Below are 72089 nucleotides of genomic sequence, written 5' to 3' on the forward strand. Positions count from 1 at the left end.
AACATGCATCCCGAATACAACAAAGAAAGAAAAAAAGCCAGGATAGAACTGCTCAAGCAAAAACTACAACGCAATAACAGCAATGAAGAAAATGTGAGATACATGGACGCAGCGGCTTAGCTTACAAATGGCCTTTTCGCTATAAGCGTGGTTGACGAAAGCGGCAAAGAATTGGGAGCAGCATCCATACTTGCCAAGAACTCAAGTACAGCGGAAAAACAGGGCATAGCCGTAGCCATCGCTACATGCAAAAATACACGAGCTACCATGATGACGGATTCGTAAGAGGCGTGTAGAAGATATATGAAAGGAAGGGTTTGAAAGGCAGCACTACATGTCCTAAGAAAATACCAAGGTAAACGAAAAAAACTATCCTTTGGACACCGGCACATGAGTCTCTCGCGGGGAACCACGCGGCGCACGAGCGCCTCGAGATCATGCATGCCGAGTCTTCTCATCGGAGATCGGCTCATCGTCGAGCGGCAGGATCCTTGTAGCTAAGTTTTTGTTTGCTTTTCATTTCTCGTATTTCTTGTTAGTTTCTCTCAACTGAAACGCGTTTGCAGCCATTTGGAGGTCAGGCAAGTCAGAATATTCTGATGTCTTTTTCATCACCCGGCCAAGGGCTCTCCCCTTGGCTGGCCTCACTACCGGTCAAGGATTGGCCGCTCAATACCTTGCTACGCAGTGGAGATAGCTACGTCCCTGTGGCTCTGGTTCCTACAAATGGGGGTTCCATTCCAATGAAGAATCAGAAGGTGATACAAGTGGAGCTTCAGAAAGCCTCGTCGCTATTCCAGAAGATTACGGAGGTCCGCCAGTTCGGCCGAGGGGGTATCCTGTGCTGCTCTGCAGACCAGGATTGCGTCCGAGAGCTTCTGAATTGCTTTGAATTTGCTGCACAGCCGGAGAGCCCATTTATTCCAGCTCATCTCGCATGTACGAAGGGCATAGTCCGTGGGGTGGATACGAGTCTGGCACCTCAAGAAATTCATGACTTATTTGGTGTAGCTGGGGCAGTTTCAGTCTATTGATGCACCCGAATGACCGATAAAACAAAATCGCCTACTGAATCAGTTATAGTAACTTTTGCAGGAAGAGTTAGGCCAACAGTAATTAAGGCACGGCCACTAATCTACAAAGTAGAACCACTTTCCCCGAAACTTTTGCAGTGCTCAAAATGTTGGCGATTCGGCCACAGCATGAAAGGATGCAGATCACAGGCTAGATGTCGTCTGTGCGGAGAGAGTCATGACAGCTGAGATTGCAAATCCGATGACCAGAAGTGCTGCTTGTGTAATGGAGCGCACCCTGCAGACTCTGCTGAATGTGGCGCAAAAGAGAAAGAAATGGGTGTTCTAGAAATCATAGAACGCAGGCGTTGCTCTAGGAGGAAGGCGGTAGCAGAAATGCATGAAAGATCGAAAGGTTACGCAGGCATAACATCCCGGCACACAGCGGAAATGGATGCATCGCTCGCAAAGTCGATAACTGAGGCTATTGAAAAGTCCACTGAAAAGGCAATGCAGCGTCTGGCAGCTACTCTTTTTGAAGCCTTGGCTGATATGCTAACACAACAGCTGACACAAATCATTGGTACAGTTTCTGTGCAAAATCGGGATTCGCACGCTCTGTTGATTTCAAGGGGTACAGAGGAGGAAAATAAGACAGTCAATCATAGATCTATCTCTCCGAAAGCAGGACCTTCAAAAAATGGAGTTCAGGCTGAGTCAGAACCTGTGACAGATGATTCAGGAGACTTTACAGATATGAACACAGAATCTCTAAGAACTTTGAAACGTAACAGATCTCCCCCTTCTAAAAAGCCTTCTCATAACCCAAAATCCAACAAATACTTGTCAAAGAAAGACTTCTTTGAAACCTTTCAAAAAATTATTTCTTGAAAAAAGATATTCTGGATCAGGCAGTTTCTTCTGCCGGTATGGCATCAAAATAGGTTCCCTAAAAATTTTGCAGTGGAACTGCCGGTCTATTTCGTCGGCAACTACAGATTTGCAATATATTTCTTCGCAAATTTCTTCCGACATAATTGCCATTCAGGAAACCTGGCTTGGTAACGGTAAAAACTTTTACATGAAAAATTATCTATTAGTACGGCTGGATCGGCCGAGTAGAGGTGGCGGTCTGGCTTTCCTAATATCAACTAAATTTAGTCACAGAGCCAAGATATCGCATCAGTGTATGGATACGAATTACGAAATTCTGGTGTTAGACATAACACTACCAGACTGCTCACCTTTCTCTTTTGCAAATGTATACTTTCCTGCAGGAGTTCAAGACACGAGATGCCTCGATGTTATGGTAGCTTCATGCAGAAAAGAAATAGTACTGTGTGGTGATTTCAAGTCACACCATGTGTCTTGGGGCTTCAAATCTGATGTATGCGGAAGACGTTTGTGGGAATGGACGCTCGATAATAACTTTTCTTGCTTGAACTCACACGTTGCTACATTTGTAAGAGGTAACTCTAAATTGAATATTGATTTAACATGCTCCAGCTCCACATTAAGCATATCCTCCTGGAATATATTAGATTGGGCTACAAAGAGCAACCACCTTCCCATTACGTTTGAAATTAAGTTCCCGAGGTTTAGTTTGGCAGGTAAAGTTGGCTCATTCGTAAATTATGCTAAATTACAAAAAGACTTAAAATCTACGTTAACTTTGCGCAAGAAAATGCAGGAAGACCTTAGAGCTATGAGTCTATGTGCGGTGTTGAAACGATCACTAAAAATTCAACGCCTATTGTAAACTCGAACACAGCGGGATCTTTTAGCCCGCTGTGGAATCTAGAGTGTGTCAGGTGGTATAGAAAGCGAAAAGCAGCTTGGAAAAAGCTGTTAATTAACCAATGCCCAAAAATTGGACTGATTATAAATTCATGGCCGCCGATTTTAAGCGTCTAGTGCGCAAAGCAGAAGAAGACTATGATATGAATAAATTTAATGATCTGTCTAAGTCTAAAAATAAGAAAATGCTTTTCAGGTTTTTACGTGCGAGAAAAATGATTCCACAGACAGAAAGCAGTCACTCCAACATTATGTCTCCTCGCGAACTCTCTGAATTCTTGCAAAATATTGCTAAAGGCTTGAAAACCAGGTTTACGACAATTATGCCAAAGTCCATGGTGAAATTGAAGGTGGATTGTGATTTCCAAGAGGTATCTTTAGCTGAACTGGCGGATGTGATGAAGAGCTTACCGCCCGGTTCTCCCGGACCTGATGGAGTGACCTCTACAATGATTAAAGTGCTATACGAAATATCGCCACATGAAATCCGCAATATAGTTCATTATTCACTGAAAAATTCTTGGATTCCGGCCGATTGGAAGCTTTCCAAAATAATTTCGATACTTAAGAAACAGGGAATAGAGTTTACTCTGGATAACATAAGGCCTATTTCATTGGCATCTAACCTGGTCAAGCTTGTAGAGAGAGTCTTAAATGCCCGTATAATGAACTACGTCAATGAACATACAATACTAAACCCTAGAAAATTGGCTTTAGATCGGGACACTCCATTTGGTGTGCACATGTGGATTTGGAAAGTCGCATACAGCCGGCTCGGCATCGCCGCGAATACTATGCACTTGTCACTCTAGACTTAGCTAAAGCGTACGACAAAGTGGAATATCCTATCCTAATCCAGCAGATGCAAGACTATCGCTTTCCAAAATATATAACAGCATGGATTACAGAGTTTGTGAAAGACAGAATTTTATTGCTTCTTGGATGGATGCTCTTCTAAAAAATATAAGCAGACACGAGTTGTACCTCAGGGCTCAGTATTATCCCCGGTGTTATTCAACATATTACTAAGTTCCATTCCAACTCATCAGGATATCCAAATTTACGTATATGCAGATGATATTGCTTTTTTCGCAACAAACAGTGATCTGCACTCATTGTACCAGGCATTACAGAAATACATGAACATGCTAGAAGGATGGCTTGACAATATCCATATGTCATTGAACGTCAAAAAAAGTACGCTTCTGCCATTCTCTTTTAAGGATCGTGTCAACATTCCCTGATGTATCGTACCGAGCTCATTCCCCAGGTCGATTTCCTGAAATACCTAGGCATCGTATATAATAGGATGCTAAATTGGAAAAGCCATATAGACGAGGTTGGCTGTAAAGCGTCCCGTGCCTGGGAGTGGTTACGCAAATCGGGAAACAGAAAAATAGGCTTGCGTAGGAGTTCATTGATAATGATTTACAAGATGTATGTGCGGCCTATTATGGAATTCGGGTGTGCATTATTTTCAGGCAGCGCGGCTTACAAGATGAGACAATTAATATTATTAGAAAGAGAAGCCTTGCGTTTGTGTCTTGGACTACCAAAATTTGTGGCAAATAATGTTTTGTATGTGGAAACGCGCATTCCACATTTGTTAACTCGGTTTAGAATACTTACCGTTCAAACTTTCTTAAAAATATACAATTGGCCTCTTCGACAAGCTTCATACCTTTTTATTCAAGAACCAACTGCATTCTTTGGAACACATTGGTCTAGACTACACTCCCCTCAGATTAGGTTCGTCCAAGCGTTCCTAGAGCCTCTAGATGTAAATATTTATCAGATTTGCATAACGAAGACACCTAGTTCAAAACTTGAAATTAAATTTGGTGATATTTTTTTCTCTAATGCAAAACAACTGCCCCTTCAATATTTAAATATTCGGTTAAAAGATTACTTGACTCATCTGTCCATAAACAACATTATTGCAACGGATGCATCCGTATTGAACGAAAAGGCTGGAATAGGCATCTTCTGCACTTCTCTCGACTGGTCTTTCTCAGTTCGATTACCAGATTACATGCCTATGTTCATCGCTGAATTATTTGCTATAATTCTAGCGCTTCGTAAACTTCCTGCAAGCGAATCAGAAGCGGTCATACTTACCGATTCTCTGTCAGTATGCACTGCACTATCTACAGCAAAAAATTTGACATGATTGAGTATGATTAGCAGTTTATTACCAGAAAACCTGAAAAAAATTCACTTGCTATGGATACCCGGCCACTGCGGGATTTATCCAAATGAGATGGCAGACTCGTTAGCCAAAGCATATTTAAGCGGACCACTCTTACCAATTTTACCTGATTTCGCCTACGTAACAGCACTCAGATATAGAAAGGCTTGTTTGCGCAAAGAAATAGAAAAATTATCATTGGATAAAGTCAGAGACTTCGTACATCTAAGATATTGCTGGAACAAACAGTGGTGTGTATCTCGGCAGTTAGGAATTACAATCACCAGATTACGATGCAGAATTCCGCATCTGAATTACTACCTACATAAAGTTGGACTAACAGCATCTCCGTTGTGTCTCTTTTGCAAGGAATCGGAATCAATAGATCATTTCTTTTTATCCTGTCAACGTTATGCTTATCAAAGGAAAAGATACCTGGTTGAACCAATTGAGAAGCTAGGTTTAAAAATAAACGTGGAACTAATTTTATCCTTCGGAGGGATTACATTAGGTTTTAGCCACAGAGAGGTTTTCTCTGCTGTGTGCGAGTACATAAGGGCAACAAAGAGATTACCCTGTTAGACTATTGTTATTATTCACGGCTACGAGACTACCTGAATGCCTGAATTAGCACACTTGATGATCCTGCCGCCTGGTTCTTGGCCAATCCCCCTTTGTGGGCGAGTGGCAGCAGAGCTGCAGGTTCATCATCATCATCATCATCATCATCATCATCTCCGACACACTGGTATCACGTACCAATGGCTGTCACGACGAGTATGAGTGCATACCAAAAAAGTACGCAGACATTTTGGCACACTACAGGAAGCAGAGGAGGTGGTACCCATCAGTACACAAGAGTCTGAGTAGGGAACGAGCGGAGACATAGAGAAGCTAACAAGCCAGAAGTTACCCGCACGGAACATTGATGCAGGCTATGTATTCATGAACGTTCAGACGGGACTGCAAGTTTTGCCCTCTAGAAACGCGCAACACTCTGCGCCACATGATGCCTCACCGCGGTGGTCTAGTGGCTAAAGTACTCGGCTGCTGACCCGCAGTTCACGGCATCGAATCCCGAATGAGGCGGCTGCATTTCCGATGGAGGCGGAAATGTTGTAGGCCCATGTGCTCAGATTTGGGTGCACGTTAAAGAACCCCAGGTGGTCTAAATTTCCGGAGCCCTCAACTACGGCGTCTCTCATATTCATATGATGGTTCTGGGACGTTAAACCCTGCATATCAATCAATTATTCTTCACCACGTGATCCTGAAATGTCGCAACAATCCGGGCACACCTCCATCGCCACGGACAAGTGCAAACGCAAACGAACAGAAAAAAATAACAGATAACGAGGAAGCATTCGAACACCAGTAGGAGGCTTTGCTGGTGACGCGAGACCCAGACCACCAGCTACTTTTGGTGAACCGGGCTCGAGCGTCGGCAGCGAGCCATGGCTACCTGAACTAAAGAGGTCCCCACCACAGGGCTGAAGTACAAAGAGCCTGCTACAAGTGAAGTTTATTTCAATAAATCATTCATTGCGCACTTGAAAAAGAGACATTTTCTTCATGATTCTTCCATGACTTTTCTTGATAGAGTATAAATAACGACAGTATAGGTAATAATGCACATATGCTTAGTGGGGTCTCACGACATCTCATTTCCTAAATGAGGAAATGTGATGTCATACTTGCAGACTTTACGTGTGGAGACCACTCCATAAGAACTTGCGTCCTTACACGCAGTTTTTTAATAAATGCGGATCATTTCGTTGCGAACTTCGGCGACATTGAGCGTATCTATCTATCTATCTATCTATCTATCTATCTATCTATCTATCTATCTATCTATCTATCTATCTATCTATCTATCTATCTATCTATCTATATATATATATATATCTATCTATCTATCTATCTATCTATCTATCTATCTATCTATCTATCCGTCTATCTATCAGTCTATCTATCTATCTATCTATCTATCTATCTATCTATCTATCTATCTATCTATCTATCTATCTATCTAGCCACCTACGGCTTTTAGCTCACCTGGCCGTTTCATTGATGGTGTCGATACCAAACTTGATAAGGCATAACATGACTATATGAAGGGCATCTTTGACTAGTCAAAACATGAAAATTAGGACATATATGTCATGAACGTCATAATTTTCAATTCATGGCCTGCAGCCCTTGTGGTGGTTTTGTTCACTGGGCGAATTGCAAAACTGATATAGTATCTAACGTGGTTGCTTGGGCGAGTAGGTGCGACATAATTCACATAAAAACAGCGCCAATAACGAGGGACGAGAGAAAGAAGGAGACAGGCAGCGGCACTGCTGTCTGTATGGCATGATTGAAAGGCTAACCAAAGCCACAGACCTTAACATGAAAATCATGACATGCGTGTCATGTACCAACATGACTACACGCCACGCTCATGATGCGCTCGCGGCCATTTTGCTAGCGTCACATATACCGAGTTTGGTATTACAGTACGTAAATGAATGACGAAGGTATGCGACTGGTGCAAACATGATAATCATGAGACGTGTGTCATTTAACAACATGACTACATGCCAGGCTTATGATGCACTGGTGGCTGTTTCGCCAGCTTCATTTACTCCAAATTCAATATTACGGGACGTGAATGGAGGACGAAGGTATGGTACTGGTGCAAACGTAATAAACATGAGATACGTGTCATGTAACAACATGACTACATTCTGCGATCTTGATGTGCTCGCTGCCATTTTGCTAGCTTCACATGTACCAAACTCGGTATTACGCAAGGCGAACAGACGACATATGTATATGACACATCCAAACATGATAATCACGACATGCGTGTCATGAAACTACATGACTAGACGCCAAACTGATGTTGCGCTTGTGGCCGTTTCGCTAGCTTCACATATGCCAATTTAGGTATTAGGTGAGGCCAACGGATGACGAAGGTATGGGACTGGTGCAAACATGATAATCGTGAGATGTGTCTCATGTGATAACATGACTACACGCCACAGTCAAGGCACCAATAGATTTTGACGTGATTCGGTGCGCGCGCTCGCTGGCGTTGGGTCACGCTGGCGTTCTCACGCCAGGCGCTGGCCCTGCCATATACTCACCGGTACGCGCCGCGCTGCGTTGCTTTGACGCATGCGCGTTTCAGCGCGTCTGGCGTCCCTCCGTCACCAAAAGAGGGAGACGCAGTGTTGTCTGGGCAATGCATCGGCGTGAAATGCAGTATGTCGCATTTCGCACCAGTCACCGTCGGACCGCACCGACAGACGCTTCGCACGTCTGGCGTCAGATTATAGAGTGCTCGCATTTTGCTGACGTCGCGTCACTGTGCCTAGCGTGCGCGCGCGTGAACGCTGCATTGGACATTCCGTGATGCGCTCGTGGCCCTTATGCTAGCTTCACATTAACCAACTTTTGTGTTAATTGACGTCAATGGATGACAAAATATAACACTGGTGCAAACATGATAATTTTGACACGCGTGTTATGTGAGAACATCACAAAATATGCTATAGCGTGCTCGCGGCCGTTTCGCAAACTGCATATATGCTAAATTTGGTATCACGTGAGGTGCATAGATGACGTCGGTAAACGACATTTCCGAACATGATAATCATGACACGGAAGTCAAGTACAGTATCATTTACCTTCACCTCGTAACGTTTCCTCACTTTCAAGTGACTTATCAACATTTCACATTTGTGCTTCGCATATGATCGATTCCCACTGTACGTTGGATGTGCCTAATTTCTTATTCCATGGATGCTTAAGAAGTCACACAGCATCAATAAGGCACGGAAGCGACGTGTAATGACGAATCTGTGTTACGAAACAACTAAACTTAGTCAAACTTGTTCTTTTCTGCACAAGAGGCCACAGGAGTGGCAGTGAACCAAGAAAAAGCCAGGCAGATGCTTCCCGAACGCTTTTCGATGCTTGTGCAGAGTTTCTCACGAAATTATTATTGTCTGTGTTCACGTGTACATCAACCAGACGTACTTGTCAATGTGTCACACACACTGCGCAACACACACTGCGCCTGAAAGAGGGCGTGGTGAAGTTGAGTGCAGGTCGGCAGACGCGTGGCTACCACGCTGCTTACGTTGCGCGCTATCTGTTCTGACGTTCATTTCCGACGCTGATGCAAAGCAAGCATTTTCGTGTAAGCTTGAGAAAAAAAATCTGCATCAAAAGGAAACTAGTATACGTGTACGGTAAACATAGTAATTTTGTTGTGTGGCTTGGAAAAAGAAAAGAACACTAATTTATCGTCTAAAGTTCCCACCGACTTATTGGCTGAGATTTTCCTAAATTACTCCATCTCTGGCAAAAAGTCTGTAATGCACAACTATTTTCAAGCTAACTTAACGGGCACTAACCAAGCTGATATAGCTGCTGTAATATCTGGTACAAAATGTGGTATGTGGAATGATCTGTCCAAAATTAAAGTTTCTTCTTGTGTCCTTCAAAAATACCAGTTTCCTAATTCACACATGAACCATTTTGCATTTCATTCTGTCACTGTATGAATATTTCTCCTTTGTTTATATATCATGTAAATGTAATATAAACAGAGATAGTGTAATAGTCCTTTGTTACACAACAACACTAGAATAATAGCCTAGAAATCCATCATTTACCTTCCATCTATAACAAAGTATGGACGTTTTTGCTAATTTTACCTATTTCAAAGAGTATACCACGCCAGCGCCCTTTTCGGCATATTTATTTCATTACTCCGCTCTATGCCCTATGACTTGAGTTATCGCTATTAGGTAGCGATTCGTTTTTGCAAAGATTTGCTACAGTCTGCAGCAACAAGAAGCGGCTAAAATCACTTTCGTTGCAGATCAAGGTTTGTAGAGGCAGGAACTATTATAGCAACAAGTACTAGTCTGCCAGAAAGTGCTTATTGCTTTATGGGCGAAACTCCTTATAGCATCACCTAGTCGGTCTTTCATCACCGTCACTCCATCCGGCTTACCATCGTAGTAGCGTCTTCCTTATCATTAAACACATGGCGCTGTCCCTTGGAGATGCATGCAAACTGCAATTGAGGGACGATATACTAGATGGCGCTGTACGCGCTATGAAAAACAGTGGACAAAGGGGGCAGGGGAGGAAGAGAACGACGAGGAATGCGCGTGCCACGAAGGTTCTTAGATCTACGCCGCAATAAAACGGTCGTCGAAACGCTCAGCTCTGCCCTTCATCTCTAGGCGTATTAACCCTTTGAAGCCGGTTTTCCTTGAAAGAAATCTTCGGATTTTAAATTGGCGCCGAAACCCGACCCGGTTTCAAGGAGGACCATGGAACACCTGCGAAACAAGAGAGCAGCTCGACGGCGACACAGCACCAAGATCATCAATGCCGTTGATGAGCTTCTAGCTTCCGATGAATTTGACTTGGCGGGGCTTCACAGCATTCTTTAGCGTCTGGAGAAAAGCGCCTATGAGCTCGCCAAGGCTAACGAAGCACTGCACACCCACATGACGAATGACGAGTTGCTAACGCACATGTATTCGGTGCTAAAGTACGAGGAGCAAACTTCAGAGAGCGTAGACCTCCTTAAATATCACATCCAGGAGCTGGCTGTCCGAACATCAGAGCCAGCCAGGTCCAACGGTGAGTTGCCAACCGACTCTTCTCTGCCGCGTCAAGCAGCGCCGTCAGATATTTCCGCCGGCGCAGGAGCATGGCTTCCTATAAGCTAGACCTTATGATATATCACGGGTCTCCCACAAAATGGCGACCGTTTTGGGACCTCTTTCGACACTGCATATACGAGAACCCACGTCTCAATACCGTCGATGGGTTTCACTACCTCTGATCTCTTCTTGACAGCCCTGCGGCAAAGGCTATTTTTGGCATACTCACAAGTGACAACAGTTATGAGGACGCCTTTTCTATACTCAAGGAGCAGTTAGGAGACGCGCGCATGATTGAGCAGAGGCTTCTCGAAAATCTTCGTACTCTACATCCCGTCACTTCGTCGGCGAATGCCAGTGCCCTGAGAAGCCTTTACGACTTCGTTCAAGTCAACATAAGAGGGCTCAAAGGCCTCGGCATCTCGGAATCCTGCTACTCTGCTATGTTGTACGGGGTGCTAATGAAAGCGATTCAACAGGACGAAATGGTGAAATATCACCGACGACGGTGACTTGAAGCGTCAAATGTGAACCCGCCGAGCTCGGAAGAAGAACTTCGACAGTTGCTTGAGTACCTACGCATCGAGGTCGAAGTGCAGAGAGCTCACCAGCTACCAGCGACGACTTACTTCTTCCCGGCAGCCTTGAGAATTAACCGACAGCATCAGCTGCAGTCTTCACGGCAGCCGTGAGAATAAGCTGACAGCATCAGCTGCAGTCCTCTAGAACAGTGCCGTTACAAAGTAGGAGGCTTGCTTTTTCTGCCAGAAGTCACACTCAACGCTGGACTGCAACGCATCGCATCCTGATTCGGAAAAAAAGCGTCTCCTGTCGACAACTCGGTGCTGCTTCAGATGTGCCAAAAAAGGACATCGAGCAAGAGACTGTCGACGGAAGGTGAGCTGCTCCCACTGTCATGGAAGACACGCTTCTTCAATGTGCTCTAGACAGGCTAGTAAAGCTCTTTATATAATGACGCCAGCACAACACGCTACGAGCAGTACCTCCTTGTACGCTGTGTTGGATAGCAATAGAAACCTTGATACAATACTATTGCAAACATTCAGAGGACGAATAAACGGATCAAAGGAATCCTGCTATATAAGAGACATTCTGAATAATGGTAGGTAGCGCTCTTTTATCAAAGAAGACGTTCCCAGAAAATTGAACCTAAAGGTGCTGGGAGAAATCAACATTCCCGTCGACGTGTTTGGAACCAAACATGGTGGTCGATGTACGCGTCGAAGACTAGTTCAAGTAACTTTGCAAAGCCAGTAAGATGATGTTCAGCGTGTCATTGAAGCCATTCAAGTAGGACACATCTGTGAAGCCATTGTTGAGGTACCACAAAGTCATGAATTCCTCAAAGGGTTTCAGAATCGTCGTCAACGAGTGGCTGATGCACTTTGCTTTTCCCACATAGCTAAAAAATAAGCCATCAGCCTATTGATTGGCTCAGAGTAATTCTGGAAAGTCCTTGGAAGAGACGTTAGTTGGCATTATGAGCATGAAGGTCTCATTTTCATTAAAACAGCACTAGGTTGGGCATTCCAAGGGCCAATAAACAATGAAACCATTCATCCACGCGCAAATTCAAACGTTTGTGTACTTCGGACGGATTGCTGTATGAATGATGAACAGATGCAGGAACGTGCAGGCTCTAATCTGAGAAAGTTTTGGCAGCTGGAAAGCTTAGAGACCACTAATGCAGACTTACCATCCTCTCACAATGAAACGGTTCACAATGCTTTCAATAAAATCATCGAATTGCGTCATCAAAGGTGCAATGTGTACACGCCTTTGAATGTTCTACCAACAGACCTGCACAATTATCGTACGGAAGCGTTCAAGGGGCTACACGCTTGGACGGAAAACACCGCGAGGATAGTTTCCCGCGACACGTCAATAAAGCCACTTGCAGACAGGGAGAAGTGGTAGCAAAGACCAGTTTGGTTGCGAAAAGACGAAGAATGGCTTAAACACTTGACCCCCAATCCGAGCGATGTTGAAGATGATGCGAAAGAAAAAAGCGGAAGTAGACACCGTTACCGGAAAACATCAATTCGACTATGCATGGGCAGTCCTCCAGGTTGGGCGAGATTTACCCATGGTGTCGACAAATCGGGATTGGAACCCATTTCTTGCAGAAGAGGATGGATTGCTGAGAATTCAAACAAGACTTCGAAATGTCGAGTACCACGAGGGCATGAAACACCCGATTCTCCTTCCCGGTGACCACATCGCCACTGAACTCATCGCCACTGGCTGACACCAGAGGCTTCTGCACGCAACAGTCCCAACAACCATCCCAGAACTTTGAGAGCGCTTCTGGGGGAAGAAATCATACATCGGGCTATTCACTTCCGCGGTGGTACGCGTTGTTCATCTTATTTTACGCGCAACAGCAGACAGTTTCTTGGAAGCTTTTAGGCGTTTCACTGCACGTCGTGGACTTCCTTCAGTGATTTACTCATGCTTTAAACGCGAACGTTTAAAGCATGTTTCTCGCGAACTTCGGGCTGTGTATGACACTAATAGAGGAAGTGAGGTCGGCGATTATCTGTCTGCTCGTAGCAACACGTGGGAATCCTCTGCTGACCGTGCTCCTTGGTGGGGCGGATTTCAGGAGCGTATGGTGAGGTCAGTGAAAGACAACTTGTTAAAAGCTCTATGAAGGTCTCTTCAAGATTCTAGTCAAATGAGCACGGTCCTAGCAGAAATCGAAGCGTTCATAAGTAGTAGAGTGCTGACGTATTTGTATTCTGCACCAGAGGAGCCAGAAATCTTAACACCTGTCCATTTCCTACATGGCAAGCGATAGACGGCGCTTCCCAACTTGCAAACTGCAGACGTGTTGGCCAGCGCCCCTACGGAGCTTGTTAAAAGTCGTATAGAGCGACCAAATTTAAGAAAGACTTCTGGAATCGCCGGTATAAAGAATATATATTACTCCTTAAAAGCACTCATATTAGGCCAGTGATGGACATTACTAGTATTGCGTAAGACAATATATTGATAATGCGCTATGATGCTCTGCACACAATGTGTTGGAAACTCGCACGTGTTATGTTATAAAATTAAGGATGAATTCTTGAACTGTTAGGCTAGTCATCAAGTTAATACGACCGTTATGTGTGTCTTTCATCGAATAATCAAAACTCACTATTTACCAAAGGGCACTTCCACTGACGCTGTAGAAGAGTTTCAAGATTTGCAGGCCCCGCTTTGCTTTGTGGTAGGCGAAACAATGATAACGGAAGTGGGCCGCCACTTAATAGATGATGCTATTTTGCATGACAAACAGCATGCAATGACGTATAGCGACCTGGGACAGATGACAACTCTGGCTGACGACTTAATTTTGTTTTAAAAAAGATGCAGATATACGACTTCCTTATTAAAATATAATGTTGTGAGACATCGCACCTGTTAGTCCCACTCTGTTCTACGTTCTTAAACGTTCTTGCAAGCTTTTACCTTTGAAGAAAAGTAACAATTAGCCCAAGTCTTTGCTATCTTGTGGTGTTATAATTTGTTGTAACGCTAAATATAATTCACACTTATGGGCGCCGGAAATTTAAATACTATATATGCTACTAACACGATCGCTTCTGGTAGTGGGTTTATTTACATTGAAGAAAACACCAAGGCACGACACATATGCATGTAATGGTACACAAACCGTTCTAATTACGACCACAGAGAGTACAAATAAATTGAGTAAAGACCTATCTGCTTCTACAGAACAGTTCAAGCAATGCGCTCACTATATGTTCGTGGACCAAGCTGCCATGGCTTTTCCTAGCAGACTTGTTCGACGCGCCAAGACAGGCAACTTTTTTCAGTTCTTCTGCGTCTAGTCTGCTGGGCAGCACGACGAGGAGGCATGCCGTTTGCGCCATCCCTCTTGCTTGGATGCCATATCAGCTACCTCCGACAGACATTGGTCTCTTGAGTGTTCACGTCCGACCAGGCCACCCCGTCTCCCCTGCTCGGAATGCTTGTTCCGTCTGTCTTGCCGGCGCCTCCATTATAGAAGGAGCGTTCGTCTGGGGAACGTGATCTGTTCCATTACTTTTTTTGAAAGACCAAGTCTTGCTTGGAATAATTTAACGCAGAAATTTTGTTCCGTTGGTCTGTCTGTCACAGGATTCAGCCACCCGGTCAAAGTTTCAGCACAAGTTGAACGCGCAATCATCTTGAGCTATCATCTGGGCTGTGTTCATACTTGTGAACACTGTCGATAAAAAAGCAAATATTACGCATATTTGAGATTCAACATCGATTACGCAGGTGTTTCGTGGTGTGTTCCTTCACCAGAATAAATATAGAAACGTAATTTTTAAGACCATAGTGTTTCGACGATGCGCTGAAAATGCTACGGTACGCGTCATAAAGTGCTCTGCCGACGCTATGGTGCTGTCACCTGGCAGTGGACGTAGGTTCTGCACGAGCTCATGTTTTGTGACGCCACAGCCAGATGGCGTCCTTACCTCACGTAGCACCTCCTTTCTTTTATCAATGCCTCCCTGATTCAGCCGATTCAACAAAGACTACGCACTGCCTGAGCAACGTAAAATATAAATGGCCGCTTGGCCAGCAGCACACTATCATCTTTCGACAACATTTGCAGCAAAGCACGCCTGTACATCGCCTTCTTTTTTTCCACATGGTACATTCAGCAAAAAGCTTACCATTGGAGGGTGACAGTGCCTATGCTAGGGACTGCTCACAAGTTACGTCAGCAACATCGTTGTCTTCGTAATTCTGGCGTTAATGTACTGCACCAGGCTACAAAGCCAAACAAGACAAAATAAAAAAAACAGGAAATACTTGAACTAATAACTGTTGAAAAATTAGTGGTCCTGGCCTTTTCTCGAACATCAACATCGGCTGTGAATTATCAACATCGGCTGTGAATCCCCGATAGAAAACTAGCACATTGGTAAGTCAAGGAATAAGTTGAGAGGCCAAGAAAACAGGCCATAAATACGGTCACTTGGATGTTGAACACGTTTCTGCTATCCCAAACTCCACTGGAATGCACATAGTTTTGCGCATCACTAAAGAGCACAGATGTTCGGTACTTCTTTTTTACAGCAAAAGCTGATAAGAAATCCAAACAGGCTCATCCTGGTGCTTCAGTTGTATGGCACCGGCATCTGTAATCACAATCGCGCGGAATAAGAGGAGAAAAGTGAATAAAAAACACCCCTGCTAGAATGACAATTGAACCAGGCCACTCAGCGTAGCCCGTGAGAACCCAGTTCTGTTCCACTGAGCTACCTGGGTGCATGAATTGGCAACAGACATTACATGTATACATTTACGATAAAGGCTACATGTCGCGTAAGATCAATCGTGGTTCCAGTGAAAGCTATGCTTTCGTGGCAGCTAAATGCGCATTTCCTATGTATCACACAACATAAGCCACTTAGGTGCTACTAGCTCGATAAAATACAAAGGTGTCCCCCCTTCGAGCGACCTATCATGGGGTGACCACAGCATTACATAACACACTCAGTTAACCCCCCAACCTAAATGTGCCCTTGGCTACATACGTCATAAGATTTTGATGGCACCACCTTTCGTCACACTACTCGCCTATATGGACATTGTCAGACCTAAACTTTAATATGCATCTGCTATCTTTGACCACCACCAAACTAATTATAATTAAATTATGGATTCAGTTCCGAACCAAGCAGCCAGATTTATTGCTTCAGATTACTCCCGTTACTCTAGCATCTCCAACCTAAAGACCCAGTTAAAACAACCTACCTTCGTTTTCGTCGTCGTATTGCACGTCCCTATCTATTCCATATTTTTTTCATTCATCCGCACGTGATAACCACCTGAGTGAGGTCATCACACAAGTCATTAGAAAGCCGTGATGCGTCCACGTGCTCACATCACATATTTTCAGCAGTCATTCCTTTTGCGCACCACCCGAGACTAGAATGGCCTTCTAGAAAAGGCAGCAGTCATCCGCGATTTTGTGAGCTTCAAGAAGGCTATCGAAGAAACAGACTCAGCTGTATCTTAACTATTTCCTTTGAAGCCACGTTTTAATGCCACCTACCCTTCATGTGAAGTCCATACGAAATTTTCCCAGAATAAATAAATAAATAAGGAAATTGATAAAAAATAAGTAAATAAATTTCTGTGATTCAGCAAACTTTATTCAAGTGTTGCAGGAATTCCAAGGAATGTACTTACTAATGTTATGAATAACATTCATAACATGGCACAGTAAAGTTCACTTAGTTTCGATAATAGTTTGGATAATACAAACGTCTGTGCCACAAATTAGCGCTGACATTCCGTAAGAACATACATTTCCTTATGAATGCCAGTGTAGTCGCCGTTCCTGGTAAGCCCACAATGTGTGCACAACTATGCACTTGTAATGAACCTCGTGACGCTTGACATAAAGCCAATAAATGCAGCATAGCGAATCACTCGCTGACAGCTTCGCAAGAAATCGATTCTCACAATGAGTGGGAGCTAATGAATCGTTAACTTGAACTTTCATTGTCGTTCAAGGAGCACACAGAACCTAATGTATGAGATAATGAGTGTCTTCATCCTCTTGTTCATCTGCAGCGTATAAAACGAAGCTAAACAAGGAAAAAGAACTTGTAAGCAAACAAGATAAAAAAAACGATCAAGTTATTGACATAGACGGGAAAGATAAAAACGAGACAAAGCAAGAAAATGAAATAAACAGAAAGAGAAATGGCAAATAAGGAAAAGAGCTACAGCAAGAGACAAATGCAAATAGAGAAAACCGAATGGAAAGGAATACAAAACTACAGAAAAAACGAGAAAGTGAAAGAAAGAAGCGGAAAGAGTGGGAAAGAAGGAGATTGAACAACAGACAAACATGAGATAGCAAACAAAGAGAGCAGAAAATAGGGTGAAAAGAGGATAAAATGGTACTTGCTTTTACTGCCATGAAACGAAACAAAGGAGGCTTCATGTAATACCGTTGCAGCAATACTTTAACAATACAAGTCTTTTATTCATGTTAATTTTTGTTTAAGGTAACCACCATATTCTTTGATCCCAACGGCTCAAAATATTTATGGCATTGTGTCTGTTTTACATAATTTGTTTTTTTCGGTTACCTATAGTTGTCTGTTTTGTATGGTGAAATATCCCGCTGAGAGAATTGTCCTAATGTCATGTTACTAGTTATAAAAAAAGATTAAGAATATTGGAGTATCTATGCTGAAAGATGATAGAACACGAAATTCTTGAAAAGAACACACAAAAACATGCTTAATCTCTCCGTCATAGGAATCAGTATAACGCGAAAGAAACACGCCGCCTTAGATGAGTAGTTAAGTGCTTACTGTATATTGATATGGGATACTTTAATAAATGCCTGTTAGTGTGGTGCAGCTAGAACACCATTTTTCGTAAACGCATTCACGTGGACGCTTAGAGAAAAAGATTTGTTCTGATGACTGTACGTCCATAACTAACGATTGGTTAATGATTAAACTTGTCACTGTGGTCATTGATGCATGTGCACGCTCAAGTAATTAGCGGTGAGAGCAGATCAAACGAAGTGGTGCGACAGCCAGAAGGGCACGACTCATTACACACCAAATACTGGCTAAGGTCACCTATCCGTCACTTCGCGATTAGATGGAAACACAACGCATGTTGTGTCTTTCCTGTTCGCCAGCTAGTATTTGCAGTGTGAGGGCGTTAACGGCGAACGCGGAGTTTCCCTCAGGTGAAGCTGGCACGTTGCGCCATTCACTGTAGAACAATTTTCGATATGAATAGATGCTATGAACCACGGCGACGCTTTGGGTATGGTCGCCACCTGGCCATGTGATAAGACGTAGACAAAATTGCAATCCTCCTGCTCGGAATTCACCGCATAAGACATACCCATTAAAACGACGTTTTGAAGGCAGTAATAGTGGATATAATGTGGTCATGTTCATGACGCATTACTGCGCTTTACCAAAAGTACTACGAGGAAGCAGTGGTAGATATAAAAACTGTGTTCTCAAATGCTATAAGGCATGTCACCGTGGCGCAGTAAGTAGCGTGTCCCGCAGAAGGTGTCGCCAGCCGAGAGGTCAAGGTTTCGACTTTCCTTAATGCAACTTTTTTTCTTATCGTGTTTTTTTAGATGTCCATTTTGTGACGGAAATACGTCACTGAAATTTTGATAGACCACGACATAAAGCACTTTCCTGTTAATAAACGAGAAATTAGAACTACTGAACGCTCCCTCAATGCCCCCCAGCGTCGCCGAACGTCCATGAGCACACAATTTGATTAGTGGCATGCCTCACCACACAGTGTTTTAGCCATGTGAAAATTTACTTTTGAAACGTACTATGGCAGGTGAGCTGGGGGTAGCTTCTGCCAATGCACTTTCGAACATACATTTTCAGTAATTATTTCAGACTTGGAAGAGTTTCAGCATCTAAAACTCCAGATCGCATATATTTTCTTTATAAGGCTTGTGGGGCTCATGTGGATGCCAACAAACTTTGAAGCGTGTTGAAAAAATTGGAAGGATTGTTATCCTTATCCCTAACGTGCGTTGGCATATCTGATATATTACAGTGTTCTCGCAACAACTTGCCATCCTTCTATTTTTATAGCTCGTGTAGAGGAAGTAGCAGTTATAACAATAAACTTTCCGTACCACATGACTATTAATATAAGTGCGTTCGACCGTACGTGTCACAATTTGTCTAATATCATAAGAAGTGGAGCGCGCGGTAGTTAGAAGAAGCGTCACTCCCATGGAGCATTATTAGTAGTCTCTTGGTGTTATGTCAAAAATATGAAAGATTAATTCGTTCACTCTAAAGAGGCATACATTTTTAAAAACCATATCAATCAACAACAAAACACTCGTGACCTTTATAGAAAAGAAGTGCAACTATCAGCATTTTTTTCTTGTGATAGCACTTGAAAACTTCTTCGGCAAAGCCAAGTGTGACGTCAATGCGGTTGCATAAAAACACTGGCTTATTGGAACTGCTAATCGCCGAGAACACCAGTTGAAGCCGTCGTGCTCTAATATGCTTTCACTCAAGATTACCGCCTTGAGCTTTCTTGCCGTCGTCTTGATGCTCGCTCATCAGTGAGTATACCGCCGTAAAAAGATACTAGTGATGTAGTCAGGAGTCCTTGAAATGATAAGGCATTTCTACACCTGCTTAACGAGAAGTGTCCATTTGTTTGTTGCATCAGTCACCACTGCCAACAATTCATTGAAATAACTTTTCACTACGCTGGTTGGGTTGAACCCACAGCTCCACGCTTTCCAGGCTGATCTTCCTGTTTTAACCCCAACACTACGCTGCTATCTATGCTTCCGTTATTTGAACGTATCAGTCTTACTCGAATGCATTGCACCAGTAGTTCAAAACAAATGTAGCAAGATAATATTCTCTCTGAAAGTTCCATTTAGGTTCGTTGAGGTGGAATGAAAGCGCTTTTTGAAAAGACAAGGTGCGATAGCGATGGGACTATACACATCTGTAAAACTCAAGTTTTGCGAGGTTGCGTGCGAATGCCACGCTTTAGTGTGTGCTGGCAGCATTCGCCTCGAGCGGCGCTCATAGCACACCCACGAGTGCCGGAAAGATGAAAAGTTATGAGATAGTGAGTCAGTGAAGTAAAACACCGTGCTTAGGCATCACCTACACACCTTCCATAAAACATTCCGCGCGGATTTTTTCCTCATGTTTGAAATCTTAAGGTTTTGCAAGTCTCCATTGCTGCAGGTGTGTTTTATGAGTATGAAGCCGAGCAGTGATTCAAAGGTTCCGTGAAGGAACTGGTCGGAACTATATTAACCCTAATGACTCATCAAGCAACACGCTGCGCCATAGCGGTATGAACACGACCTACTTATGCAAAACATAAGCAGTTTACGCTCCACCACTCTGTCCATTGCGTGATATAAGCTTGACACCATGTAAATGGCTACCGGTTTGTTCAGTGCGACATCATTCAGTTTTGCATTGACTATGCGAATGGTGGAGCAAACCATAAAAAAAGAAGTCTTAGTGTTTTTTTTTTCAACTTGGTCACCTCTAACGAGGCTCTTATTGCGTTAGCTAATATAATGTCTCTCCTCGTGTGCTCCGATTTGGGTTCACGTTAAAGAACCCCAGATGCTCGAAATTTCCAGAGCCCCATACTATGGCGTTTCTCATAATAATATGGTGGTTTTGGGACGTTGAACCCCACATATCAATGAATATATTGACTTTTTCGACGGGTTGTTGCAGTCACCGTAATGTTCCGCAACAAGTTCAAATCAATAACACTGTGCCGCGCACCGTATAATCTTCCCACGAGTAAAAACGTGAGAGCGGTGCTGACGAACACCAATGAAGCATAGATAATCTGGGCTCGCCATTTTTCTTGCTCAGAAGGCTCATGCTATAAAATCATATCGCGTGTGGGGCTGGCCGTCACCTGCTCTTAAACCACGAAGCAAACGTCCCACTAGTCTACCTTTCAAACACCATGACTAACCTTCACGGCGAAGTATAGTGGTACTACCACCTAATGCTTCTGTTACAGACAGTCACGACGTGCCCTCTTAGTTTTCGAAGAGTTCCCCCCTTCTTGCCCGATAGTGCTCTGGTTCATTATTATATCAGTGTCTCTTACCTTAGCAGACTGCGATTTTTTCGCGGCAGATGTATAAGTAATGGGAGCTCACTCAGACGGAGCGGAGCTTTTTTAAATGCGAATCATTTCTTGGCGAACTTCAGCGACTTTGAGCGTATCTATCTATCTATCTATCTATCTATCTATCTATCTATCTATCTATCTATCTATCTATCTATCTATCTATCTATCTATCTATCTATCTATCTATCTATCTATCTATCTATCTATCTATCTATCTATCTATCTATCTATCTATCTATCTATCTATCTATCTATCTTTCTAGCCGTTTATGGCTTTTAGCTCTTCTGGCCGTTTGGATAATGATACGATACCAAATTTCGTATGACATAACATGACTGTATGACGAATATAACTGACTAGTTGTAACCTGAAAATCAAGATATGTATGTCAATATTGTTATAATTAACCTTTCGTGATCTTGCTGCTCTTGCGGTGGCTTCTTTCACATGACATGTTACGATACTGGTATAGTATGACATGACTGCTTTGCGAACACAAGTCACAGACCCTCACATGAAACTCATGACATGCTTGTCATGTAACAACATGACTTCATGCCACCCTCATGATGTGCTCGCGGCCGTTTTGCAAGCTTTGCATATACCGAATTTGGTACTACAGGACGTGAATGGATGACGAAGGTATGCGACTGGTGCAAACATAATAATCATGAGATGCGTGTCATGCGAAAACATGACTAGATGCTACGCTCATGATGCGCTCGCGGCCGTTTCTCTAGCTTCACATGTAACAAACTCGGTATTATGAGATGCGAATAAACGACATAGGTCAATGGCACGTCCAAACATGATCACTACATGCGTGTCAAATAACAACAGTACTACGTCCCACACTCATGATGCGCTGGCGGCCGTTTCACTACCTTCACATATGCCAAAATTTGGTATTACGTCGCGTGACTGGATGACGAAGGTAGGTGAATAGTGATTAGTGTCATGTAAGGACATTATACACGCCCCACTCAAAGCGCGAATACTCTTCGACGTAACCCGAGATGCGAGCGCGCCGGCGTTAATCTCATCGCGTCACGCCGGCAATGCCACGCCATACGCCAATACCCTCCTAGTAGAGATCAGTGGATCTGCCCCCTGGCCTCCATTGTGAATCTGCCTGCCTTGTACTCGCAGGCCCGCACTGCGTTGCTTTGACACATGCGGGTTTGAGTGCACATAGTGTGCCTCCGTCACTAACAGAGGCAGACGCGATGCTGTCTAAGTAACGTCGTCGGTGCGAAACGCAGCATGTCGCATTTCGCGCCAGTCGCGTCTTGCTTCAGACTTGTGAGTGCTCGCGTATCGCTAGCGTGGCGTCGCTGCGCCCAGCCTGTGCGTTCGTCGACGTTGCGTCGGAGTATATTGGGTCCTTCATGACGTGCTCACCACCGTTTCGCTAGCTTCTGATGTACCGAATTCGGTATTACCGGAAGAGAATAGACGCCGAAGGTAAATGAGATTTCCAATAGAGTTGACAGGCGGGTTAGTTGGTAAAAATTCATAATGGAATAATTCGAAGCGCAAACCAACGGGACACAAGAGAAGAGACAAACAAGCGCAGACTGAAACTCAGTTTATTCAGAGAAAAAAGTATATACTAGAAAGATCCGAAAGGAAAAAAACTGGGGAGAAGGTTCCACCATGACCAGGTCTAGAAACGAGATTTCACAATCTAACAAGGATATAGACGGTGAACTAACACAACTATCAATATTCTTTTTAATAAAAAAAGGCTTCCGCAATCTCTCTAGTTTTCCTGTCATGATGGCTGTATAAGACATATAAGCGCGAAAAATGAGGTACGCAGCCACACTTTTTGCAATGGGCGGAAAAATGTAAACCCGGGGCTCGTTTCAGCGCATTGTAGTTTTCTCGCAGGCGAATATTCAAGCAGCGCCCAGTCTGCCCAATGTATAACCTTCCGCAAGACAGTGGAATACAATAAACGACATTAGATCGACAATTGGTGAAGGAATTGACACGCTTGACACCACAACCTTTCTTCACAAGACCTGCCTTCATTCTCCTTTGTAATTCAATTCTGGAACACATTTGCAACAGTTTTCCACTTGCGCAAAACACAACGTCAAGGTTGAACGTTTTTGCACATTTTTTTTATTTTATGCGAAAACTTGTGCACATATGGGACTACCGCAAAGTTGCGGTAGTTCGATATGTGCCTTCTTTAAGGGGCATTCCTTCCTTTTCTTCATGCGCAGTACCTTCTGAGCGGCGAAAATGAGGACATAGGACGGAAAGCCTGCCTCTCGCAACCTAATTATTTGATTATGCCCCTTAAAGGATGCTTAAAGGACGTGAATAGAGGACGAAGGTAAACGGCACATCCAAACATGATAATCATGACACGGAAGTCATGTACGGCAATATTTACCTCCACCTCGTAACATTGTGCTGATTTTAAAGTGGCATATCAACATTTCTCATTCGTGTTTCGCGTATCATCGATTCCCACTGTACGTAGAATCAGCCAATTTTTTGCAGTGTTTATATATCGCTAGTTTTTCCCTTCATTGCGAACACGGCAGTAATGTCAAGCATTCAAAAAAGCCTGTAAAAACCCCATACTGATTTTCTCAACAGTTATGCGGTTCACCTACTCCACACTACGTCACTGAATATGAGACACCAAACCAGAATACTTCAAAGCTTACAAAAAGGTGCCATCGAATAAGTCATTCAAACACATCTATACGACCTGTCACGAACTTTCTAGGTTCGTACATGTAGTTGCTCTCACCTTTAGAACAATGTTTAAATAGTATAACGCCATCTCCATGGTCGGCCCAGTGTTCATGCAACACGTGATCTGTCTTTTGTTGGTTGCCTAAAAAGCGTTTGCCCACACAATTCCTCACAGTACAAATCTAACGCCACGTTTGAAATGCGAATGCATTTCTTAGTCGGCTATGACAGGCATCCGGCGTCCTCCGCGGTGGTGTCTGCACGTTGGCAGGTGTTATCTCTCCGCTCTCACTCCCTCTCCCATAGAAACGGGTGCGGGTGCTCGCGCTTATCCTCACTCTTTAGCTACCGGAACAGGTGGTGCGAGAGAATGCAGGAGAAAGTAGCTGCAGTGCTTCCCCGTTCCTTCCCTCACTGTCCACTCTTTTGCCTGTTGCTTCACTCCCCCTTAGGCTCCTCCTCACTCTTGTCCATTCGTTGGCTGGGTGCCTCTCAAGGTGACATCAGAAGTGCGTGAAGGCGAATATCTGACAGCAACGGTTCCCTCTCTCGGTACAAGAAATGCATTCACATTCGCAGGGGAGGGGGAGAGGAAATGTTTTTACTCAGCCTGCCAATTCCACCAATGACCTCTGACGCTTGCAATTTGCCTGTAAAATGTTTGTTTACGGGCCACTGAAAGAAAACAAGCGATAAAGGAAGATTTGGACAACAAGCAGCTTGCCGCGAAATGTGGCCAACATGTATAACACAAATACTGAGACAAGGGCAATAGAAGTTATATACTCAGAATATTTCTTCAGGAGAACGTCGGTGTTGAATGAAGCAAGTTGCAACTCGTTCAATTACCGGAATGACTAAATAGTTGCTTCCTTTAAATGCCCAAAAGTGAGTCTCCAAAGTGGCATATAGGTCACAACTATAATCTATAATGCTTTCTCAGTTTCTCTTGAAGTCTCATTTAACTCCATTGAACATAACATGTTGAACAGTTGTACACAGAGAGGACAAGCTTTTTATTAGAGTCTAGTGCAGACACTGAAATTTTGTCATCGTATTACGATTTCTTACTGATATAGTCAGAACAGAATAAATTTTATAGAAGTTGGAGGGCATAAACTTACATTTCTCTCAAAAATATTTCACAGATAATCCGTGTAACACAATAGGTTTTCATTTTATATTTTCTTCCATAAGGGCACTTTCAATTACCTCGTTTAAAGCAAACTTCCATTTTTCGAAAATACCATTGCATGAGAATTTTCACAGATCTCTTGGCCATCCAAAGAACATCTTTGACAAAATATCTTAGAAAAATTCTGTTGATCAAAATTGAAGTGCTTGTTAGTGAAATGTTAAAGAAAGAATATTCCCATGCATCAGTTGGAACTTTCGTCAACCTAGGAATGTTGGCAGTGTATTTTTGTGAATCTGTCTGCACCGTAGAAACAACCTGGACGCTCTGTGACAAAAGTATTGTTGATTTTCTTTCAGAAGAAATGTCTCCGGTGCGAATTTGAACTACGGGATACCAACTGCCTGCGACCCTAACACGGTAATCAATAACGCAAGTGCTGCAGCCACAGTGCCAGTCTTGCGAGGTAGCTTGACGGTTATCATGCACAGGCTCACTGCAGTCTCTTGATATGGGCAAGCAAAGCAGCAGGCAACATTATTAAAAAGTACTGACTGCAAAAAAAACGCGATTGGCACCCAAAACAAAAGGTTGTTGTATTGTTGGCTCGCTGCGCTAATATTTATTATTTTCCTGTGGTTGGACACAACTTAAACTTTGAAGGCCGAACACTGCAATTACGGCAGTATAGCAGAAATTCAACAAAAAAATGATCAACTTTACAATTAGTGAAGAGAGCGCGCAGGGTCAAATAGAATATTTGCTGTCCTCGCAGCTGAGAGGGCATTGTAGCTTCGCAGTTAAAATATAGGGTTTTCATAATTATTTCGATGTAAAGAAAAACAACCATATTTAAAAGTGAATGCGAAACAGACGCTCCAATGAGTGCATCTAGCTGACAAACAGAATGACGTCACTATTTAGGACGGCGAAAGCAGGGAAGATAGTTATTGTGGATTTATTAACGTAAGTGTGCCATATGGGCTTTCACAGATAACGAAAACTGGGTGACTAGAGGGCGAAGTCGATTTATGGTTGGAGCAACAGCACTCTCTCAATCTGCACGCCCTACAGGAGTATGGCAGTTACGATCTGCCGCGGTTCAGTTTTAATTTGACTGGCGAAGTTTGTCGGACTTTATCACGCAAAAAAAGAGGGTGACCCTAATTCTAGGTTTGGCGGTCGCGTGCTAAGGAGGCGTTCATAAATGCCAGTGACTGCTTTTATGAAAGCGGCAACAGACTATTTGCTAACAGACTCAAAGCGGTAACAGACCTGCCAATGTATTGTTTGACTTGGCTGCCTCTGTCCACTAACAAGAAAGATCATTAACAAATTTTTTTCAATCACGTTGTAAGTTATGCCTCTGCAAATTTTAAAATGCCTACTTCCACACATATTATAATTAAGGAGGCAGTGTGAAAATATCTCATTTTACTTATTTAACAGTCTCTCTAGCGGATGTCAACTACTACGCAAACAAAGTTGGCACAATAAGGTGCTTTTATATATTCACGATTTGCACAGTTTACCAATATTCTCTAGAAATAAGACAAAAGCGATTCCCGTTTCGTAGCAACCATGCCTCTCTGATACCAATATACTAGAAATATGCAACTGCATACCCTAGCCATCAGCAACAACACTCGAACATTTGTAGAAATTTTGTAGAAAACGCTAAAGGGACAAATACTGCGTTTTACTTGAGCTGTGCTCTTAAATAAGTAGTTTTAGAGAAAAATAACGATTAAAATGCAGTCCACTTGGCAATAAGGAATCAGCTTACTCGTGAAGATGCAGAAAACACCATCCAGAATATATTAAAGCTGTGTATGTATGCTGAAATTCGTGTTGTATTCTCAACTGTGCATTGTATATTCGGTAGCAAGAATATGTTTAAATATAGTTAATTTGTGCTCATTCCACTGTTTTTCATTTAGGCTTCATTTTGTGTTTCTGCATAATTTATGTTGTCCATCGCAATGCCTCGAATAAGAAACTCTTTACACATAATTTAGTTTGTGTATACGGCATTTCCGTTTGCACCTAATTTTTCACTCGTGCGGCGCATAATTTTTCACAGTTTATGTTCATTCGTGTGCCAACCACGCGTTCTTGTTGCTTTTCATGTATCAGGCGGCCCAGATTCTTCTCAAGTGACAAATATAACTTTTCTTCTAAGGCAGCTCCTCATGATTGAGATGAAATAAACTTTAGTGTAACTGACTAACGTCATCGTGTGACACCATTGTGAGATCACATAAGAGGACGTTACTTGATGATGTGATGATATGGTTAGACCGGACGATCAAAGGCGTGTAAATTTCGCAGGCAGCGTGAAACCATGTGAGAAGCAGAAAAATATTCATACAAGGGGGGGGGGGGGACTTCAGGCGCAAGAATAAATACGCCGTAGAAAAAGCGGATGGCTCGCAGTTATCCACAAGTTTTTGACACTGGAATTGCATGTCGCACTCCCAGTAAACTACGAATTGAATTCGTTGTGCTTTATTTTTGGCAATATTACATGTTTAGGACAACGCCTTATAGGCTGAGTGCTGAGGTAAGTTGTGAGTGCGCACCCAAGGCTATTGGATTGATAGGCTAATATTTTTGAAGTGGCAGCTTACTTTCCTCTATTTCACGAAGACTTCGATCGACAATAGTCGTCCAACTTGATGAGGCACACAACTTTATAATGTTTAAAAGAGAAAGTGTACCGCCTTTTTTCTGACCCCATGCAGCAATAAATATGGCGATGGGTAAATAACAAATGATTCACCTAAATAAGAAAGTAATACGTTTGTAGAATGGTAATTTTGGAAAAAAGCCTCTTTTGTAGACTTCGTAGAAACGGCTTTTCTGCTATTTCGGTGACGACCTCTTTTGAGTTGCGCTGTAACTACGCCCCAAGCCACATACACACAATAGAAAAAAAACTGCTTCGCCGTTTGAAATCGAATAAGCGATGGTGCCTCGGCATGGCGCGCACTCAGTTACAGCTTCCGACGTATTAGAGATGATACGCAAGGGTTCACCAATAAGTCAGATTCAATTACCGCAGTGTGTTTAAAAAGGACGTTTGAGGAACAATGTTACGCCAGTTGCGGCAAGTTGAGAATTACTTCAATCCAAAGCTGAGTGTTAGGACTAGCAATGAATTGAAGTACCGAGATTTCACCACAGCGAGCATTTTTGTCCTAAGAAACGGGCACGCATTTTCGTCGTGTTCATAAACTACGCTTACACTATCTTACACGAGCTTAGACGATAGCGTGGTTCAAGAGGACTTGTGGGCAATACTGGACACACTAGGTGTGGAAGATGGAGTCACTAATCTTTTAAAGGATGTCAATAAAGGTAACAAGGTAGTTATAAAGTGGGAAAGACAGGTATCCAAGCCCACAGAGGTAAAACGGGGGCTTAGGCAGGAGTGTCCTTTGTCACCCTTCTTATTCATGATGTACCTACAAGGATTAGAGGCCGAATTAGAGGGAAGTAGACTTGGCTTCAACCTCTCTTCCGTCAAACAAGCAAAACTCCTTGAACAGGCACTACCAGCAATGATTTCCGCAGATGATATAGTGCTAAAGACCGAAAAGGAAGATTTGCAGAGATTGATGAACATGTGCGGTAATGAAGGAGATAGGTTAGATTTTACATTCAGTAAGGAAAAATCAGCAGTCATGCTTCTGAATAATAATGAAGGTACTGAGCTAAGAATACAGGTGGTCACGCTAGAGATAACCCATAACTACGAATATCTAAGTGTATCGATAAACAACGGGACCGAGTACCTTAGTGAACACGAAATATACGTGATGACTAAAGGTAACAGAGATGCCGCAGTGATGAAAATTAGGGCATTGTGAAATTACAATAGGTATTATGTTGTGAGAGGAATAAGGAAAAGGGTGATGGTTCCCGGTCTGACGTTCGGCAATGCGGTATGGTGCATGAGAACAGAAGTTCGAACAAGATTAGAAATTAAGCAAACGTGGAATAGGTACGCTTGCCTCAGGTGCTCACAGGAATACACCAAATCAGGGAGTACAAGGTGATATGGGATGGACATCAGTTGAGGTTGGGGAAGCTAGCAGCAAGATAAAATTTGAGAAGCAATTAAAAGAAATAGGGGAGGAGCATTAGGCTGGGAAGTTTTTCAGCTACTTGTACTTGAAGAATATCAATACAAAATTGAGGAAGCGAACCAGAAAATTGACTGGTGAATACTTGGAAAACAGCAGGGGGCCAAACCAAAAAGAAGTATTGGTTAAAAAGAAGGTGAAGGAAGGTGAGACCGATATGTGTAGAATTGACATAATTAAGAAGTCCGCACTAGAGATCTATCGAACTTTTAAACAGAAAATTGCTAAAGAGAGGATTCATTATAATATTCGGGGTAGTGCTCTGCTGTTTGAGGCCAGGACGGGAGTATTGCGAACCAAGACATATCGGGCCAAATACGAAGGGATAGACACGGTACACCGTTCGTGTGGAGAGGAAGAGAAAACTGCCGAACACTTGATAATGTTCTGTAAAGGGCTTTACTCCATAGTTCAGGATGATGGCGCACAGTTGTTCAAATAATAGACTTTAAACTAATAGAGTTAACTGGAAGGAGGTTATCTCTTTGGTGGCTAAAGTCAAGGCACGAGTGAAAATAAACCCTTCACTGCAAAACACGGGCGCTCAACCTCACCGTTTAAAGAAAAAAAATAAATCTAGTTTTTGGTTCGCTAAGTGTTACGTCTTGTTGGCGTTAGCCACCGCCCAATCTAGGGGGTACAGCCATATCAATCCATCCATCCATTCACCCGGGTGCCGCTGGCGTGGTTATAGGGTGTTTTACGTCTCTGGCATGTGGAGAAAGTCAAAACGGACTGTCGAATAAAACGGTACATACCACGCCAGAAATATTGGAGCCGGATGCTAGAATAAGCATTTAGGAAGCCTGCTGGCCACATTGGGGGTTGTCTTGAAACGGGGGACAAATTTAGGATTGCAGATGACGTGGAATGACGAGTAGCCACTGATGTCTACCGGGTGTGTAGTTGCGTCGGTACAGCACGTCTTGGCGAGTAGGGAAGCACTCGACTAACCGACACTACGTGCGAGTAGGTGACGAAGTGGACCAACCAGCCACAATGCCCAGAAGAGAAGCAAACCACGCGCCGTTGCGTTGCTCGTATGGCATGTCGGCGATGGAGATAGCAGTATTATCACAGATCAAACCTTCGAAGCAGAAAGGTATGAGGTAAGGGCGAAAGGGAGACGGCGTTTGCGTCCAAATGTTCGCTGCCGAAGCTATAGACCACGCGAATATCATATTTTTGAAGACGTAACACCCATCGGGCGAGGAGGTCACTTGAATCTTTTAGTGAAGACAACCAGCCGAGGGCGTGGTGGTAAGTCACGATGTCAAAAGAGCAGCCGTACACCTATAGTTGAAATTTCTGTATCGCTCAAATATTAGTGAGGTATTCGTTTTCAGTGACAGAATGGTTGCTTCGGTGATGCGTCCAAATAGCGGAGAGAAAATCGTAGCTCTTTTCCTGAGTTTTCAGTTCGCAAATACACCTAATATTTAGCTCAATCGTTGTTTAGGACGCTGTAGTTGCACCTGGTTGCGCAGCAAACTGCGCAAAAGAGCTGGGCTCTGCACTACTCAAAACAGCGTCGACAGGTGGTGCTGCGCGTTCGCAAAACTCTAGAGTCGGACGTCTATAGTGATGTGCTCTAGACGTTATTGAGGTGACTTCTTATTTCCCGTTGTAACATTCAATTGCAGCCTGGACATGAACGCATGATTATCGCTGTTGTCTGTGACAACTTAAGTGATCTGCACGCAAACAAGTGCATGACGTTCAAATTCCCACAACCAGTAAAGAAAGAGCGAAAAGATAGCAGTGCGCAATGCCCTGAAAAAAAAGAGAAAAAAAGAAAGAAAAGTAGTACGTTACGCTCGCATAGGCCAAGAAATGCTCGGTCCCGCTTCTATAATATGGCATGTGCTTGAAAAACACTGAATATTTGCAGTACTTCGAAAATATGTAGCATACCCAGAATAATGCATGTTTGATAGGCCGTTCTTGTCAATCATTTGAATATTATTAGCAGATTTGATTTGACTGTGGTCAGATAAGCAGTTTCTAATTCACCGGTTCGTTTTTCTTTTCAGATATGTACTAATTCAGGCGATCCCGTAAAGGAATGCGGGCCAAACTGCCGCTGTGTTTACGGCCAAATGCCTGGTGCCGCCGGTACAAATTTGATGCACTGCTCAGCGAAATAAATTTGTGTGTGACATAAAAGTTTTGCAAAGGCTCTCATGCAGCACACTGAAACAAGTGGCGTGTTTGTGCGATTGCTTCTCGTAGCTTTTGGGTTTTTTGCTTGTACCTCTTAGATGTTAATCTTATCACGTCTACAATGCATAATAAGAGCGATAGCCGCACAAAAACAAAACAAAAATGTGGTGGAGATCGCCCGCTCTGTTGCTATCGATGTTGCGTGTGTATGGCTGTATATCTGATGGTGCTCGTCCACAATGCGCAATCATAAATGTCAAAGTGGCACACGCAGTTCTTGGATGGGTGACGTAGTTAATCCAGATTCATATACGGAAGATTTATTTTTCTTGAACTACACAAACAAAGCTACAGAAGCTAAGTATATTGCAAGACCTGACAAAAAGCGTCTGTACTGATTTTACAAAAATCGTTAACAACTATATAGTAAGTATTTCATAGCATGGAAAACTTAGTTCAAATCAGGATGAAAAGACAAACAAAATTTCTATAAGAATACAATTCACAATACCAAATGACCTAGCTAGAAAATGTTCTCCTGCACAAAAGTTAACAAACAGCTTGCACACGAGAGCACACCAACCAAGTGCTTTTCTTTTTTATTTAAATAAACGTATACAAATAATAAAAACAAAAAGAAACAAAAACAGAAGTGCGTCTAAACAAATGCATGATAGTTCCTTACACAAAAGCGAAATTGCATACTTAAAGACAATATGGTATTTAAAATGTAGCTTATTCGAGTCACCTGAAAGTGAGTGCATTACTTAATAATATTCTTTTCAGTTATTTCTCACAGAGGTGTTGACAAACATTGAAATATGAATCCCTAGGGAATGGATAAAAAGAGATCGTTTGATATTTCGATTGCTTACAACAATTAGTCTGTGTTATTGGCATGTGTCGTTTGTATGCTCTAAAGTAGTACATTGATTCCTCATTGCTTCTATTATTATGTGATTTTCATAATACAAATGCTGATGTAACCTAATATAAAATATTTAGTCAACCCTCAACATATCATGCTTTATAGATAGCGGTGGTGTTGTTATATGTCGTGGGTTGTCCCTATAATGCCTTTACAGCGTCGTAGACGTGTTTGTAATTTTACTAATGTATTATAGCGACCTTTTGTTGCCATCCTCCAGGTTAAATCTCTATACCGTAGGTTCGAGTAAATCTGAGCATATTGCATTGTATTCATTGGGCTCACAAAGATAAAAGTGGATGCTTTATAAAAACTTTCAACACATTTGGCCAGTTCCACTGATCTGTGCATTTGAAAATTTTAAAAAATTCAAACTAAAATATTGACGCGCGTATGTGCCAGTGTTGAGGACAACGAAGGAGCGCGAGTGTCTTTGGCCGAGGGTAAAAGACGAAGAAGTCGTTGCAGTCTGTTTTCATGCGATCGATAAATCGTATTCGTTTGAGGCGATTTGTGTGCTCGTCGATCTCGCGTCGTCACACTGGTGGAAGTGCTGGGTACGTCTTCATGCTTGGCACCCCTTCGCGGACCCGACATTCAAGCCCGGAATCACTACCACCCGTCGACACACCAGTCCACCGTTCCAGCCACCGTCTGCGAGGCCTAGCTCCCGAGCTCAATCCCTTTCCAGAAACTGCCAGCAATCGCTTGCCTCCTTCAACCACCATGGCCACTGCAGCTACATCGCACATGACACTTCAGAATCCCATGATTCCTGACTGCTTTCATGGTGAGGCCTATGAAGATGCACAAGACTGGCTGGACCAGTTCGAACGCTGCGCGAAGTACAACCAGTGGGCCACCCCAGATGGCAAGCTCGCGAATGTGTACTTCTACCTGAAAGACAACGCCCAGACGTGCTACATTGACAGGGAAAGAAGCATGGCTACGTGGGATGACTTCCGCAACCAGCTGATTGACACCTTTAGTAGTCTTGACAGAAAGGAGAATGCGCAACGTCTCTTGGAAGCTCGAATTCAAGAACCGAACGAGAGCGTCGCTATGTTTGCCGAGGACATGACCCGTCTTTTCGGCAGGGCGGATCCCGAGATGACGGAAGACAGGAAGCTCCGGTATCTAATGCGAGGTGTGAAGGAGCAACTGTTTGCTGGGCTTGTGAGAAATCCGCCAACAACAGTAGCTGAGTTCACGAAAGAAGCCACAGCTATTGAACGGGCCCTACAGCAGCGGTACTGCCAGCAGAACCCGGTCAACGTTGGAGCGAGTAGCCCTATCACGACTGCGGCAAGCCTCTGCGACAACGACAGGCCTCTGCGGGAAGTCATTCGGGAGATTTTGAGAGAGGAGCTTCGGCAGCTTGGTTTAATTCCAGCAACTGAACCGACGCCGGCATTGTTTTTTGTCGCTGATGTTGTCCGGGATGAAGTCTGCCATGCTCTCTCTTCATCCGGCTATAATGGTGTGCGACGACATTTTACTTATGCTGATGCAGTCCGACGCCCCGTCGTCGCTCCTTCAGCACAGCAGGCCCCAATGACTGGACCACCACCAACCCTGCAAACACAGCCACTGTCAGCACCGACCACTTTCGCAACCTCACCGATTCCTCCGACAAGACGAATGCCGTATAACCAACATGCCCCACAACGTCGCCCCACAACGTGGCCCAATAGTGAGTCTCCACTTACCTACCAGCGTCGGAAAACCGATTTGTGGCGTACCGCTGACCGTCGACCGGTATGCTTTCATTGTGGCGAAGCTGGGCACGTCTACAGGGTTTGCCGTTATCGCGACGCTCAGTACTCGAGATTTCCTCGCTACCCTGATTACGTTGCGTACGACGATCAACGCATGTACAACTACGCCCATGTGAACACACCGCCGCAGAATCCAGTAATGCCCAGATCACGTTATCCATCTCCTGCGCGGCCCAGTTCACCTAATCGTCGCAGTTTTGCCGACGTCACCAGGGGCAGGTCCCCTAGCCCGCGACGGGGAAACTAGACGCAGCGACCTCGGGGGGTGGGGTTGCCAATATTCGAATTTCCGAACAGCTCCATTGCAGACAAGTGACAGCTCGAAGCCATCGATACCGAAGAAGACGACAGCAACGACTAATTCGACGAATGAGACAACTGCCGACGTAACCGACGTTATCAGCGCTGACCTCGTCGTTCACATTGACGGCCACCAAGTGACAGCACTTGTGGACACTGGCTCCCACTTTTCTATAATAAGCCTACAGCTAGCCGAAAGACTCAGGAAGGTGAAAATGCCATGGCAGGGACCCAATATAAGAACTGCAGGAGGTCAGTTGATGACACCGGTTGGAAAGTGCACGGCCCGACTCTTCATTGCTGGTTCCACCTTTGTCGCCACCCTCGTCATTCTCCACGAATGCTGTAAACAGCTCATATTGGGAATGGATTTCTTGCGCGAATACGGGGCTGTGATTGACATCCGTGACAGAAGCGTAACGTTCACTGTAAGATCGGAGACTGCTACAGATGAGGAACACCAGCCACCTCACTTCCGTATTGCCGATGACGACGTCATACTGCCGCCACGAAGTTGTTCTCTCGTATCCATGTACTGTGACAAATTACGAAATGGTACTGGCGTCGCTGAACACATCAGGGAGCTCGCATTCACTAGCGGCATTTCTGTTGCCAGGGCTGTCATCACTGTTATTGACGGATGCGCTGAACTGCTATTGACAAATTTCAGCAGAGAACGCCGACACATAGTTAAAGGCACGGCTATTGCCTATTTTGACGAACTCTCGCAAACAGAAGATTGTCATTTAGTGGAGGAAGCAGCAGCGTCTACTATCACTACACCGACACCTGTAGACGTTGGTCCAATGTTATCTCCTATTGAGCGAGACCGCCTTCTCACGCTGATCAACAAGTTCCACGGCTGCTTCTCATCCACATCAAGAGTTGGTCAAACGGCACTGACGAAACACCGCATCTTCACGGATTCCGATGCCAGACCCATCCGGCAAAATCCTTATCGAGTCGCCCCAAAGGAGCGTGAGGTAATTCAAAAACAGGTGAAAACGATGCTAGAAGATGGTGTTATTCGGCCGTCTAACAGTCCTTGGGCATCACCTGTAGTACTCGTCAAAAAGAAGGATGGTAGCTTGCGTTTCTGCGTCGACTACCGTAAGCTTAATCATATCACCAAGAAGGACGTCTTCCCTCTGCCGCGTATTGATGATTCATTGGATAGACTACGAAACGCACGCTACTTTTCGTCTATGGACTTAAAAAGCGGCTACTGGCAAATTGAAGTGGATGAGAGAGATCGTGAGAAGACCGCCTTTATTACTCCCGAAGGACTTTATGAATTTCAGGTTCTTCCTTTCGGTTTGTGTTCGGCGCCAGCAACATTCCAGCGTCTCATGGACACGGTTCTGTCGGGACTTAAGTGGCAAACCTGCTTGGTGTACCTCGATGACGTGATTGTCTTTTCGGCGACTTTCGAGGAAGACTTACGAAGGCTCGCAGCAGTTTTTGAAGCAATACGCTTGGCCGGTCTTACTCTAAAACCAGAAAAGTGCCACTTCGGCTTCCACGAACTTCGATTCCTCGTTCACGTCGTGAGCAGCCAAGGGATCCGACCCGACCCGGATAAAATTGCCGCCGTGGCAAACTTCCCGACACCATCAGACAAAAAATCAGTGCGATGTTTTTTAGGTCTCTGTGCCTACTACCGGCGGTTTATTGCTAATTTTTCGCGCATCGCATGGCCAATGACACAGCTTACTCGGGAAGATACCCCCTTCAGATAGGGCGAAGATCAACAGCAGGCATTTCACGAGCTTCGTCAGCGAATGCAAACACCCCCCGTGCTGGCCCATTTCGATGAAGACGCACCGACAATACTTCATACAGACGCTAGTAATGTGGGTCTTGGAGCAGTGCTCGTACAGTCGAAGGACAACAATGAAAACGTGATCGCCTATGCCAGCAGGACGCTGTCCTGAGCTGAAGCTAATTACACTACGACGGAAAAAGAATGTCTTGCAATGGTATGGGCAGTCCTGAAGTTTCGTCCTTATTTGTACGGCCGCCCATTCACCGTTATCAGCGATCACCACTCTCTCTGTTGGTTAGTCAACTAGAAAGATCCGTCTGGGCGCCTTGCACGATGGAGTCTTCGGCTCCAAGAATTTGACTTCACTGTTGCCTACAAGTCGGGAAAACGACACACCGATGCCGACTGTCTTTCTCGGTCTCCTGTTGAGATGGCATCCCCGGACAACGACAATGACGACACGGCCTTTCTCGGAACTGTGGACACTGCCACCTTTTCTCAACAGCAGCGTGGTGATGCTGAGCTGCTACCACTTATAGATTACCTAGAAGGGCAAGCGAATAGCGTTCCGAAGTTATTTGCGAGAGGGCTGCCGTCGTACTGCTTGCGAAATGACGTTCTTTATAAGAGGAACTTTTCACCCACCGGCAGCAGCTACTTGCTCGTCGTTCCTTCTTCGCTTCGCCGTGAGGTACTGCAAGCCTGTCACGACGAACCTACCGCTGGTCACTTGGGTTACGCAAGAACATTGGCGAGGATAAGGCAGAACTATTACTGGCCAAGACTTGCCGAAGTTGTCAAAACTTACGTGCTGGCATGTCTAGATTGCCAGCGCCGCAAGCCACCATCCATCAAACCAGCTGGCCTGCTACAGCCTGTTCGAGTGCCGGCGACACCGTTTGCACAAATTGGCATGGATTTTCTGGGCCCCTTCCCAAAGTCTGCCACTGGAAACAGGTGGATAATCGTCGCCACGGATTACCTGACCCGATACGCGGAGACAGGCGCTCTGCCACGGGTAACGGCAGCTGAAGCGGCGCAATTTTTCATCGAAGCCATCGTCTTAAGACACGGTGCCCCCGCAATAGTAATCACCGACAGAGGTACTGCGTTCATGGCCGAGCTTTTGAACACCATTTTTCGACTAAGTGGTACAGCTCACAGGAAGACAACGGCGTATCATCCCCAGACCAACAGGCTCACCGAACGCCTCAACAAGACCCTGGCTGACATGATAAGCATGTACGTAGATGTAGAGCACAAGAACTGGGACATCATTTTGCCCTACGTCACGTTCGCCTACAACACAGCTCGTCAAGAGACCACTCGGAAGACACCCTTTAGTCTCCTCTACGGACGCGAGGTTACAACAACGTTAGACGCAATGCTCCCTCATAAAAATGATGGCAATGAGACAGACGCCCAAGAGTTTACCCAGCTAGCAGAAGAAGCCAGACAACTTGCCAGGTTGCGAATCACCAAACAGCAAGACGACGATGCCAAGTATTACAACCTCCGGCACAGACCCGTCATATACAACGTGGACGACAAAGTATGGGTCTGGACACCTGTTCGTCAGCGTGGGCTTTCCGAAAAGCTGTTGCGAAGATACTGCGGATTCTACAAGGTTCTGCGACGCATTAGTGACGTCAACTACGAGGTTGTTCCGCACGGCGTGCAGTGTTCAATGCGGCGCAGACATTCACCAGAAATTGTCCACGTGCTTCGGATGAAGCCTTACTTTCAGTGACTAACTGTGCAGTTTTGGTTTCGCCTTGCTTCTCAAACGTTTAACATCGGGACGATGTTTTTTTAAAGGGGGAATAATGACGCGCGTATGTGCCAGTGTTGAGGACAACGAAGGAGCGCGAGTGTCTTTGGCCGAGGGTAAAAGACGAAGAAGTCGTTGCAGTCTGTTTTCCTGCGATCGATAAATCGTATTCGTTTGAGGCGCTTTGTGTGCTCATCGATCTCGCGTCGTCACAATATTTTTGCGTGGTAATCATCATAATACTCTCTCGTTAAAATGCAATGCACAACTTGGTATTTGTAATTTTATGCACCATGTGAAATATCATAAAATCATCGTCATCAGACTGAGTGCACCCACTGCAGGGCTAAGGCTTCTCCCATGATCCGCCAATCAACGAAGACTTCTGCTGTGTGATTCCTTTATATATATGCAAACATTTATTCTCCTAAGCCTACCCAACATTCTGCTTCCCCCTCACACGTTTGCCTTCTCTAGAAATTCAGTCAGTTACCCTTAATGACCACCGGTTATCTTGCCCACGCGCTACGTGCCCAGCTCATCTTCATTTCTTCTTCTTGGTTTATATTGTGATATCCTTAAGTTCAGTTTGATTCCTCACCCACTCTGCTTTCTTTTTGTCTCTTAAGGCTACTCCTTTCCATAGCTAGCTGCGTCGTCCTCAATTTAGGCTCAACACCCTTTGTGGCCGCCAGGACTTTGTACCGTAAGTAAGTAACGGGAAGATGCAGCTGATATATACCCTCCTCTCGAGCACTCGTGGTACCTTACCATTCATGCCCCACCGTGGTGGTAGTGGCTTATGTACTCGGCTGCTGACCCGCACGTCGTGGGACCGAATCCCGGCTGTGATGGCTGCCTTTCTCATGAAGGCGGAAATGCTATAAGCCAATGTGCTCCGATTTCGGTGCATGCTAAAGAAACCCAGGTGGTCGAACTTTCCGGAACTCTCCACTATGGCTCCACTCCTTCATAATCATATGGTGGTTTTTAGACGTTAAACCTCCCATATCAATCAACAGCCTACCATTTATGATTTGAGAATACTTGCCGATTATGATCCACCCCATCCTTGTTCTAATAGCTACTTCACTCTCGTGGTTCGGCTGCACGGATACTACCTTTCCTAAATAGACATAATACTTTCGTACTTCCAACAACTATGATGTTGTTATTTAATTATTGATTTGCCCTTTTGAACGCCATTCTGGCTCTTTGCTTGCAACTGTGTCTATATATGTTGCGACTGTTTATATATATGATGCAGGAAGTCTTTTTTTAGTTTAACCGCATCCTATCTTTCTTTAAAGAACCCCTGCCAGCGCGAGCTTTGATTGCGAGTTTTTTTACAGTAATTTAGAGCATTGGGTCTTGTAATGCCAAAATTATATCGTAAATTCTCTAACGCATCGTATAAATAATGATAGTGGTGTTAATTCAGAACGATTTTGTGTCAGTTCAAAACGCCCGCATGAATACCATAACAAACTAGCGCCATGCAGTAGCGCAGCGCCTGAGGCATGCGTGTGGTTAAAAATGAAACGATGTGGGTGGTTTGAGCGGGTCTCCCTCAGAAAAAAAAAAACAAAATAATTCCTGACGTAAGCAGCCAAAACCACCTTGAGAGAAGCCTGACAACTGAGCAAGAGGAGTGATGAATAATAGTCCTCGCCGGGTGCTAGTTAGAGTAACTGCACGCCCCGCAAATTTTGACCCTACAGCATCACAAGGAGAGTCGCGGTCTACGTCAAACGAGAGAATATGTAGATTGCGCCTGAATACTTGCAAGAGCACGCAGCCGTACTTTAAAACGAAATTAAAACGCTTAAAATGCCTTCTAGGCTACGCTCATCACTAATAATTGGTCACACGTGGCCCCGCATACAGGACTGCCAAAAAACACAAGCATACCGAATTTCCAAATTTTGTGTCAGGGGTCCTTTAAACCAGTATGAAAGAGACGATAAATAATATTGCAACAGAGACTGCTGAATAGGTTTATACCAGGAGAACCAGCGAGCCACTATGCAAGCGTCTGCAATGTCGCGCACCGGCGCGTGCCTTCTGCGGCACCGTGAGACATGCTCCTCATGCTCGGGCTCGTGACAGTAGCCTGATCTGCTGGTTGTTAGAAAGGTGTTCACGGGAGACGTCCGTGTAGAATGCTTTACTATACTCTTTTCTCCTCCTCGCAGAGCGGCCTCTACTCCATTGGTGAAATATTCTGCCAAGTTTTGTGGGACAGATAATGTCGACACTGAAGAATAGTTGCCGTTGTACGAACTTACAAGTAAAAATTACCGCTGAAATGACACCCTTATGTTGATTAACATTTTCCTCTACTTGAAAGAAAATCAAAAGTGTGTTTCGAGAATCGCGGAGACAAAATCGAAAGCTGGGATGCGTACAAAAAAAAAAGATGCGCACCCTTTCCTGCAAGTGTGTGGGTAGAAAGTTAGCGGCCAAGAAGGAGTTTGCATTTCGTGTGCAAACGTTAGCAGAGTCCTACGTGACTTACATACAAGAAGTCAGTCCTGTATGTAAGTCATGTGGGACTCTGCTTTGCCCTTTGCCGAAAACAAGACAACGGCATGGCAGAAACCGTGAAAATAGCACGCATATGTAAAGGCATAGCAAATGATGCGTTCAACCTTCTCATTTGCAAGGACTGTAATACAGTGGATGCCATCAAGGAGTCAGAGTGTTTTGGGGACGTAGAAAGCTGACGCATCTCCCACCATTTCACTCTGTCTGCCAACACAGAAGCAACACAGTTGTTTGAAGACGGGCGTGCTCTACAGGCGCCGTAAACTGCAGAGCACGTGACCAAGATCATCTGACGTGAACTTGAAGCTCTGTCTCCTGCGCCCACCTCCTCCCATGCCTGTGACTCTAGCCCTGAGATGGTGCCACTGGTTCATGCCATTGTGCGACAAGAGCTTTTCCATGCTGAACAGGCCTCTGAGTGCACTACGACTCCCTCACAACCAATCGACCGTCGTCGACCCCTGTTTCGTATGCCCAAAGTCCAAACCTCTCTGTGCACCCTTGCAATCCAGCTGAATGGAGTACTGCTGATGATTGGTCAATTTTATTCAACTGCCACTGTATCGGACACGTTGCCCAGCATTGTAACTTCCGGTGGTATTGGCATCAGGCATTTTATGAGTACAACTATCGCCAAGAAAGGGATCATGATTATTTTCAATCTTACCGGGAATCAGCCCTATACATAAAGTCGTTCCTTCCATGCCATATTGTCATCGTCGTTCACCCTCTCCGCATGCTTGCTCGTTATCTTGCTCGCCTCAATTCGGCCATCCAACGTAGCCGACTGAACAACTGCCGCGAGAAATCTAGATGATGCTGCATCGACCACTTCCTCGTCAAATGATCTGACCATGCTGCCGACCAGATGTAACAGCATTGACGTCGACGTAGGCGACACATCCACTGTTGCACTTGTGGATAAAGCGGCTCACCTATCAGTCAATAATTCGGAACTTCGTTTCCATGTTTGAAAAGTTTCAATGCCATTCACAGAACCACTCATTCAGGTCACCGACGCTGGCACGTTTCCCTTGACTGGAATGTGCTCCGCGTGTAAATGTGTTGCTGATCGCTCCATGGCCGTACTAGTTGCTGTGCTCAAAAAATGTTCCAGTCAACTTATCCTTGGCATGAACTTTTTATCCGCCCACACTTCTCCTATTGATATTAGAAACGGCGTGCTTTAGCTTAATTTACCGTCTTACCATGACCACCCAACATCAGCTCAACCACCTCTGTGTTCTGTAGATCCCGTTCACCTGGCACCTCAAACCATTACCTACGTGAATATGAAGTCTGTCTCTTCTATTCCCGACGGTGGTTACATGCTGACACCTAATGCTGACGCCTTGATGGCCAGAAATGTGTTCATGCCTCACACAATTTTGACAATCACGAGAAATGCAGCATGTCTTCTGATCCTAACCTTCAGCTGGCGCGCACAAGATTTCCCATGGAGATGGCATGAGTTTGCCAAAAGTCTTCTGCAGATGCTGCAATTTCGGCATTTATTGCCGACGCTTGTTCGGCCTGTACTCTATTCTCCTCCTCGCAGAGCGCAGCGGATGCCAACGTTGATAAGAGGATCGTCCTGGGTTTCCTTCCAGCGCAGACAGTTGATATTCGGTGCCTCCTGAGTTTCTATCATGACATGTTACTTTCATGACCGCCCTTTGGGGCAAACATCCTTCGTAACTTACAGGATCAACACTGGAGACGTCAGCCCCATCCGACGGGGTCTTTAGCACGTGTATCATGCTGAGTGACAAGTTATCTAGCATGGAGTTGAAAATTTACAAAAACGTCATCGAACCATCCTTCAGTCCATGGGCATCGCCAGTCGTGCTAGTCAAGAACAGCAGCGGAGCTTCTACGTAGACTACCATCAACTAAACAAAGTTACACCAAAGGAAGTGTTGACAATGCTCTCAACTGCCAACATTGTCTGCCTACTTCCCATATATTGAATTACAATCAGGATACTGCCAGATTTCTGCCATCATTGAGGCCGAGAGAAAACCACAATCATTACACCGGATCGACTTTTTCTGTTCAAGGTTATGGAATTAGGATTGTGTAATGCTCACCTACATTTGCCACACCTCCTGTTTGAATACAAGTGGTCAACGTGTCCGTAGTATATTTATGACATAATCCTATTTTCACCCACATTTGAAGGTAACCTTAGTCACCTGTCGGCTGTTTTTGAGGTTTTCCGGACAGGAGGCAGTGAACTCCACTCTTCCAAATGTCGTTTTGGCCAACAGAAAAATCACTATGTTAGGCAAGCTTGTTAGTGCTTGAGGCGTGCAACTTAATCACGACAAAACTCATGTCCTCGAAGATTATTCCGCTGCGCGAAAGCTTTATCGGCAAATGTGCTTACCTTTGGTGTTCTGTGAAGAATTTCGCCGACAATGCCGACCACTTACGGACCTACTGAAAAAGAATGACTTTTTATTTGGGTAATTATCAAGCAACTGCGTTCAGCACCCTGACAACATTACCTACTTTCTCGCCCATCTAGAAATTTTTCGACCAGTCAGCCCATACATAAGTTTCGGCCGATGCCAGCAGACATGGCATCGGCGCTGTTCTTGCCCACCGGCAACGAGGACAGGGTGGCGTCATCGCTTATGCCTGTCGCTTCCTTTTTACTTCAAAGAGTAAGTTTACCATCACAGAGTGTGAGTGTCTCGCACTAGTCTGGGCCATCAGCAAATTTCGACCATACTTGTTTGACCGCACCTTTTTTTGCAATAACAGTTCACCATGCCCTGTGCTGGCTGTGTTTCTTAAAGATCCCACTTGATGACTTCGACGTTGGGCGTTGAAAGTACAAGAATACAGCTTTGACATTGCATACAAATCTGGCCGTATGCACCAGGATACCGACTGTCTATTCCGTCAGCCAGTGCACCCATTCGGACTTTCAGCGTGATTTCGATCATAGTGTCTTCGTCATATCTCCTTTCACCAACATACGCAAAGAACACCTCAGCGATGTTCACTTGCGGTCTATCATGCACCACCTACGTTTTCCATACGTACACTCGTCACTACGCTTGTTTGTTCTACGCTATGGAAGTCTTTACCGACTCAACAGCAGCGTCGAGGGACCAGAGCTACTACTCGTAGTTTCTGCGACACTCCATTCCGCTGTTCATGAACAGCTTCACGACGCTCACACCACTGGCCATCTCTGGGTCACGCGCACGTGTGATTGCATGCGATGCTGATTCTTCTGGTCATGCCATTATCATTCTGGGTGCTGATACATTGCTGCTTGTCAGTCCTACTAGCACTCCGAACTTTCTACTTTTCCACCAGCTGGTCCACTCCAACCAACTCCAGCGTCTTTGACTGGAAAGAAGTGAATTGCCGTAGGCACTGACTGTGGCACACAATGCGTTATCAGCCCCACCAAGGTGGTCTAGTGACTAAGATAACCAGCTGCTCACCTGCAGGTTGTGGAATCAAATCCCAGCTGCGGTGGCTGCATTTTCGATGGAGGCAAAAATGCTGTAGGCCTGTGTGCTTATGTTTGCGTGCACATCAAAGAACCCCAGGTGGTCGAAATTTCCGGAGTCCTCCAATAGCGTCTCTCAAAATTATATGGTGGTTTTGGCGCGTTCAACCCCACATATGTATCAATCAAAAATACGCTATCCCGTGAGCACTACCGACAAGCTGTGCCACTGACGTCGCAGACATTTTGCTTCTCGACGTCATTCTTCACCGTGACGCTTCCCGACAGCTGCTGAGCAATTGTGGTTACTCATTTTTTCCTAAATAGTAAGCTCCTACTTTCTCTCTTGTTCAAAGCGTTACAAGCTCACTACGACCTACCACTCGCAAACAAATGGTATTACCGAGCACCTCAATTTAACACTGGAAGCGGCGCTCTCCATGTAAGTTTTCAATGATCACCTTGATTGGGGCGGTGGTTTGCCTAATGGCCAGTTCTCATACAATTTGTCACACCGCAACTCCGCTGGCTTTTTCCCTTTCATTTATTGTTTCGCTGCCTCGAGTGTTACCCTTCGGCACCTTTCTCTCATCAACTACACAAATGGTTACAGAGTAGGCCGGGGATGCCACTGCTCGGGCTGAAGCGGCCCGCCAGATTACACGGAAACGTCTTTCTGCTTCACAACTGTCGCAGAAATGCCGCTATGATAGCCATCACAGAATATTTTCCCATTCTTCGGGCTTGGTGGTCTTCTTCAGGACACCATGCCACCACAATAGCTTGTCTTCGAAGATTCTATCTGGCCGCTCCGGCCCTTGCAATGTTGTACGCCAGCTTACTGCAGTCACATACGAGATCACTCAGCTTGACAGTCATTTATTGTCACCGTACTCACGTTTGACGCCGTGCACGTTTTACGTCTCGAATTATACATATGTATCCGCATATAATCCTACTCTCCTTTCGGCGCCGAGACGGTGCTACTGGCGGCGGGGTTACATGTTACACGACATTGGGAACGAGAGAGCATCAGGTAGACAATGAAGATGGCAAATGCAATCACGCTCGAGTACTTGTTGTTTCGCCATCTGGCTGCAGCTGCCTCGGACTCTCCCTGTTTAATTTGTAAATATTCTCTTCAGTCACGAACTAATAAAGACAATCAGAAACGAAAGAAATTTGAATCGCGTGATTCCAAGGCACTCATAACTACAATCAAAGAGAGAAAATCAAAGAATGTGTGGTTCTGTGGTAGTTTCAGTAATAAAAAATGAGTGTGAAATTAATTATCTAATTCTGCCTCCAATGAGCTTCAGTATTTCCATAAAAAGTCACAGCTTTGCCGCAAAGGAGATGCATTAAAAGCGATAGCGACAAGCTGGAAAGCCGTGCGAAATATGACAAGCAGATCGAAACGTGCCCCGTGTTTCTCACGCACAGATGGCGCACGAAACGTACTCTCAAGTACAGATGAACGCGAATAATTGTCTCAGTTGTTACTTCGCTGTGTCTGAAAAGCGAGCCCTTTTCGCAAAGGGAGGCTGTGCAACGATTGCAGTGACCTTTTTACGCCCCGTAACCACAACACAATTGTTCCAGTGCTCCAACGCCAGCCAAGACGTATGATATTCCTTACCGGTAGGTAACGGCACACGAGAGATCGTTCACTCTCCTTCTCTCCGCGGCCCAAAACAAGCGTGAGAGATGAGAGCCGCCGCGCCCTCATTTTGCCACCTTGCTACCCAGTATGAAACGTGACAAAACTGACGTCTTTTGAAACGACACCTGTATCTATTACACCACACCGTTTCCTGAACAGTTCTCGAGGCGTAGTGTCTGATCAAGACCTAATTAACCTCACAGATTGAGCTTCTTGAGGGTTGGAACGAACAGCATGTAACGCATGTACACAGAATTAAGATTAGACATGACAACAAAGAAACCCCGACATAGCACCCCATTCTTGCATTTTGCACAAGCACACTTCCAGAATTTATTGAAACAGGCTACTTTAAGTTAAAGGTCTTACCCTACATCCCCAATCCCCGACGTTGTTTTAACTGCCAGCAATTCGGCCACGGATCGCATAGCGGCCGCGGCCGTCAAACCTGTTTAAAGTGTAGTTCGCACGAACACGCTACAGACAAATGTGAAGAAGCAACTACCCACTGCGCGAACTGCGATGGTGGACACCCCGCTAACTCTCGCGCGTGCCCTACATGCAAACATAAAATGAAGTACTTAGCTGAAAGGAAAGCGAAACATCTCGTTTTAGAAGGTGCGCAAGTGTCTATAATGCAGGGACCTTCATTCTCGGCGGTGGCACGAAAGGAGCAGTACCACCAAAATCCGCGGCGCCCGCACATACCACACAATGTGTACGAATGGCAGCGCCATTCACCCCCTCAGCGGAAGTAGCACAGGCTCTACCGCCACGAAAATGCTTGCAGGTCTCTAGACCTGAAGCCCCAGGGCGTTCTGTCTCGACAGATAGCCCTAAGACTTTCATGCCCGCACGCGTGAACCGCGAGCGGGCATCCAGCCCTTCGTTCGAGGTGATGGACACAACAGCAAGTCCTACTGTGTCTTCGGCACCGAAGAAAAGGCGCGGCTCTTTCGAGCACACCAGAAAGCCAAAACCGTGATCACGGGGCTTGACAACGGCTCCTGACTTAACGCAATACTTCCTTAGTACACACGGCACTCATTTACACTCATAATGGATAAACAAATAATACAATGGAACGTCAGAGGTCTGCTTAGAAACCTCGATAATATACGGGAACTTTTACACATACATTCCCCAGAAGTGTTGTGTGTACAAGAGATGCATTTAAATTCCAGGAACACCAAATTTCTACGTCGTTATGTAGTACTCAGAAAGGACCGCAATGACGCTGGATCGTCATCTGGTGGTGTGGCCATTACAGTTAATCAGGGCGTGGCACGTACACATCTACCACTACAAACATCCCTTGAGGCAGTGGCTGTTCAAGCAGTTCTTTTGAACAAAGTTGTCACCATCTGCTTTCTTTACGTATTTCCATAGTATCGTCTAGAAAAAAGAACATGAATTCCAGTCACTGATATATGAACTACCAGAACCTTATGTGGTCCTTCAGGACTTGAATGCACCTAATGGTCTACGGGGTGACTCTCGTTCCGATGTGCGAGGTCGCTTAATCGATCAGTTTGTCTTTTCTTCGGGTGCGTGCCTATTGAATAAGTAACAGCCAACATACTTTAGCCTCGCCAACAAAACCTACTCATGCATAGATATCAGCATTGTGTCCCCATCGCTTGTACCCCTGCTTCAATGGAAAGTGATCAAAAATCCTTTCAGAATTGACTACTTTCCGATCATTCTGATTGCTCCACTAGACAAAAGTCATCCACGTGTTCCCAGATGGCAGACAGACAAAGCGGACTGGGAAAAGTTTGGAGAAGCTACTCGCCTAAGTTGGTCGGACATACGTCAATTAAGTATAGATGCAGCTGTAGACTTTTTGAGAGCACTTCTTATTAATGTTGCAACAAAGTGTATCCCACAAACTGGAAAGTCCACCAGGCAACATATTCCTTGGTAGAACAGTGAGTGTCGGAATGCACGTAGAACGGACAATAAAGCATGGAAGCTGCTTCGAAACTGTCCGACAGCGGAGAATCTTACAAATTTTAAAAACATAAAGTCTCAAGGAAGAAGGACGCGCCGGCAGGCTGGAAGGGAAAGTTGGCACAACTTTATATCAGACATCAATTCATATTCACAGGAGGCTTAAGTCTGAAACATGGTTACGAGAATAGCAGGAAGACAAGTACATGAACTCCTCCTCGTAAACACACAAGGTAACAGCTTAGAAGATCAAGCAAACTTTCTCGGCGCACACTTCGAACAAGTGTCCAGCTCGTTACACTTTACTGAAGCCTTCCAAAGATACGAAACAAGAATTGAAAAGCAGAAACTAGAACACAAATGCACAAAACACGAACCATACAACCAATCTTTCGGCTTAGCTGAGCTCCAAACATCACTGAATATCTGCAGTCATTCCGCCTCAGGTTTTCATCGTTTGGTGTACGAAATGTTGAAAAACCTACCAACCAAAACGCGAAAAACCCTACTTTGCTTGTACAAGGCTATGTGGTTTACTGGCGCCATCCCTATTTCCTGGAAAGAGGCTATAATTATTCCCATTTTAAAAGAGGGCAAGGACCCTTCCTCAGTTTTGAGTGATTGGCCCATTGCACTAACAAGCTGCCTTTGTAAACGTTTTGAAAAGATCATAAACCGCGAACTTTTACATTTTCTTGAAAGATTTCTTCAAGTAACGGGAGTATCGCAAGGTGGTGGACTAAGTTGTACACTTTTTTATTATCGAAATGAATTCCTTGCCCCTGTCCATCCCCCGCAATATGTTCTATTGTATATATGTTGATAACATTCAGCATGGCTTTAAGCCATGCAACCTGACAATGTGTGAGTCGCAGGTTCAGCTAGGTTTAAAGAAGGTCTCCGAAATGGGCACAGGAAAATGAATTCCGACTGAACCCACAAAAAAGCACGTGTATCTTGTAAACCCGAAATGGAGGCATGTACTCAAAACCTGACATTCAATTGAATGATAAACGCCTGTCTTTTAATGCCGAGCATAAATTATTAGGCCTATTCTTGGATAACAAGCTAACCTTCATACCGCGAATCAAGTATTTGAGAACAAAATATGGAAAAACCATGAATGTTCTAAACGTTTTTTCACGTACTACGTGGGGTAGTGGCAAGCAATGTCTCGTGAATTTGTATAGAAGTCTCATTCGCAGCCGCTTAGACTATGGCGCCATTGTTTACCAGTCTTCGACACCAAGTGCCTTGAATATACTGGACACCGAGCACCATTTGGGCATCCGCCTTTCTACGGGTGCTTTTTGCACCAGCCCTGTGGAAAGCCTGTATTTTGAGTCAAATGAGTGGTCGCTTCATCTGCAGACAACTTACAAGTCCTTTGGAGACTTCCTTAAGGTGAAAGCGGATAAAAAGCGCCCCTCATACTTCACTTATAACAATTTGTCGGGCTTCATCCTGTTTCAAAACAGGCCTTGGATGAGGCAGCCCTACTCAGTTCACCCGAAGAGTCCAGCTGAGGAAATTTGTGTGTCACTTGAACACAGTTTAATGGCTCCTGCAGCATACCCACCACCATGGCAGTTGCAGACTATATACTGCAATGTGTCATTCTAGAACCTACAAAACACGCGCCCATTGCCCATATCTGAACATTATTTCTGGAACTTCAACACATATACACATGTCCTGAGTTATTTACAGATGCCTCTAAATCCTTTGTGTCCTACGTTGCTGTCGGCCGAACCTTTTCAGATACTGACCCTCTAGATTCAGACACAAGTCTCTTCACAGCGGAAAATTAAACGATACTTGCAGCTGCTAAACACATCAAACAATTATAACTACAAAAAGCAGTAATTTATACGGAGTCCCTCAGTGTGTTAACTGCTCTGCAAACTCTTAAAAATCAAAAAACACTGTCTTCGTCTCATTTTACTCTATTTTATGCACACTCCACACACTCAAACAACATGTCGTAGTCTGCTGGGTGCCAGGGCACGGTGAGATCCAAAGCAACGTGATGACGGATAAGCTTGCTGCATCTTTCTACGAAAGCACTGCCACTACACCCATATCAATCCTAGCCTTTCACCTTGTACCGTCTCTCAAAAGAAAGCTCACGTACTGCTGGCAGAGCAAGTGGGATAGACACCCACAAAACAAACTACATGTTATTTAACCACACCTTGGTCATTGGCCGCCAGCATGAAAACAGCGTCGTACAGAGGTAACATTAACAAGGATCAGGATAGGACACACATACACGACACACTCATATCTTTTGTCTTGTGGCAATCCACCATTGTGTGACAGATGTGGTAAGAGAGGAACAGTTCTTCACATTTTAATTTAGTGTGAACAAGTAAACACACTAAGAAGACAACACTTTCTTTTACCCTGCCGACAACATATACCATTACAACCCGCAACGTTCGACGGTAGGGAACCACTTTTCACTCATAAATTGCTGCTAGCTTTTAAAGAGGTGTCCGCTTCTACCAAGTAATATACTCAGGCAATGCGTAACATGACCTCTCAAAAGAGGTTGCTGCTGTGTTGGCTACATTGAAAAGCACTTTCCTCGTGGCCCTTGGGCACAAGGGTGCTGATGAGGCACTTGTGCTAGTGCCAAATATCTTTACACACACTTTTATAAACAAAACGTTTCGTCACCCATTTTTACAATACATTTCACATCACTGATATATTTCATTACTTGTATGTTTTACCCATTTCAGCGTGATAAATTTTAAGGCCCCTTTACAGCCACCCAACATATTCATTGTTCCCATCTCGTCTTATGACCTGGCGCACTTTGTCCATCAAATGGCCCTTGCGCCCCAAAACACCACACATCATCAGATATAGATAGCTTGCCGTTTGTACGTTTAAGTAGGTGGCCCTCAGTGACTCAGCTGTGAACGCCAACGCGGAGGTCCCACATTTCATTCCGCGCACCGCAGTATTTTATGGTGATTTCCTTCTTGTGATATATATATATATATATATATATATATATATATATATATATTGTGGGCTGTTAGTATACGCATCCTCTTCACCGGTACATTATCATCATTATCATGTGTGGCTCATGCATCCTTATCGTTGTCGCGTAGCATGATTATCTTGGCTCATTCATCGTAGCTGTCGGCTGCCGGTTCCTCGGGCCTAATAAAAGGTAATCCAAACCAAGACTTCATACGTGGTGGACGTGCTGTTAGATCCTCCGCCATCCTCTCGACCACTCTACCCCCTGGAGCTATGTTCAGGTCGCCGCTTGGGCCAGGTGTCCGCAAATATGTCGCACCAAGATGAGGCCGGTGCTGCAGCCGTTCCCACTCAACCACCGCGTGCCGCGCCTTATTACGTCATCAACAGCCTCCAGCGTGAGCCCCATCCCTTCGCTGGTATGCGCGGGGAAGATGTGGAAGAATGGCTGGACGATTTCGAACGTGTCGGCGCTGCTAACCGGTGGGATAGCACCTACAAACTCGCTCACGTGTCATTCTACCGCACGGGTGTCGCGAAGACGTGTTTCCTCAACCACTTCATCGACAACCCCGACTGGTCAGCCATCAAAGATCAGCTTCGCCATGTCTTTGGCACACCGGCTGTTCGTTCGGCTCTCGCAAAGAAAGCTCTCGCGACTCGGAAACAGCACATCGGGGAGTCGTACACATCCTACATCGAGGATGTTCTTTCACTTTGCCGCCGGGTTGACACACCAATGACAGAATCAGACAAGGTGCGCCAGCTTCTTAAGGGGATTGCACCCATCGCATTTAATGCGCTTGCAATCCAGAATCCGGCTACCGTTGCTGACGTTGCGACAACTGGTCAGCGCCTCGAAGAACTTGAGTCTATGCGCCTACAATCAGACAGTGACGCGGCCCGTATTACGACTGATCCAAACCTGCGAGACACGATAAGGGCGATTATACGTGAAGAATTAGAATCAATGGGATTCACACTACCTTTCGTGTGTCCCGTTCAGTCCTCTTCAACGTCATTGCGGGATGTCATCAGGGAAGAGCTCACGTCCATGACCCACATGGCCAACCTGCAGCCCATTGTCTCTCGTACTCTACCATCGTTCCCGCACACCGCCGCCGCACCACCAGGCACCGTCAGCTCGACGTCCCCGCCACGAACGTACGCGTCGGTTGCTGCCGCACCTCCCACAAGCTTTCCGACGAGCTTTTCATCACCACCGCGTGAGCCGTCACCTGTCCCTCTGACTTCTCTCTCTCCTGGTGCAATTAGCGCAAACTAATACCCTCCTCATCGATCGACTCGGCCTACGTGCTATTATTGCAGCTATCGTGGTCACATTGCACGCTTTTGCCGCAAGCGCCAGCAAGACGAGCGCCGAGGGTATGACATACGCGAACGGGACTATACCGCAGGAGCCTTGTACCAGGGCCGCCGTTATTCGTCACCACCGCGTTGGTCTCCATCTCCGCCAGCATCGGGTGAACTGCGCAGTAGTCACCGATCAACCCGACGCTGTTCACCGTCGCCTTACCAGCGCTCTTCTTCTCCTCTTCAGCCTGCTTCCCTTACTTCTGATCGGCGTCCGGAAAACTAAGCGATGCAGTTTTTGGAGGACAAACTGCATTCCAACACAGGACTCCAATTTCTCCAGCGCGCCCCTACGATATGATTGCGGTCACAGTTGAGAGAGTGGACGTTGATGCTTTGGTGGACACTGGGGCTGCGTTTTCTGTTATTCGTGCTGATTTGTGTGCCCGTCTTCGAAAAGTCACGACGCCTTATGATGAACCGACACTAGTTACAGCCCAGGGAACAATGATTCGTCCTTGCGCTCTCTGTACTGCCCGTGTACTAATCGACGAAATTCTTCATCATATAGAATTTGCTGTGCTATCCCCGTGCTCCCATGAACTCATTTTAGGCTGGGACTTTCTTTCATCTGCTTCTGCGGCTATTTGCTGTGCCCAACGTGTCGTCCATCTTACTGACATGGACCACTTGCTCAACGACAAAACCTACAGGCCACTTCGACTCATCGCTGCAGTAGACATCGAGTTACCACCAAACGAACATCAATTAGTGACAGTTTTGTCCAACGATGTCGACACTGGTGACATTTTGGTCACTCCGTCACCATGTTGCCTTAATAAAGGCATAGCTCTGGCATCAGGTGTGGCTCGCTTCAACAATGGATCAACTGTCCTCGCTGCTACCAACACCACACAAGATAAAATTTTACTGCCACGGGGCACTACTGTCGCCTGCGTTGCCGATCTACAGCCTGTGTGCGTTGTGCCTCTTACCCCTGTCTCCTCTAAAGGCCATCCTGCAGATCATGCTGCTTCCTCGGCCTTTACAGCAGCCATCAACAAAGACTTGAATGACTCACAGAAGCAGCAGCTGCTTTATTTGTTGGAAAAGCATGCAAACTCTTTTGACGTTCATTCATCCACCCTGGGCCAGACAACTGCTACAGCACATCGTATTCAGACCGCCGGAACATCCATTGTGCACCGCCGTCCATACCGCGTCTCTCTAGCTGAACGAAAAATCATTGAAGAAAGCGTAGACGATATGATCCAACGGGAGATAATCCGACCCTCAACGAGTCCTTGGTCGTCGCCCATCGTTCTGGTACGTAAAAAAGACGGTTCCGTACGATTTTGTGACGATTACCGAGCACTCAATATGATCACTAGAAAGGACGTATACCCCATGCCACGCATCGACGACGCCCTAGATTCCTTACAGGGTGCTGAATACTTTTCGAGCCTCGACTTGCGTTCCGGCTATTGGCAAATCCCCATGCACGAAGATGATGAGGAAAAAACTGCGTTTGCAACCCCGGACGGCCTATACGTATTCAATGTTATGCCGTTCGGTCTATGCAATGCGCCCGCAACTTTTGAGCGCATGATTGACACCGTGCTGCGTGGCCTGAAATAGAAGACTTGCCTATGTTACCTCGATGACATTGTTGTCTTTTCATCGACGTTTCCTCAACATCTGCAACGCTTGGACGAGGTCCTGACTTGTCTTGCGGGCGCTGGTCTTCAAATTAACACCAAAAAGTGCCATTTCGCCAGCAGATTTATCAAGGTACTCGGTCATGTTGTGAGCAAGGACGGAGTTCGCCCAGACCCTGATAAAACTGCTGCAGTACTTCGCTTCCCTCGCCCTGACAAACCAAAAGATTTGCGAAGTTTCCTTGGTCTCGCATCTTACTTTCGGCGATTCATACAAAACTTTGCCTCCATAGCCGCACCACTTCATAAGCTACTTGCTTCCGGTATGCCCTTTCAGTGGTCTCAGGAATGTGAATTGGCTTTCGACAGGCTGAAGAGTGCCCTCACGACTGACCCTGCACTTGCTCATTTTCACGATGATGCACCGACCTTCCTGCACACAGACGCTAGCGGCCGCGGTTTAGGAGCCGTGCTCCTGCATCGCGACAACTATTCGCGAGAGCGAGTCGTTGCATACGCCAGCCGCGTCCTCTTCGCAGCCGAGAGGAACTACACGATCACCGAGCAGGAGTGCCTCGCCATCGTTTGGTCAGTACAGAAATTTCGTCCATATCTGCATGGCCGCCATTTCACCATTGTGACCGACCACCACGCTTTATGTTGGCTTTCTACACTCAAGAACTTGTCGGGACGCCTCGGACGCTGGATTCTACGCCTCCAAGAATATGATTTTGAGATCGTGTACAAGTGTGGCAGGAAGCATAGTGACGCCGATGCTCTTTCTCGCTGCCCACTACCAGGGACTCCACTCGGGGTTTCCGCCATCAATTTGCACAACACGCCCTCGGAGTCCACGTCTACGGCGGTTTCCTCTCTCACCTCTATAGACCAGCTGCCTTCGGACGACCCGCACGATTTTACTTCTCGACAGTTGGCGGACCCATACTGTCGACGTAATATAGGCTACCTCACTGGCAGTTCCCGTCCACCTAATGCAAGGCTCCGTCGCCAACTCTCGCAATTTAAGCTGGATAACTCGGTGCTGTACCGCAAAATTTACCATCTTGACGGTCAGCGCTGAGTTCCCGTTCTACCCCGATCGCTTCGGTCCGAAGTCCTCAGGGCACTTCATGACCATCCGACTGCTGGTTAGCTTGGTTACCATAAAACCTACGATCGCCTTCGAAGTCGGTTTTATTGGCCAGGCATTACCACTAGTGTAGCTCGGTACGTCGGGTCCTGCACTACCTGCTAATGTAGAAAACTACCAACATCTGCTCCCGCCGGTACACTACAGCCTCTTCCGTGCCCAGCCACACCATTCGAAGTTGTAGGCGTCGATCTTTATGGCCCCCTCCCAGTCAGTGCTGCTGGAAACCGGTGGACAGTAACAGCCATTGACCATTTGACGCGCTACGCCGAGACGGCATCCGTCACTACCGGTTCAGCTTCTGAAATTGGCGATTTCATCCTCCGAGCCATAATACTGCGTCATGGTGCTCCACGTGTGTTGCTCAGTGACCGTGGAAGGGCCTTTCTTTCACAACTAGTGAACGAACTTCTTCAGGCCTCCGGCACAACTCACAAGACTGCCTCTAGTTATCATCCCCAGACTAACGGCCTCACTGAGCGATTCCACCGCACTCTTGCTGACATGATCGCCGCCTATATTCATCCAGACCACAAAAACTGGGACGTTGTTCTACGATTCGTCACTTTCGCCTACAATACGGCCACTCAGCGAACAACCGGCTACTCGCCATTTTACCTAGTTTATGGACGCTCCCCTACTTCTTTCCTGGAGGTCTCCTTCTTTACCTGCCAAGCGAATTCATTTCCATCCTCTTCAGAGGAATACGTTTCACGACTCGCACAGTGCCGCCAACGAGCTCGTATAAACACTCAAGCCCGCCAGCAAGACAGAAAGCTAGTTTATGATGAATCGCATCGTGATGTACCCTTCCGACCTGGAGATGAAGTGCTCCTTTTGACGCCTGTTCGTACACCTGGTTTGTGTGACAAATTTCAGCCTCGGTTTATCGGGCCGTACACAGTTCTTGAAGAGACTTCACCAGTGAATTATCGCGTGACGCCACTTGTAGCCCCAGCATATCGCCGTTATCGAACTACAGAGGTCGTCCATGTCTCCCGTATGAAGCCCTTCATGCGACGTTCTTTGTCCCCTTGACTTGCCGCGGCCAGGCTGGCCGCTTTCACGTGAGGGGAATGGATGTGGGCATTTAGTATACGCATCCTCTTCACCGGTACATTATCATCATTATCATGTGTGGCTCATGCATCCTCATCGTTGTCGCGTAGCATCATCATCTTGGCTCATTCATCGTAGCTGTCGGCTGCCGGTTCCTCGGGCCTAATAAAAGGTAATACAAGCCAAGATTTCATAATATATATATATATATATATATATATATATATATTTATATATATATATATATATATATATATATAGTGAAGAAGAAGATGTGCCTGCAGCGAGCAGCATCGCCAACGCCTGGCTCTCTCGGCTCGTGCTTCGGTTCGTTGCTGTGCCGATCGCTGGACGGTTCTTGACGCTGTCTCGTCGCTGTCTTTAACAGCTAATAAACCTCCTCACATTTGGTGGAAGGTGCTGTTAATCCCCGTTGCTACACCCTGGAGCTGCGAAGCCGCACGCTACCACCTGTCATGACTGCCAACGCCACTACATCGACGCCTTCGCTCCAGTTCAACTGCCCTGGCCATCCTAAACTACGGGAGCCGAAGGTCTTCAGCGGTGCGGATGGGACCGACGTCGAAGACTGGCTCGAGCACTATGAACTGGTGAGCGCCAACAATAAGTGGGATGAAGCCGACAAGCTGGGCCACGTGATATTTTATCTCACTGGCGTCGCCGAATTGTGGTTTAATAACCACAAACACAACATCCCCACATGGAGCGTCTTCAAGACGTCATGTGCTGAAGTGTTCGGTCGGCCGGCTGTCCGCAAGCAGAGGGCAGAACAGCGCTTGCGCGTCCGCTCTCAGCAGACTGGCGAGACCTTTACCAGTTATATTGAGGACGTCGTCGACCTTTGTCGACGTGTGAATGACACCATGCCCGAATCCGACAAGGTCAAAAACATACTGAAGGGCATCGACGACGGCGCATTTCAAATGCTTTTGGCAAGGAATCCAAGCACAGTTTCTGAAGTCGTCAGCTTGTGTCAGAGCTACGACGAGTTGAAAAAGCAACGCACTCTGACTAGGCAGCCTCAGCCTGGTGGTGAGTCGCTGTCCAGCTTCGACTCCATGCCCGACAATTCACCATTGCTTCAGCAAGTCCGAGTCTTCGTCCGTGAGGAAGTCGCCCGCCAACTTTCCCTAGTGCCCTTTACTCACGAGACCACCACCCTTCTACCTGCCCCGCTTCGCACGGCTATATCGGAAGAGGTTGCACAAGCTGTTCCTCGTGCGCACTACGAGCCACCTCTATCAAGCCGTGGTCACTGCCAGGGTGTCACACAGCCGGTAAGCGCTCCTGTCGCCTATCCGCCAGCCGTTCAGCCTGTGGCCGCGCCCCTAACCTATGCAACGCAGCCTGTGGCTCCGCCTGTCGCCTTTTCACAAGAGATGCAGCCCGTAGCCGCGCCGCTCACATATGCAGACGCTGTACGTAGGCTCCCGCAACCACCCTACACCACGCGCTCACAGCCCGCACACCCGGCTGCTTATACTGCATCTTGGGCGGCAGCACCAGTCGCCAATTCCTGGAGGACGCCCGATAACCGACCAATTTGCTACGCTTGCTTCACTCCCGGACACGTTGCTCGCTACTGCCGCTATCGACCTCAGACGTTCGGCAACTATGCCCGGTCGTCGCATCCCGGCAGCCAACCCTTCGTCCAATACGGGCCGGTCTCGCCACCTCGCTATGCGCCTACTGACCACCTAGACTTTCAGCCGCAACGCGCACGCTCTCCTCGTCGGCGATCGCCCTCCCCCATGCGTCGCCGGCCCGGACCCTCCGACCAGGAAAACTAAGCAACGCAGTTCAAGAGGCAAGAACTGCGCCGTTTTCGAACTGTCTAAGCCCTCGCTCCTCTCCTGCTAACGTGGTCGCAGTAACTGTTGAAGGTTATTGTACTTTCGCCCTTGTGGACACTGGCGCCGCTGTTTCTGTTATTGCCGCTAATCTCTGCCGTTTATTACGCAAAGTAACGACGCCGCTTTCGGGACTGTCGCTTCACACCGCAAGCGCACAGCAAGTAACGCCTCTCGCAGCCTGCACTGCAAGAGTCTCCATCGAAGGCATTCTTTACATCGTGGAGTTTATTGTTCTTCCCGTCTGTTCGCATGACGTCATCCTCGGGTGGGACTTCCTATCCCGCCATAATGCCGTCATTGACTGCGCACGCGCCGAAGTTGAGTTTTCGCCCTTGTGTGATGTCCCAATACTGGACGCTCCTCATCAGCCGCCAAAGTTGCTCGTTCTTGAAGATACCGATATTCCGCCTGGAAATTTCGCCCTTGTTCCCGTTTCATGCAACGCCTACACTGACGCTACAGTTCTTTTTATGCCTTCCGATATCTTCAAATGTCGTCGAGCTTTGCCGCTGCCTTTCGCAACAATTGACCTTGCCGCCGGAAGAAGCAACATGTTCGTAAGCAATCCGCTTTCCACACCTGTCACATTGCTTGCGGGGGAATGTCTCGGCCGCGTGCAGGATCTCGACCCTTCGTTTTTGTTTGATGTCCCGGACGACTACTGCGACCACCCAAAAGCACTGTCAGCACTTGGGGAGTCGTCCAATGATACGTTTTCCAGCGCCATCGCTGACACTCTCACTCCCACCGAACATGCCGACCTGCTGGATCTTCTCCATGAGTTCAGGAGTTCGTTCGATGTGTCGCAAACTCAACTGGGCCGCACATCACAAGTCAAACATCATGTTGACACCGGCCTACACCAGCCACTGCGTCAAAGACCATACCGTGTCTCCGCTGAAGAGCGCCGCGTCATCAACGATCAAGTCGAAGATATGCTTCGTAGGGACGTCATTCGACCATCTCACAGTCCCTGGGCGTCTCCCGTCGTCCTGGTGCGTAAGAAAGACGGATCTATCCGATTTTGCGTGGACTATCGTCGTTTGAATAAGATAACCCGCAAGGACGTCTATCCTTTGCCGCGCATTGATGACGCCATTGACACCCTTCACGGAGCGGAATTTTTCTCGTCGCTAGATTTGCGGTCTGGCTACTGGCAGGTCCCAATGGCAGAAGCCGATCGCCAAAAAACGGCATTTATTACACCAGACGGACTATATGAATTTAACGTCATGCCCTTTGGGCTTTGTAACGCGCCTGCCACGTTTGAACGTCTTATGGATAATACGCTACGTGGCCTCAAATGGAATATGTGCCTGTGTTACCTCGACGATGTCGTGGTTTTCTCCCATGACTTTCCTACGCACCTACTTCGCCTCAGGCAAGTTTTGAGTTGTCTGACCAACGCTGGTCTGCAGCTTAACCTAAAAAAATGCCGCTTCGCTGCACGCGAGCTCGTCATCCTAGGCCACATCGTGTCCAAGCACGGCGTATTACCAGACCCAGCAAAACTTCGAGCAGTCGCAGAGTTTCCCAAGCCGACGACCATGAAAGAACTTCGCAGTTTTGTAGGCCTATGCTCCTATTTCCGGCGCTTTGTTCGCAATTTTGCATCTATCATGTCACCGTTAACGCAGCTTCTTCGCGGTGACGTGAACCTCACCTCCTGGTCCCCTGCATGTGACGTTGCCTTCGCTACTCTGCGCCGTCTGCTTACTTCCCCACCTATTCTTCGCCACTTTGACCCGACGGCTCCTACCGAAGTGCACACCGACGCCAGCGGCGTCGGGCTAGGCGCGGTCCTCGCTCAACGAAAGCCCGGCTATTCAGAATACGTTGTAGCCTACGCTAGCCGCACTCTGACGAAAGCCGAAACTAATTACAGCGTGACAGAAAAAGAGTGTTTGGCTCTGGTGTGGGCGCTTGGAAAGTTTCGGCCGTACTTATACGGCCGCCCGTTCGATCTAGTAACTGATCACCACGCGCTTTGCTGGCTTTCCACATTGAAAGACCCTTCTGGCCGCCTTGCGCGATGGGCACTCCGCATCCAGGAGTACGACATTCGCGTCGTATACCGCTGCGGACGCAAACACTCTGACGCTGATGCCCTGTCCCGCTCACCTTTGCCACCAGATCCGACATGCGGAAACACGTGCCTCCAGTACTTGTCATCGTTAAATCTTGAATCAATTGCCACCGAACAACGTCGTGACCCGTGGATCGCCTCTCTTATCGAATATTTATCTGGCACGCCCAACCTTCCAGTATCTCGATCCCTCCGACGTCAAGCTCTCCATTTCGCCATCCGCGATCAACTTCTTCATCGACGCAACTACGCTCCCGATGGCCGCCGGTGGTTGCTGGTCATTCCACGCACTTTACGATCGCATGTATGCGCCTCCCTTCACGACGATCCGCAATGTGGCCACGCCGGAGTGTTCAAAACATATGAACGCCTTCGCCATCGCTATTACTGGCGCGGCATGTACAATTTTGTACGTAAATTCGTGCAGTGCTGTCCAGACTGCCAGCGACGTAAATCAACACTGCCACGTGCGACTGGCGCATTGCAGCCACTTCCATGCCCTGCCAAGCCATTTGATCGCGTCGGCGTTGACCTCTACGGTCTCCTTCCATTGACACCAGATGGTAATCGGTGGATTATAGTGGCGGTCGACCACCTGACACGCTACGCCGAAACAGCCGCTTTGCCGAGCGCTACAGCTCAGGATGTCGCCTCTTTCATTTTGCAACGCTTTATCCTTCGACATGGTGCACCTCGAGAGCTCCTTAGTGACAGAGGCCGCGCTTTTCTTTCCGAGGTCGTCAAAACCCTGCTTTCGGAATGCCACGTCATTCATCGGAAAACGACAGCATACCACCCGCAAACTAACGGACTAACGGAACGGTTCAACCGCACGCTAGGTGATATGCTCTCAATGTACGTGGCATCTGATCACAGCAACTGGGACCGTGTTCTCCCATACGTCACGTTCGCATATAACACCGCAATACAATCCACCACGGGATTCTCACCTTTCTTTCTTCTTTACGGACGTGAGCCTTCCCATACAATTGATACCCTACTTCCTTACCGTCCTGATGCTTCCGAGTGTCCACCTGTCTCCGATGCTGCTAGACAAGCCGAAGAGTGCCGCCAGCTCGCCCGTGCGTTCACCTCGGAAGAACAACAACGCCAGAAAGAAACTTGTAGCACTTCTCTTCCGGATCCCGACTATGCCCCAGGGTCTCTTGTGTGGCTTGCCATCCCATACCAAACACCGGGACTCTCCTCGAAACTTGTCCCGCGGTACGAGGGGCCTTACACCGTTTTAGAGAAAACCTCTCCGGTTAATTTCCTAATTGAACCAGTTTCCCGATCGGACGACATGCGCCGGCGTGCACGTGACATCGTCCATGTTTCCCGACTGAAACCGTACCATGAGCCTTTGCCTGAAACTTCTTAAGTCGCCAGGATGGCTCCTTTTTCAGCGGGGGCGATTGTGAAGAAGAAGATGTGCCTGCAGCGAGCAGCATCGCCAACGCCTGGCTCTCTCGGCTCGTGCTTCGGTTCGTTGCTGTGCCGATCGCTGGACGGTTCTTGACGCTGTCTCGTCGCTGTCTTTAACAGCTAATAAACCTCCTCACAATATATATATATATATATATATATATATATACATATATATAACCAAGTGCGCGAGCCTATATATATATTATATATAGGCTCACGATCTTGGTAGTGTTTGCAACAATGTCATCTTCTGTTGCAATTCACAGCACAATGAATTTATATGTTCACAAGTTGTCTACTCACAGTGCCAGTAGAAATGTGCACGTTGAGTTTCAGGCCATTTTAAGAAACAGGCAGCGTTTGAAGAGCTTTCGAAGCTCGCGTACAGAAGTGTGCGCCATAACTGAAGGCATTTCTTCCATTCGTACTCTCATCCCCGTGACACCGTTATCAAATCACAACAAGGGTAACCTGTGCAGTAGTTGTCCGCCACCACCGCCGCCGGTGTATTTCATCTATATCGCACAAAGTAAAAAACAACTAAGTGAGTATGAAAGACCAAGACCTCAGTGGAATTCAAACTCGGGTCACTTGCGGGCCACCTCAGTATTCTGCCACGGAGCCACGCCGGTTCTTTTTCTTTGTTTCCGGTTAAACTTAGCACAGAGGATGATGAGGTAAATATAATACAATACACAGAAAACATGACAGAATGATTAGTACGACCAACAAGCACTGCTAAAGCACATCACTCCTTGAAATTACTACGTAGTAAGGAGGGATTCTATTTTTTAAAATCATGAAGGAACACATACATTTGTTCTTACTACTTGGCGAAATGGTGATGTGCTTCCTTCAAAATACTATCTTGTGTGTGTCTTGTCAGAGTTTTAGTAAATTCCAGTTATTCGAGAGTGCCATATAGTGTGCAAGGCAGTGATCAAGATCAAATTGAAAAAATCATCAGCATTCTCTATTGCTAAGTGCCTGATTTCATGAGAATCTAACGGGAATGATCTTTTATTGTCCTCTCTCTGCAAAACATCCCAAATGTATACCCCTTCCCAACAGTGTAGAAAAACGGGGTCAATTGTTTTCCATTTGTTAGAAACAAGGCAGTAAGATTCTTATGGGCAAACCACGCTTCTCTATGAAGTTTATTACTGGTTTTGTTCCAGTGCATAATATAGTTAAAAAAGAATTCTGACCCTTACGTGCTGTATATACAACTCTGTACAATGATGCGGGAAGCACAGTGTCGCATAAATCTTTGTAAAGTTTTTTTCCCAACAGACGACAGGTAGTCAGTCGAAAAACGAACACAAGAAAAACGCATGCCAACGACAACTTCTTTCAGGTAGCCTTGCACTGCACCTAGCATAGCTTAAGTGCTCACAGCAAACTAAGGCAACAGTCTACCTGTTCTTTTTTGACACAATATCAGCAGGAAAGTATCTCTTGTATCACAGAAAAAAAAACCTGTTCACTAACTGCTTGATGAACAGGTGTACTGCATAACTGGGGTAAGCGCCTTGGTTTTTCGCATGGATCTTGGCCTTCAACTCCTGAATATTTCGCAAGTAAAAAATGACAAATCTCCAGTAAATATTTTGAATTTCCGCTTTAGTCAAACAAAATGCTGATGATAATTGGAAGCAGCAAACAAAAGAAATACAGAGAAAGTGAATAGGTGTAAAGCAACTTATATGTTCTTGTTTGTTAGGGCTACTGCATGCAACTGGTTTTTTGTGTGTAAGCAATTATATGCTGTGCAGGTGTTGTACTGTCCCCGGGTCTATGTGCACAATTTACATCTGTTGTTTACAGTATTAGGAGGGGTGGGGTCTAACTAGAAAAGCCGAAGTCGCAAGAATTGGTTTAGACGCGTGAGGGGTGAAGGCCAAGGGCTAGCACAGAGACGCGCCGGGGCTGTACCTTCTTATGCAAAATATATTCTTAGGCAGGCTTGATACGGTGGGAAATATCTCGATTATATGAGTAATAAAACGTTTTACAAAGGACCAACCAAATGACAGGGATGTGATTTGCGTAACGAGTGGATCATCGAATACTCAAACCCACAATACAAAAATTATAAGGGTTACTTCTTTATTGTCGTCATCCACAATATTTAAAATTTGCACAAACTTCCTCACAAGTGTGTCGCGGGTCCGTCGCTTCTCCAAAAAAGGAAAACAATAGCGTAGCGGATGCATTTTTACTACACAAGAAATATGACGACTTATGGAGTAGTGGTACCTTGCAAGTAGGATTGTAGCAGTTACCCAAAGAGTGCTAAAGAAGGCTCTGAAAAGTCACTCTTCCAGCTTTCACCGTGACTGTGCTGCGCAGGCCTGGCGATATTTAAAAAAATGTTTTGATGAAATTCCCTTATCAACACGCTCAGGTCAGAGTACAAACTGTGTCTGTAGTTTTATACTTGACGAAAACTTTGGCGAAGCACTTCATATATTTGCCCAAGCGCTGCATTTATCCTTGGCTTTGGGTATTTTTGTTTTTACGGTTCTAAATTCTCTGTAGGGGTAATGCTTTATCACACGTTTCGTTCAATCCCCTTAAAAATAGGTTCTAAGCTGTATTGGCGCTATATTCGTTTTACATACTTTGTCAGTAAATATCAGGCACGATGTCGTAAATGATCCGTAAGCTGTTTCAACGTACAGTCTCATTGTGTTAGCTGCCGTCAAAACACATATTGCCAAGTATTGGCCAAAAATCACCTAAATACAGAAAAAAAGTCCACACTTTAAATTGCTTTAATTTTGATATGAGACGCGGATGTCGAGCAGCAAGCAGACTAGCAGCATTCAAGGTTATGCTAAAGAGCGTGTTCATGTGGTTTGTGCCATCGCGATTACCATGTCTCTGGCATAGTAGTAATCAGACAGCGTATCTCTTTGTTGTCATCAAAAATTGAAAGCTGAAAGCTAGGGGAATACCTGGAAAATAGAGTCACCAGAAAAGATCTAAATAAAGTTTTTCCACCAGTTGTAGTCTATACATGACCACAGAAATAGTTTTTTAATTAGCATTACTAGCAAAAATGCTTGAGTGATCTGCTAACTGATTTGTCACAAGCAACAATTGGCTTCACTCGCTAGCAGCTCTGTATGGTGGATTACCAATCTACGCATAGGCAGTGGACCCTCAGGTCAAGATCGTCGCAGAACGATAGCTTAGAGCGCAGGTGGAAGCGGGTAGCAGTTTTTCTCGGTAACGCGCAGAACCGCATGACAAAGCACGCTGCTTCCAGACGTATCGACGTTTTATTTATTTTAGCTAGTATAAACTGTTTCACCTATTTTTTCACGAAGTTCAAATGCTTCGAATAGGGAAACGATGGTTTGAATCCAATCAAATTGCAAACACTGTTCGGAAAGTAAGGAGAATGATGAATAATCACACATCCTGCGTTACTATTATTCCGTTTCGTGTGCCCCGGTGGGAAGACAAGACCCTGACCATGTTGATTAACTCTGAAAGTGGTCGAAAAAGGTTATTCATCTCCATCGTAGCGAAGAAATAAAAACAAACGTTGCAGTAGCCGTCAACATGTTCCAAAGAATAACCACGACTCCCGAAGCATCGTAACAGCCAGGCAGATGGCATATGTCTACCTGCACCATTATGCAATGAAGGCGGTGCTATATAAACCGGTGACTACATTTGCAGGATGTTCACATTTACAAAAGAGCGAGTGCGAATGACTAGTAAAGCTTCGCAGGATTCACCCCACACGCAATCAGATTGAGTAGAGTAGGGTAGGAAGAGTGTCTTTGAACCACCTCAAATGTATTCACTGGTTGAGAAAGAGCAGAAAGTGCTGCTACATGAAAGAAACCAATAATTTCTTAACGTAACCCACCCAAGGAGGAGTAGTGAAGAATACATGAAATGCGAAAAATAATCTCTGCATGCTACCTTTTCACCCAAAAATGTGCATAACCACTTCTTGGATAAACCTTCTTTAGTATAGCTTTGAATAAATTGGCATTTCATGCATGAATAGTGGGGGAAGGCCAGACAGCGCAGCCGGCTGCTTTGAAAGAAAAAGGAAAAGCTTCCTTCGATGCGCAAGGGTATAGCAAATAAAAATAACGGCAACTTCCCAAAGGAATCCGTGATGGGATGCGAAGCAAAAGTGTTGCGCACAGACGCGATTGGCGTTTTCAATTCGTGCCTCATCGGTGTCGTTGGTCTTCTGCCGCTGACTCATGAGTTCGATTTCCCTGGCTCGCGCTTCGTCGGTGTTGCAGCCGCGACGTCGCCACTCGCGTACGTGATCGACTCTACTAACCCTCGCAACGCCGGCGACGGCCGAGTTAGGGCAAATCGCTTCAAGAGAGGACGGGGAGGTGGCCCAGCTCGGTTGCCAGGGCCTTGCGGCCCAACAAGCCATGGTCCAGCGTGACTGGACAGCGGCTACGACCAATGGGGTCCCTGACTAGAGACTCCATCCACCTAGTACTACAGGAAGGCTGACCCACTAGAGGCTGGTCTCCCAGGCAATCTCTGTTATTTTTAAATAAATGTTTACTTCTACTACTACTACTTCGACCAATGTTTCAGCGGGCGATGGAGCTTCGCTTTCTAAGGTTATTTCCATTGCAGATAAACGAGCCAAAAGAGCGTTCACTCGATCTGCGCTGGAACATTGCGAGCGGTGGAGAGGGTGAAGCAAGAGAGAGGTTACAAGCTGGGAGCGCGAGGCAGTCGAGAAAGGCAGTGATGTCATCGCGCACTTCAAGGGAAGGCGCGGCCTACTTGGCTCCACCCCAACACCTGTGACGCGTGCGCACGTAGACACAGACAGACAGCGTTTCACCGGCTGATCAAAGAGCTTCTCATCTAAAAGCAATAAGAGGGAACAAACACAGAGTATATATGACTTACATGGCCTATATTTTAACGCTATGGTATCAAAGAGGCTGTTTCGCAGGAAAGTCGTTGTGGCGTTGCCCTTGAGCTGAAAACACCCAGGAATTATTCGTGGTAGTCATGCACTCTGGTATGAATCGCTGTCAGTTTTAGAAAATGCTTTTAAAATTATGAAACGGAGGCGTTATGTGCGGCAGGACACATGCCAAGAGATGTAACATTGCTTTGAAGTCTGGAATCGCATAATTGGTCACGGGTGAGATCTTGAAAGCTAGCCAACCATTCTAATGACGTCCACCATGATTGTCCTCAGAATGTGCGGTCCCATCAACAAAATGCGTAGTTAAGTTTGGGCGCGTGTTGCCATGCGTCATGAAGTTGGTATTTTGCCGCTTCTGAAAGTGTACGACTTAGGTGAATTGAGTGCTTACACATTTACTCGGAGCAAGTGCTCTATGACAGCTTTCAGTAGCCAAAATGACTTACGCACAGCCAGGTGTTTTTTACCCATGACATGGTTGAGAGGCCTGCTGGGAAACCTGACGTGACAAGCCAATGACGAATTGATATAACAGGGCTTCAGAACCTGTTTACGTTCAACTCTTAAAGCGCAAGCCTAAGTTGAATGATGACACGAGGATTGTACGGCAAGCAATGATGCACGGATTTCTACAAAGTTTAGTGAAGTCGTTACTGTATTTGACGTACAACACGGCTTAAGTTCTGCTTGTTTGTTTTTTCATTCAATGAAGGGTGTCATGAAAATGCTTGTGATACACAACTACACTTCACTCTGTATTTATTGAAGTTAGGAATGTAATATTAACAATATTATTGCTACATGCATGCATATTGATAATATTGAGGTCGACGCGCGTGTGTGCCTGACGAGGAAGACGAAGGGTTGTCTCCGCTCGATGGCTGGTGAACCGGTCGCGCCATTACCGCTAGTTCTCTACATCTAATACTCAGCCTCGTCGATACGGCGTCACTTCTTTTCCGTAACACATTTGGTGGAGGTGGAACGTTCCCCGTTTTCACCACAAAGCTTCGCAGTGGTCGCAACATTCAGTTTCCAGCCATGGCTACCAATGACAACAAGGCGTGAGCATCTCCATCTGTAGCTCCAGCAACTACATACCTGACGATGCCCTACCCCCGTGATCCCGGTACATTCTGCGCACAACCTTGGCTCGACGTTGACTACTGGCTCCGTATGAACGAGCGTGTTAGCCAGACACACCGATGGGACCCTACCATGATGCTCGCCAACGTAATATTTTACTTGGACGTCACCCCACGTGTGTGGTTCGACGCCCATGAGACCGAGCCCACCAGCTGGGATATCATGAAGGAGTGACTACGTGACATCTTCGGTGAATCGCCCGGTCGCCAAATAGAAGCGCGAAAAGAACTCGCCCCTCGTGTGCAGTCTTCAACTGAGTCGTGTGTCTCGTACATATAGCATGTGCTCCTGTGCGTTGTGCCGAAAAGTGGACAAGCAAATGACAGAACGTGACAAGGTGTTCGATATGCCTAAGGTCATCGCGGATGACGCCTTCAACTTGCACGTGTACACAAACTCCACGACTGCAGATATTATTATTAAAAAATGCCGCCGCTTCTAAATGGCCAAAAGCCGCCACGTTTTGCCTCAATTTACGTGGCTACCAAACACGGCTGTTACATCAACCTGCACCGATCTCGGTGCCGCACCACCCATGCAGGACAGCGTGACAGATATAGATTAACGGGAGCTTGAGGCGTCAAGTCAGGCACCATTTTGTCCACTTCCACTCGACCATGGCGGCACACAAACGCCTCTGGTGGTCTCCGTTATTCAAGCCATCGTGAGGCAGGAAATTGCAAAGCTCGCTTTTCCTGCGGCCTGCTCTGTCTCCCGACCCACCTCTAGACCAATGACACTAAATGCACCACGCCATGACTCACATTTTCTTCCGCGATCCCGCAATCAGACGGAATGGAGAACTGCAGACGACAAACTGATCCACTCCTACTGCCATTGAGTTGGCCGTATCTCCCGCTACTGCCGCAGAACATGGACACCCTCAAACTGGAGCCCATTTTCCTCATCTCACCCATACAAGGACTCCCGTCGGTATTCGCCCAGTCATGTGTACCTTTCTTCCGACGTCCCTAATAGCCGCCCCATCACTCGCTCGCCGTCACCTCAACGCCGCCGTTTCCCTTCACCCCAACCACGCCGCTATCCGTCGCTGGTAAACTACGAACCCTCTCGGACGGAAGACTAGGCCATGCAGCTCCGGGTGGTAGTGCTGCATCAGTTGCGACTGATTCAAATCCTCCGTTGACACTCCCCACTAATACGAACTTGATTGAGGTGTATGTGGACGGTATTTTTTTGACGGCGTTTGTTGATACCGGAGCTCAAGTCTTCGTAATGACTGATCATCTGTGTCGTGTACTCAAGAGAGTCATCACGCCTTCAATGACTAAAGCCCTCCGTGTAGCTGATGATGAAACTGTGGCCATCACTGGAAGATATACCACTCGTGTCAGCATTGCCGGCCGCCATGTCCCCGTTTTATTTATGGTGCTTGAAAATTGCCCTCACGGCCTAATCTTCGGCATGGACTTCCCATCGACGCATTCTGCTCTGATCGTTTGTGCCTCGGGTACTCTCTGCCTAGAATTTTCTCTTCTCCCGGATTCTCACCCTGAACTCCCGAAGAGCCTGTGCACCACTGACTTCATCCGGATACCACATGAAGCTCTCACATTCGTTGAATCGGCAACACCCTCTCCGATGCTCGACGGTGATTATATCGTGACACCGATTCCTGATGTTCCTCTGGCGCGTGACATTACTCTTCCACACTCCGTTGTTACCATGGCCTCTAACCTAACATATTCACCTAATATAAATTACGGTTTTATAAAACAAGTGCTACCCCAAGAAATTTTGGTCAACACGCTAAGACCCTTAGTTGACGACCACGTCACCTGCTTTACGGCAGACGTATGTCCCGATCACCCACGTGTTTCGCAGAATGCCGCATGTCTCGATGCGACTTTACGCTCCATGATCTTCCCAGACCGGACCTCAAACCTGAGAAGTCAGCTGCGCTATGCCACCTTCTTCGAACTTTTTCGAATTTTTTCGAACTTTTTGAACTTTTTCGAAGCATTTAACGCTTCGAAACGAACAGCCCTAATCATGAAATAAAGAAAAGCTTACCACAACATAACAAAATATCCAAGCAATGAATGGTACTAACATTACCCCATTTATACCAACTCAGTGATGTTCCATTCAAGCAATTTTTCCTTTTTCGAAAAATTATCGCCAGTCAGTTTGAACTAAAGGAGAAGAGGGAATCTTCGTGATATTGCAGGACATTTTAATGATTTAATTCTCCTATGACGACCGATAATTAGCGCTCACAGTGCCCCTTCATCTGTCATAATGAGTTTTGACGAATGCACCACGCAAGCATGGCGTTTGAGATCTGTGGCTGTTATTTACGTGGAGTAATTTCTCGTTCAATATTAGTGTTAGGCTTGAAGCCTACAATGTGCAGGATACCATCGGTATATGAAATAATTAATTCATGCTTTTCTTGTGCGGTCGTAGAGTGGCTAGTCATGATTTTAAAAGTCAGCAGTACGTCAGACACGTGTAATTAGAGTATGCGTGTGCGTGGATGGGGGATAGTTTGGTACTGTTGTGCAGGGAATTCAGCTGGGAATCGCGTCAACGTTTGCAGGGAAAAATTTCAGAATAAGGAATTTTCATGACTTCAAATTATAATTCTTTGGCGTGGTACGGAATATCATTGTAGCCAACTTCATTTTCATCTTATACTGGCAGATATAAAAGAAGGTAGACCAGTTTACCCAACACACAGGTCCATGCGAACGTCCGTGGGTCACGAAAGGTGATTCATGTAGAGCCGTCACGACGAGTCCACAAAGATTCGAGGACATCTTTTTTTTATGTCCTCTCCACAGGCCAGCGTTGTTGCTTCTGGTATTCGAGCCCTGCTCGTAAGAGAGAAAGAGAGAAATAAGCGTATTTTATTTCAGGGAGAAGGTGAACAGGACGGTGGACATTTTTAGTTTTACCTGTTCGGACGAGAAAGCTTGACTCTAGTATCTTCCCCCCTTCCCCCCTAAAAAACTGCATTCACGGCCATTCTTGTGAGACTGAAAAGAGTGAGAGAGAGAAAAGAAATGCTGCAGCGTGGTAGGTACTTTTTTGACTCAACACAGAAAATGGGCTAGTTTCTCGAGATGGTGCCCTCTCTTTTCTCGCTTACTTTTATAACTACGCCCTCCGTCCTAGGTTGAGCTAGGTAGCCATTGTAGGTCCTACAACACCTTTGGACAGCATTTTGCACAAAACTTTAAGCAAAAAAAAAGAGAACAGGCTGTGCCTGTCTGTGCTTTTTTTCTTCTCACTTTTTTTTTGCGCGAAATGTCGTCCACAATGGAATACCAACTCGCCCAATGCTCAGTTTTTCTAAGCTCTATAACTTGTTTTGCCAAGTGACCCTACCCTCTCGTCTTTACGCATTACTCGCCACTGGTCTCGTCTGCTTCTTCCCTCCTTCTCTTTTTTGTCTTAAAAGCCGGGTGGTCCTAAAGGGCCTAATATTTCAGAAAACACTTATACAATAAAGAATATTTCATCAAAATGTGCGCGCGTATCCGTTCTAAAAGTCTACACCAAACAAGTTGCCCTAGTTCAATTCACTACATTTAAAAAGAATTAGTGCTTATTTCAGTTATTTATGTTTTCTTTGCACAGCTTACATGATAGATCGAAAATTTTTATGCGCAGTTGTAGACCTTGAAGCGGCGTCTGTTACTCTTGAAAGCGTACAAATATTACCGTTTTTGTGTGATGACAATGCCAAAGAGATTTTTCGAATCTTCTAGGTTTACTTATAACAATTATACATTTTTATAGAATACCCACAACCATGAAATTTCCCATTATTGCATATCTAATCAGCACTCCAAAAATTATAGTGGTGTGGTTACACTTACCGAAGGTACGTTAAAAAAAAGACTAGTAGGCCAAATAACACAATATTGGAATTCGCGCTGTTTGGCATTATTATAATAACCCGTTTTCTTATCAACGCAACACTAGAGAGAGAGAGAGAGAGAGAGAGAGATAAATAGAGAGAAAACGCAGGGACGTTAACCAAGCTTGGCTCGGTTGGCTACCCTACACTTGAGGTGGGGGAAAAGGAGAATAATAGAACAGAAAGAGATAGAAAAGCAGAGGAGTAAGAAAGAGAAGCATGAATAGTCAGCTCGAGACTACACAGCACGGTCTCGCACAGTTCTCTCACAAGCGGTCGTGAAGTCTGGTGGTCCTTAAAAAGTACAAGATGGCTTTCATGGCTTTGCGCGTATGGGAAGCCGTCGGCCAAGGTTCCAGGATCATTAAATATCTTAGCAGTATGGGACAAGAATTACCCGTATAATTTAAGAAGAGCTCTCTCACCACTTATGCACCGCAGCAGTGACTGCCGAGTCTCTTGCCACTCGCAAGATCACACTTTGTCGTTTGCCGCCAGGAACCATCACACGATTACTATTCGCACAACTCCCTTCCGTCGATGATGACCTTCGATGCTGCTTGTAGTCATTCGTCATATCCAGAAGGTGAATAGAACAATTCCTTTTTCGCGATCGCGGCCAAATGCTTTGCATATTTTCACTGCGCCGGCTTGGTCCGCGCATGTTGGTTTGTGGGGAAAGGCCTCTCGACTGCGAGGCTGCCAACGGAACTTCTCGAACAGGCAATAAATGCCACTTAGCGATGAGCTGGAGGATTTCGTGGGGCATCCACCGGAGCAAAAGTGATGCGTCAGAGCATTTCCCCGGGAAATACGGAAGCATAATCAGGGGATAA

General features: G+C 45.8%; 1 long non-coding RNA gene across 1 annotated transcript; it reads left to right on the forward strand.

Moving 5' to 3' along the window:
• The first annotated feature begins 19644 nt into the window (after positions 1 to 19644).
• Positions 19645 to 31536, forward strand: LOC142803954 (uncharacterized). The gene is made up of 3 exons (XR_012894389.1): positions 19645 to 19800; positions 25582 to 25642; positions 31404 to 31536. It is a non-coding gene; the product is annotated as an uncharacterized LOC142803954 (long non-coding RNA).
• The last annotated feature ends 40553 nt before the right edge of the window (positions 31537 to 72089 follow it).

Source organism: Rhipicephalus microplus, chromosome 3 (assembly GCF_043290135.1).
Source record: "Rhipicephalus microplus isolate Deutch F79 chromosome 3, USDA_Rmic, whole genome shotgun sequence".
Taxonomy (NCBI): domain Eukaryota; kingdom Metazoa; phylum Arthropoda; class Arachnida; order Ixodida; family Ixodidae; genus Rhipicephalus; species Rhipicephalus microplus.